We start from the raw sequence: 72,089 nt of genomic DNA, 5'->3' as shown, positions 1-72,089 counted from the left end.
TCAGTAGAAAACCTTTCTAATCTTGCCAGATATCAATGGTGACAGTGATGACAAGGGCGAAGAAAGGTGCTAATAACAAAAATAAAATGAAATGCAATCATTTTTCCCTTTAGGTCTTGATTTTCATTTGTATAGCAGTACCTAGTATAAGGGGAGAAAGGAGTTTATTTTTAAAAGGGTTGGACTTGATTATTTAAGAGTTTGGTCACCAGGAATTTAACTAATTCCAAAAAGATTTTATTTACAATTTATTTACAAAATGTAGAAAGAGTGAAACAATAAATCAGATAGAGGAAAAGGTAAGCTATATAGCCTGAGCACTAAATAATTTACTCCCAGCCCCTTCAGGAAGGGAGAATTAGTTTCAGCCAGCCTTGGAAGAGCCCAGGAACTGGGAAGTATCTCTCAAGAGTAGTTCTTTCCAGAGGATAGTTTTTTTCAGAAAAATACAGCAGTTAAGATTCAGACTTTCACTCACCACATGTAAGTCCAGTATGCAGATTCTTCTGCCCCTCTTCACCAGTCTCAACTGTTTTGGATTTTATGATGTCTTTTTAATATTTCTTGCCAATTGATTCATATACCCCATACCTCAGCCATGCATCCCTTCGTGGTTGCCACAATGTGACAAGGAAATCACTTTAAAAGACTGATATATATTAATTTAAGTTTGCCAAGGAATTCAGCTATGTAATTCCTAAATGAAAACTCAAGTCAGCAGTCAACCTTTTATAGAGTTTAATTACAAACAGGAGGAAGAGAGGAATTAGAGATAGAGAGAGAGAGAGGGAGAGAGAAAGGGGAGAGAAGGGAATAGGGCTTAAATACCCCTTCTGTTTAGGCTGGGCCAAAAGGTCCAAGCCCTTAGATAGCTGAGGCAAAGAAAAGAGATCAGTCTCTATCACTCACGTGACCAAAATGGAGAAAAAGTCTCAGGGGCCTCCACCTCCAGCTTCCTTCAGAGCCAACTCTCAAAACTCCACCTCTCAGAGCAAAAACCTCTCCAACCAACCACCCTTAGTCCTCAGACCCCTCTATCTTTAAGGAAACCATCCAAGTTCCCTCCCCTCAGTTCTCACATCTACCAATCACTGTCTATGTCTTCCCTGTGCCAATGGTGGCTCTAGCTTAACCCAGGACCGCCCAGAGGTCTGTGGCTTTGCACATGTCTGTTGAAGGTCATATTCTCAAATAATTAAATCTTGATCCTTTGCTGCAGACCTTCCTAAATCCTGTTAGGATTGAGTGGGGTGGAAATTGTATTTTCCAATTCTGGTTCTGTCATTCCAAGTATCTCTATTGTATCAATTCTAAAATCAATCATGACTCAAAGAAATTCCTGTTCTATGCTTAAGCATAGGTCAAAGCCCTTTCCATTATTCAGAAAAAGGTTTCTGTCCTAAAGTAATCTTAAGAAGGGAGGAGGAGGAACCTCCCATGCCAATGGGGTTCACATTCCAATTGAGTTCCCACTATCAATAGGAAATTTTTCAAGTATGAAATTTACCAATGGTGAAATTTCCAACATTTATAAATCTAAGAAATTTTAAGGTTTACACAACTCGAAAGCATGAAGAATCCCCCCAGTCTCCATTTCCAAAAAATGAAGAACTCCTGTCTCCCAGGAGGTTCCACTTCAAGAATCTCCCAGTTCCAAGTTGAACTCCACTTTTAAAGACATTTTCTCTTGTGTCATTTCCCCTAATTCCACGTCCACACATCACAGTTGATGCTCTACTCTAGGACTGCCCAGATGGCAGTGAGTCGATTATGATTTGTTACCCACTATCATAGACATGGGTCACAGACCTTCTACTTCATGATTAAGTAGGATATTTGCACTTTTGGTGATTACATTTAAATGGGCAGATCTTCATACTTAACTTTTATGTACTGTGTTTTAAAAATAGGCAGGGGTTACAATTTAATCTTCAAAAACAGGGGACAGTTAAGTGTTTTCATTGTCATAATCAGGGGAGTATTAAATTTAATCTTCACACTAGTGAAGAAACTATCTATTTCAAATTAGAGTGGCATCTGTACCATGACTTTTAAAACAGGAATAAGTAAAAGTTGTTTTTTTTTTGTGTGTGTGTGTGTATGTATGTGATTGACTTATTTCAATAATTAATAGTTGATTTGTTAATAATTAATTATTATCAAATAATGATGATTAGTTACATCAATAAATATTAATTGTCAGTTAATGATGATTAGTAATATAATGAGCATCTCATGTCTGCCTAGCACTGGTGGCAAAATGGTGAAGGCTATGGTCCATTTCTGATAATTATAAATGCATAAAATAGAGCATGAGGGAATCCAATTGTAATGGAATATATTTATGAAATTTTTTAATATTCACGTCCTCATTTATTGAATAAGAATGATATATTAGATTTTTTCTTAGGGCATTAAGAGACTGTGACTTGCCCAGGAACACAAATATAATATGAAACCATCATAGAACTTGAGCCAATAGCTTCCTGATTCAATGGGATCTTAGACTATCTATAAAAAAACTAACCGTTGGAGGTGGTTTCATCATCTTCCCACAAGCTCAACTAAACAAAAAAAAAATCATCTCCTGGGACAGTGGATCAGTTCATTTTTCACCATTCTCTATGACTATAAACACAAAGAATTAAACACAAAGAATATTGTGAAAAAATGAAATGTGTGCAAATATCTGTTATGGAGGGTGTTATGGAGTATCTGTTATGGAAGATTTCTTGTGAGGAACTTGGCATGTTCTTTTAGAGAATAAATACTATTAGTTTTTTTAAAGCACAGAATATCAAGTAACATATATTAATTGCTTTACTTCTGGTTGCTATTGGACTGAAGAACATCAGGACTCAAAACATAGTCATCAAATGTTCAATGGCAATTTAGAAGGATATGTTTAATGAATTTTCTAAAATATCAATGAATGATCCATACTGTTTAACAATTTTTAATCATTGAGAGTAGATACCATACAGTTTAAATATATACATAAAACAAATGCTGGGAGAGACAGTTAATACAGTAAGTGGCAAAGTTGGAATCCAAAAATAAGATCTCAACATAACTAGATTGTAAAAGATGAAAGTATTTTAGTAGACCAAAAACACAATCAACAGCTGTTCAGGCATACTTAATTTTGTCCAACTCTTGGTGACTCCATTTAGGATTTTCTTGGAAAATATACAGGAGTGATTTCCCTTTCCTTTCTTAAGAAGAGAGACCACTACACCATTAAACTTAATTGAATTTTAGTGATAGTAACAGGTTTAAGATAATCAGTATTGTAATTCAAAAGTGATTAGTATAATCACATCATGATCTTAATTACAATTAGTAGAATTCATGATTTATAAAAGGATCTCTAATCTATAGTTTTCTAAAGTATAAAATTGCTTGTAAGGGGATTTTCAGCCCCTCCCTTGTTAGTTATAGAGTAAGCACTTTTCTTAGTCATAAGATGCTGACCATCTGAGTTTCATGTCCCCATATGGTTCAAAATGCTTACACCCTTCCCTTTTTGAAATTAACCACAAGTAACATCCTTCCTCCAAGATAAGATGAGTTTGAAATAAAATCCTTCCTCCAAAGGGAGGTAGATTGTTTGTGAAAGGTCTAGATGGATGGGGGATTAGAAACACCTACCTAGGGACCTTCCCAGGGCCAGCAAAGCACAAAATCCTTGGACTTTTGAAACCAAGTTTATTCAGATAACTGGGGTAAAGAGAAAGAGTAGGAAGGGTCCTAAACTACAGATATAAATTTAGACCTACTTTCTATGCACCTCCCAAGAGGTACTATTCTTTACTTCTTTAGGCCCTGCTTATCCACTCCCTGTTCTTATCTAAAACCCCAAAATGTTAAATGACTATCTAACTACCCAGATTGTCTTTAAGAAGGATAAGGAGACAGGACTCACTAATAGCCTGAATTTCCTCTCAGTCCTGGGGTTGGATTCCTAATTAACCCAGAGTCTCAAGTGACAAACCCTTGGAATTACCTTTGCCAAGTGGTCTTTGACTAGTTCCTCTCAGACAGGTGAATCTTAGTACTACAGGTACTAAGCAGGGAGCTGATTGGTCAGTACAGCACATATCACTATAGAACATCTGACCAACAGACCCCTGTCAGGGAACCTAAATGTGCCAACGCCCAAAATGTAGAGTCCAGGAGAAACTTGTGCCTACACCCAAAACATAGATTCCAGGAGAAACTTGTGGGCCACGTATGGTGGCTAGTGATATGCTGTCAGGCATTGGGTATAAAAGACTCTGCACTCACAATTGCAGGTGGAACTCTTATGCTGAGCTTCCCCTGGTGCATACCAGAATACAAGACCCTTCTGCTTGATTGCATTGTCTGTGCATTTTTCCTTGGTGGTGGGTGACAAACTGGACCCTAACACAGGGAAAATCAGTTCTCCTCTGAGGCAGATCTCCCATGCAGGAATGTCCAAATCTTTCCACAAGAAAAGGATTTCCAGGGGAATGCTAGAGAAAAAGCTCCTCCTTACCAGCTCAGTGAAAGCTAGATTCAGAGTGACAGTTAAGACCAGTCAAATTCCAAGATCCTCCTCTACAGAATCTTTCCCCTCAGAGCTTGTATCCAAATTCCCCTCCTTTCCTCTTAAAGACAATTTATACTTTTCTCTTATCCCTTAACTTACATTTCTAAATGCTTAGGTAATGGTTATTGTTATTTCTCTTAATAAGTGCATTATCTAGTGATCTAACTTTTGGACTAATATGGGATTTTCTAAATGAACTAACCAGTCATCTCTGTTGTTGGGTAACTGTTTCCTAAGAAGGTCCAAATGATGCTCTGTCTTGTGATAAAACTCCTGGTCATTGTATGGAAATATTTAGTTTGTTTTAATACAATAGTGTAATAGTATATAAATGGACCTCAGCCATCTTGTAAATGTCTCTTGTGATGGATTAATGATGTAACATACAAGAGTTCTTTTTTGTTGGGAGATTTGGTTCTCTTCCAATAAAATCTAACTTTCTACCTTGACTTGGAAATTTTGGATTTTGTTGACTTTATTAATCTAAATAGTTTATTTCGGTTCAGTGGATTTGATTTCCAGACATCTTCTATAGTTATCAACAGTGAAATATGCAAAAGCTAAAAAAACTCATTAATAGATAGTTTCAAGGACTATGGAATTGATAATGACTGTTATAAAAGAACTGAATGATTATATGTAAATTTTTTGTAGACAGCATTAGTTTTCAGATATGTGTTGGCTAGGTGATCCCCAAAATCCATGTAGGTTCTAAAGTTCTGGGTTTCTGTGATATTGTATCCTTTCCTATTCATCATTTGGCAATATTTAACTGCAGGTACAACACTTTAGGAATATTATCAACAAGTTTGAAAGTTTCCAGAGAAGAATATCTAGGAAGTGTCTAATTTGATGCCATATGAGGACTGATTACAGAACAGAGTGGAAGTATTCAAGTTAGAGGAAACATGATTTGGTTTTACATGAGTTTTATCACCAGGGGTTTCAGAAGTGTCTAATATTGAAGAAGAAATAATATTGTTCTATTTGGCCTGAGATATCAAAAGAGCAATATATAGAGATTTAAGTTAGAGCAAAATACAAATATATGCATATACTATATTTATATGCTATATATAGAAATCAATATTTAACAATAACTATGACATACTGAGGCAGTACATACACACACACACACACATACACCTCCTCTTTAAAGTTTTCAAAGATCATCACTATGTGGGATAGATGTTTCTTAAGATATGCATTGAACTGTATTGGTAACTCCTAATTTCCATGCAAAGATTCTATAAACTTTACTGAGTTTGATAACAGAATACTCTGCCTTGCTTTCCACTTCTTTTAAACATGGACAATAATTAATGTTAGCAGATCATCAATAAATATTGGCACAAATAACAAAAATATTAATCTTCATTTGGCCAGTTACTACTCAGTTATTCAGAATATCCCTATTTATGAAGAATGAGTAAACCTGGACAAGTTTGAAACAAGTGAAGGCAAGCTCACACATCATCTAAATCATAATATATTACTTTAAAATCATCATACTTCAGAATAACACTCAGGGAGCTTTTCATGTGTTAACAACAAACTTATCAGAGGACATGGTCAAGTATCACATTGGATGAACAGGTAAGGATGGTTAGTGATATATATTATTGGAGGGAACATCCACATATGAAGGACTACAGCTAAACTTGAACAACTGAATACAAAGTTTTATCTTAATTGGTCCTCACAACACTCCTATCAGGAAATAATGATGATATTAGTCTTCCCTTTTCATAGGAGAGGAAATTAAATCTCTTAGAAATTAAATAACTTGCCCAAGGTTACAGAGCTAATAATTTTATAAAAATTTAAATGTTTCTTCTCCATAATATCTCAAAACTGTCTCCAAATTCATGTTTATTACAAAAATTCCTGACTCCACATCTTCTGCTCTTTGTAATTTTAACTTTGAAGAATGATGCCCCTCCCAGGTTAAGTTTTTTTTTTTTCATGACCTCTAATCTTATCATCATGCTATTAATTCAAGTTTTGATTTTTATTAAGAGCATTTCCCTTAGCCTCCTCTTCACTCTGATTGGAGAGCAGGAGTATAGAATACCAAACTCCTCCTAGTGCCATCCTTTTTCCCCCCCCTTTTAAACATTATTTTATTTGGTCATTTTCAAATATTATTCCTTGGAAACAAAGATCATTTTCTTTTCCTCCCCCCCCCTCCCTCCACCCCTCCCACAGCTGATGAGCAATTTCACTAGGTATCTCATGTGTCCTTGATTCAAACCCATTTCCATGTTGTTGGTATTTGCATTAGGGTGTTCATTTAGAGTCTCTCCTCAATCGTGTCCCCTCAACCTCTGGAGTCAAGCAGTTGTTTTTCTTCCGTGTTTTTACTCCCACAATTTGTCCTCTGCTTGTGGATAGTGTTTTTTCTCCTAGATCCCTGCATAATGTTCAGGGATATTGCATTGACACTGATGTAGAAGTCCATTATATTCAATTGTACCACAGTGTTTCAGTCTCTGTGCCCAATGTTTTCCTGGTTCTGCTCCTTTTGCTCTGTATCACTTCCTGGAGGTTGTTCCAGTCTCCATGGAATCCCTCCACTTTATTATTCCTTTTGGTACAATAGTATTCCATCACCAATATATACCATGATTTGTTCAGCCATTCCCCAATTGAAGGGCATTCACTCATTTTCCAATTTTTGGCTACCACAAAGAGCGCTGCTATAGTGACATCCTTTTTAGAGAACAGAACCTGCACATTTCAACTTACTACATTCTGCATCTGATGTAATACATTAAAACACATTTCAACTACACGGAACAAGAAAAACTCATACCAGTTATCATATGACATGGCCTTGCTTTCTTATCTCCTTTGGTTGATTTGATTCCATGAGATTGTAAGCTTCTTTAGGGCAGGAGCTATTTATACATTTTTAAAATTAATTGTATCCCCAGAGTTAACACACTACCTAGCAGATATTAGATACTAAATAAAGTTTTATTTAATGGGATATTTATTTTTTATAAAATGTTTTATTTTTCCACATATAAAAAAATTGAATTCAGGACTTTCCTTTTTCCCTCCTTCTTTTTCTGTTTCAATGAGAAAACAAACAATTTTATATAGCTATATATATCAGACAAATAAAACATATTTAAATAATAGTCACATTGTGAAAGAAAACTCAGACTAAAAATAACAATAAAGAAACATTTTAAAAGTATACTTTTATCAGTATTAAGACTCAATCTTTTTTTTCAAAGTGTATAGCATTTTTCATAATGAGTCCTTTAGAATTGTCTTAGACTGATCTATTGCTGAGAACAGTTAAACCATTCACAGTTCATCAAACAAAATTGATGATACCATGCACAGTGTTCTCCTGGTTTTGCTCACTTCATTTTGAATAGGTTCACTTAAGTCTTGCCAGATTTTTCTGAAAGCATCCTATTATTATTTCTTATAATAGTAATCCATCAAGATCATATACCACAACTTGTAAGTCAATCCCTAAATTATTGGCATCCAAACACTTTACAATTTTTAACACTGCAAAAAGAGCTGGGATAAATAGTTTTGTACATATAGATCCATTTCCTTTTCTAAAAAATCTCTTTGTGATACAAATCTAGTATTTGTATTTCTGGGACAAAGGATATGCACATTTTTATAGTCCTTTGGGAATAATTCTAAGTTGTTCTGGAGAATGTTTGGATAAATTCAAAATTCCACCAACAGTGCATTAGGGTCCCAGTTTCCCCACATCTCATCCAACATTTGTCATGTAACTTTTCTCTCATATTAGCCAATTTGATTGGTGTTCTGAATTGTTTTTTTTTAAACCCTTACCTTCTGTCTTGGAGCCAATACTGTGTATTGGCTCCAAGGCAGAAGAGTGGTAAGGGCTAGGCAATGGGGGTCAAGTGACTTGCCCAGGGTCACCCAGCTGGGAAGTGTCTGAGGCCAGATTTGAACCTAGGACCTCCTGTCTCTAGGGCTAGTTCTCAATCCACTGAGCTACCCAGCTGCCCCCCTGAATTGTTTTAAATTGCATTCACCTATTTGGCAGAGATTAGAGTACTATTTCATGTGACTTTTTATAACTTGCATTTCTTCTTCTGAAAAACAGTTCACATCATTTAACCTTTTATCAAATGCAGTCAAATGGTTTACATTTTTTAAAATAAATTTGTCCCAGTTCCTTATGTACTTGCTCTATTTTTCTACCAGCTTCCTGCTTTCATTCAATCTTGACTACATTACTTTTCTTTGTTCAAATTTTTAAATTTAATATAATCAAATATATTCATTTATATACTGTAATGTTCTCTTTCTCGTTTGATCAATTTTTTTTCCTTTATGCAAAGATCTGACAAATCAACTATCCCAATAAATCCTATTTTTCTTGTGATTTTATCCTTTATGTCTAAATTGTGTATGAATTTGTTATTATATTGTTATAACTTGTGAAATTTTAGTCTATAGATACTTTCTTCTTTTCTTCTAAACTGCTTGCCCATTTTGCCAGCAGTTTTTGTCAAATAATGAGTTCTTGTTCCCAAAGCTGGGATCATCAGGTTTATCAAACATTTAATTACTCTAGTTATTTACCACTTGTTTTATAATATATTCCATTGATTTACCATTTTATTTCTTAGACTGTATCAGAATGTTTTGTTGATGAACAGTTTACCAATTTGAGATTTGGGACAGCTAAGCCACCTTTCTTCACATTTCTTTTTCCATTGATTCTCTTGATATTTTTTACGTTTTCTTCTTCAGATAAAGTTATCATTTTTCTAGCATAAAATAATTTTTGATAGTTTGAGTAATGTGAAACTGAAAAAGAATTGTCATTTTATTATACTGGATTGACAAACACATGAGCAATCAATATTTTTTCCAAATATTTACATCTGACTTCATTCATATGAAAAGTTTTTTTTTAATTTTTACAAATAATCCCATCTATGTCTTTCTTAGATTTCTCTTACCAAGTGCACTCCCAAATGTTTATATTATCTATAATTAATTTGTATTGTATTTTTGTACCTTCTGCTACTAGACTTTGATATTAATATATAGAACATGTAATGATTTTTCTGGATTTATTTGATATCAGGCAACTTGACTAAAGTTTTTAATTATTTCTACAAGTTTGTTAAATTTTTTTTGATCCTCCAAATGTACCATCATAGGTGAAAAAGTGATTATTTTGTTTCCTTGTGGCCTTGTCTAGTTCCTTTTATTTTTTCTTCTTTTTTTGCTATAGTTACCATTTCTAATACAATATTGAATAATAGTGGTGATAATGGGTATCCTTCCTTCCACTCTGACCCTATTAGAAAGACTCTGCCCCCATTTTACTTATTCTCGCTGATGATTTTAGATAGATATTTAACATTTTAAGGAGAGAACCATTTATTTCCACATCAGCTAGTCTTATTAATAGAAATGGATGTTCTTTTTTGTCAAAAGCATTTTTCCTGACAATTACAAAACATTCTTCACACAAATAAAGTCAGATCTAAACAATCTGAAACAAAACAAAAGAAAACAAACAAAAAAAAAACAAATTGGTCATGGATACATTGAGCCTATATAATAAAAAGGATAATCCAACTAATTTGATTTACCTATTCTGTGCCATTCCAATCAAATGAACCTGAATTTATTCAAAAGAAGTAAAAAAAATATCACTAGGAAGAACAAAAGGCCAAGAATATGAAAAAGAAGTTGATGAAAAAAAAATGTAGGAAGACCTAGCCATACAAAATCTCAAACTACATTATAAAGTGGAAATAATCAAAACAATCTAGCACTGGCTAAGAAATAGAGTAATGGACCAATGGAATCAATTAGGTAATCAACACATGGCATTTAATGTCCATAGCAACTTAGTGTTGTGAAAAATAGTTTTCAGCCACTCTTAAAGAAACAAACAACTCCAAGTTAATCACAGGTTTATTGAAAAACTAGTGTCCCTTAGCAAAGTTGGGTCATTAGGCTTCCTTCCAACTAAGAAAATTAAATAAAGGTCTCATTGCTTATATACCCTAACCTAAAGGGCAAGAGACACATTTTCTGACAATGATCTCAGAGTTATGAGAAGTCCAAGGCCAACCCTCAGTCCTCAAGACAACATGTCATCTCCTAGTCCTCTGGATAACTTTCTCTAAATGGTAACATGGATAAAACTTATATGGTAGGGGGGTTATTCACTATAATGCTAATTCTTCTTAAATCACTTGTTCAAAGATCTGTCTGAGTGAATACTTAGAAGTCATGGTCTTTCATCCTTGCACTTAGAGGCTGCTCACTTTACTGCAAATGAATCACACTCTTCTGTTTGGGATGCACAACTATTCCAAAATGCTGGCTTGTTACAAAAACAACAGTTAATAGGAAGTTACAGAGAAAACAGCTAAATACATTACATTCAGTTTGTTTAATATTATTAATATATAATTACTCCAATTCTATTACTTGCTAATTATTAATGCAGATTAATCACTTCATTTGGCTAAATACTGATAGATTCTAATTTCTGTACTCTTATATCTAAAGGGGTCAGGAACTATGATTCTCTTCAGTATCTGAAAACACATATATCCAAACATTTGCAAAAAGAACTCAGTATCTGACAAAAACTACTGAGAAAATTAGAAAATGGTATGGCAGAAACTAGGTATCTCATCTTCTCATGCCATACACTAGGATAAATGACAAAATATATATTTCACCTAGAAATAAATGATGCTATCATAAATAAATTACGGGAGCATGGAAAAGTTACTTTTAACACTTGTGGATCAAGGAAGAATTTATGATCAAACAAGACAGGGAGAACATTATGAAAAATGAGATGGACGATTTTGATCATATTAAATTAAAAATTCCCCATACAAACAAAACTAATGTAATCACTATCAGAAGGGAAAGAACAGTTTTTTAGGGAAATTATTGCAATTATCTCTGATAAAATCCTACTTTCTCAAATATGTAGAAAACTGGGTTAAGTTTACAAGAATAAAAATTATTTCTCAATTGGAAGATGGTCAAAGGATATGAAAAGGCAGTTCTCAAAGGAAGAAACTAGCACTGTCATAACATACCACATTAAAAAATATCCCAAAACACTATTGATTAGAGAATGCAAATTTTAACTGACCAAAAAGGAAAATTACAAATTTTGGGAGGGATGTAAGAAAATGGAGATAGTAACTAAATGTTGGTGGACATGTGAACTAATATAACAATTTTGTAGAGAAATATGGAACCAGTTTCAAAGGTCCATAAAATTTTGCATAGCCATTTATCCAGCAATACTATTATTGGGTCTGTATCCCAAAGAGATCAGTGATGAGCAAAAATTATCTACCTGTACCAAAATGTTTTAGCAGTTATTTTTTTAGTGGTCAAAATTTGGAAATGGTTAGGTTGTTAATCACTTGGGGAAATGATGAACAAGTTATTGTATATAGTTATAATGGAATACTATTTCTCCATAAGGAATGATGAATAGGAGAAGTTCAGAAAAATCTGGAAAGTCTTATCACTAATGCAAAGTGAAGTGAAAGAACCAGGAGAAAAATGTATACAGAAACATTACATGATGAACAATTGTGAAGGACTAAATTGTTATCAGCAGAGCAACATTCCAAGATTAACCACAAGGAACTCATGCTAACCATAGATGAAAATGGAACTGTTGGGATGGTCTGAGTACATTTCAAAGCATGCCATCTTCCACATTATTTCTTTCATGACATTTTATTGTATGTGGGATAATGGAAATATATGTTGTGTGAAAGTACTAATATAACATGTTTCAGAATATTTACTGCCTGAGGAGTGGGATGGGTGAATAGAGGGAGGAAGAAAAAAATCTATTTTTAAAACATCAAGAAAAAGAATAAATGTTCACAAGATCAAACAAGAGCTTTAGAAAGAACTCATAAAAGAACTCAAAAACCAAAGGTGAGTTTGAGGAAAAATTAGGGGAAAAAAGGAAAAATGCAAGAAAATCAAGGAAATTATGAAAAAGATCAACAAAGTAAAAAAAATGATCCAAATCTCATGGAAGAAAGTAGTTCATTATAAACTAGAAATGGTGAAGGGGAAATTAATCACTTTGTAAAACAGGAAATGACAACATAAAATCAAAGGAATGAAACAAAGAAAATATGAAATATTACAAAAACTGACCTGGAAAAATAGATCAAGTCAAGACAATATAAGAATTATTGGACTCCTGAAAAGTTATGATAAAAAAGGAGTTTAGACACCTTACCACAAGAAATCATCAAGGAAAACTGCCTAGAAATTCTAGAACCTAAATTAGAAACTGAAATAATTTATCTATCACCACCTCATAGAGACCTCAATATGAAAATGTACAGGAATATCATTACTAAATTCTGTAGCTTAGAAAGTAGAAAGTTCAACAGACATAAGGAAAAAAGCAATTTAAATACTGTGGAGCTAGAATCAGTATATCATTAGACCTAGCAGGTTCCACCTTAAAAGAAAAAAGGACAAGGACCACATTATTTTGAAGAGCAAAAGACCTCAGTTTACAACCAAAATTAATATACTGAACAAAGTTGAACATACTCATAAAGGGGGAAAATAGGTATTTAACTAACTAAAGAAGTTCAAAATATTATTGTGGAAAAACTCAGAACTCAATAGAAAATTTGATCCAAAAGAAACATAAGGAAGTAAATATAAAAAGACAATTACATTCAACCCAAAAGGTCAAATTGTTTATTTCTTATATGGGAAAATGCCATGTGTAAGCCTTAAGAATGAAATAGTTTGTACTGTGCACTTTAAAAGAATATATATAGTAAGAAGAATTGAGGCTGAGTGGAAGATAATGGAAACATAATAATAATGAAATAAGGCATTAAGAGTAAAAATGGAAAAATTATTTCATATAAAAAAAGAATGAGTGAAGAATTGTCATAGGGAAGGGGAAGAGGAGTTAGCGGGTCAGTAGTATTAGAACCCTATTCACATAAGTCCTGCATTATGGAGAGAACAAAAAATACACCCAGAAGAGTAAAAGTCTTCTTAACATACAGAGAAACAAGAGGGAAAGGAGATAGGAAAGGAGAGGTAATGAATTTCTTTAAGGGATTGAGAGCCTAAGAAAGAGGAGAATAGATAGTGAGAAAAGAGAGTTGGGGATAAGAAAGGGAGGGGTGCCTATCAAGAGTGTCAGGAGTATTAGGTAAGGGGATATGAGATTGATTTTTAGAATTAAATTCTTATAAAGAAATAAAAGGGTAGGGTTAAGAGGATGAGAAAAAGTCAAGAACGCTTTTAGGAAAGATGAATAGAATCAAATTGAAAGGGTAAGGGGCAAGGGAAAAGGGAAGAAGCAAGAAAGGTGGGCCAAATTAAACTTATAAGGGCAAAGAGGGAGAGGAGAAGAGAAGATTTCTAAGAAGGGGTGAGACTTTGAGAGGTAGTAGACAGTAGATATTGGGAATCTTAGAATTGATATTTAAAAAAAGAGAGGAAGAAAAAGACGTTGAGGAAAAATAGAATGGAAAAAAAAAACACACAACCAGTTATTATGACTTTTAACATGAATGAGATGAATTCACACATAAAAATGAAAATAGATAACTGAATGGATCAAAAAACAAACACTGGAAATGTTTTTTTTTAAAGAAACACACTTAAATATGAGAGAAAAATAGTAAAAATGAAGAGCTGGAGCAGAACATACTTTGCCTCAGCTGACACAAACAATGAAGGGGCAGAGTTCATGATCTCTGACAAAGTTAAAGCTGAAATTGAGATAATCAAAAGAGATAAACATGGAAACTAGTATTAAATGTACTATAGATAATAAAGCATTGTCAATATTAAACCTGCATGCACCAAATGTTATAGAATTCAGATTTTTTAAAGAAAAACTAAATTAATTACAGATGAAAATAAATAGCAAAACAATGATAGTGGATTGGGAGGCTTTAATTTTCTCTTCTCAAAACTAGATAAATCTAACCAAAAAACTAAATTGGAAGGAAGTCAAAGAGATCAATAGAATCTTGGAACTAATAAATAGAAACAAGCAAAACACAGAAACACACAAACATATCTGTTTTTGGTAAAATGATACTTTATATAGTGTGGTAAGGCAGGAAAGGGAAGAAGACACATAGGAACTTTAATAACAAACAAATCAAAAAACAATTTAAAAATTCATATATTAAAATTAAATTAAAAAAATGTTTTGCTTCTGGCCACTATCACCCCTAATCTGCCATCCACATACTCATCACCTCTTCTTTTACTCCTTTCTCCTTTTACTTCTCTGTATATTATGATATATTTATATTACCAAGTATTTGTGAATGTTTTTCACTCTTTGAGCCAATTCTAATGATAATAAGGTGTAAGTATTGCTTTCCACTCCCCCATTTCCCTCCTTTGTAAAAGCTCTTTCTCACTCCTTTTATGTGAGAAAATTTCATCCCTCTCCCCTTCTCATACTATATACCCCTTTGTTACTCCTTAAATTTTATGTTATGGATATCCATCCATCTAATTCAACATACATCTGTGAACTCAAACTATTTATATTCCTTCTAAATAACCTAATAATGATAATATTCTTAGGAGTTAGAAGTATCATTTTCTCATGTAAGAATATAAACTGTTTAAAGATATCAATCACTAATTATTTCTCTTTCATGTTTAACTTTTTATTTATTCTGTTAAGTATTTAAAATTTCCATATGGCTCTGGTATTTTCATCAGTAGTGCTTATGCTTAAATTCATTAAATATCCATTTCCTATTTGTAAGATTATGATCAGTTTGCTAAAGAGAGGTTTCTTGGTTGCAATTCTACCACATTTGCTCTCTGAAATATCTTATTCCAAGGCCTATGATTCTTAAATGCATAAACTGCTAAATCTTCTGCTATCGTGCCTGTGATTCCATGATATTAGAATTTTTTCTTCCTGTATGTTTGCAATATTTTCTGCTTAAACTGGGAGTTCTGCAAGTTGGTATATTATTCCTGATAGTTTTCATTTTGGAATCTTTTTATGGAGGTGTTTGGTAGATTCTTTTAATTTATATTTTATCTTTTGTTGTAGCATATTTGAACAATTTTCCTAATCAATTTCTTGAAATATGATGGCTAGACTACTTTTTTATCATGATTTTTAGGTTGTAAAAAAAATCTAAAATTATCTCATTCTGTTGTTCAGGACAGTTTTTTGTCCACTTAGATATTTTACATGTGATATGTTCTTCCTTTTATTTGTTGTTCATTCTTCTGATATGTTTTTATAGTTTCTTGATGTATCATTGCTTCATATCCATCCACTTACTCATTTAAAATTTTTAGGAAATTATTTTCTTCAGTGGGCTTTTGTACTTTCTTCTCCATTTGGTCAATTCTGCTTTCCAAGTAATTCTTCTCTTCAGTGGATTTTTGTAACTCTTTTACCATTTGGTCTATTTTTATTTTATAAATTGTCATTTTCTTCAATATTTTTTACTATTTTACCAAGTTTTTCTGTTTTTTTTCTCCCTGATTTCCTTGTATCACTCTCATTCTTTTCCCAATTTTTCTTTGACTTTTCTTATTCACTTCTTAAATCATTTTTAGTTCTTCTAGGGCCTGAGAAAAAACTTATATTTTTGAGACTTTGAGTGCATTTGCTTTGATTTTTTCTTCCTGTGATATTGTATTTTGTTCTCTTCTGTCAGCAAATTAATTTTTTATGTTCACATTCTATTTTTGTTGTTTGTCCATTTTTTTCATCTCTCTTTTTTAAAAAAAAATTTAACAATGTTAAAGTTGAGAGATGTTCTTAGGGTACAACACAGACTGTTCTAAACTTCATATTTTTCATTTAGATATTTTCAGAACTAGCTCTTGGCATTTGAAATCTTTAAATTCTTTTTTTTTTACCCCTTACCTTCCATCTTGGAATCAATACTGTAGATTGATTTTAAGGCAGAAGAGTGGTAAGGACTAGGCAATGGGGGTCAAGTGACTTGCCCAGGGTCACCCAGTTGGGAAGTGTCTGAGGACAGATTTAAACTCAGGAGTAACCATCTCTAGGCCAGGATTTCAATCCACTGAGCTACCCAGCTGTCCCCAAAAGCTTTCAATTCTTTCAATGGGGTATGAACTAAGGAGATATATGTAACTGTTCTGTTGGTCTGTGCTTTTGTCTGTGAATGACCATTATCACTTTTTTTCTGCCCTGCAAAGGTCCCAGCTCCTGCTAATTTTCCTCCTAGGCTCTCAGACTGTTACCAAGAACAGTATATGTGTAATTCAACAGAATCTTGCTTTTAGTGTTAGAAAATAATCCCCTGTATTCTCCTTGACCAGTTCACTCACCTCCTATTTTGTGTGGTCTTAAAGCTTTGGAAACCACCCCTGCCACTGATTGATTCAATCATTGACAAAGATTATTGCTGACTTGACTGGAAATCCTATGCTGGTGAGACATAAATAAATTATTATGAGCTCCCTTCTCACCTCAGTAAGACAGAACTTTGTGTTATCATTCCAATTTATCTTCAGTTGGAAAACTGCTTTACTTCTTTCTTTTGTTCTGCTACTACTCCAGATTTTATCTTGAAGCATTATTTTAATATGTTTTGGAGTAAAATTTAAGAGACAGGACAGGGGAAATGCTGCATTTATTCCTCCATATTGGCTCAAACCCCTCTAATTAGACATTTTCATGTCATTTTAATTCAAAACAAAATCAACTGATAGCTGATCACAGGTATTCTGAAGGACTTCATTCAAAGAAGTATAGTAATGAAAAATAACAGAATCTAGAATGGAAAGTATAAGTAGTTTTGTAAAACACTTATATTTGATAGATGAGGAACATGATGATGTACATGAATATTGCATGACTTGGACACAGGAATGACAATTGTCAAAGTCAGGATTCAAATATGTTAACAAAAATCACACTTTTAGCAATAATCTTGCTCATTCCCTATAATCTTAATCCTTCCCTCTGAGATTGTCTTCAAATAGTCTTTTTTCTCCAGTTTATATATATATATGTTTACAAATGATTGTTTGCATTTTGTGTCTCCCATACAATTATGAATTTCTTGAGATCATATATTATTTTTTTCTTCTTTCTATCTTCAGTAATAAGCACAATACCTAGAACAGAGCAGGTACATAATAAATGCTTAGTGACTTGAGTCTGATCATAAAATTACCCTTCTTTCTATTGTAATTCATTCTCATATTCCAAAGGTTCAGCAATGAGCCCTTACCCACCTGCTTTTGTTCCACTATAAATCTATATTCTCTTTCCCATTTTAGTCCTTCAGCAACATTGCAAAAAGAAACAAGAGGAAGAAGGGAGACAGAATGAAGAGGAAAGGAAGTCAGGAAAATTTGGGTCATTAGGTGAGAAGCAGGGAAATAAGTAATAATTTACAGTAAAAGTAGTTACCAAAGAAACTCACAATGATGTATCTTTTACCCTACACTCATGATGAAGCATTGTTATTGGTGGTGTTAATTTGCTAAAAATTAATAGCTATGATCAAAAGATATTACTCTTTATGTAAGACAGACTATATAGTATTTGCATATATGTAAATGTCATTTCATACATTGGATTGAGTATTCATGTTGATATCCTATGCTAAATTTTTTTGTAATAATTTAGAAAAGAATTTATAAAGAAAACTTAGAGATTCATGACTAACAATTTTTCAAGTTGGTTGCAGTCTACCTCCCAAAGTTGTTATGATGAAAAAATGCAATAATATTTGTAAAGCATTTAGCAGAGTTTGTAACACAGTAGACATGTTTTTCTTCCTCTTTTCCTCTATATCCTTTGGTACTCTTCAACTATCATCTCAAGTTTTGATACCTCTATTCTTCATTATATTTAAACTCACCATTTCAAAATAGTTTTCTTTTCTTTTTTTTTTTTTGCTTCTCAAACTGTCCTGCCCTTTATTTTCTCCATTGATACTGATAACATAATGATTTTTCTAACATAGGCCAAATGAAAAATCTTTGATTTTCCTCACTCATACATTACATCCAATAAATTTACAAACTAAATCTAACTGCTGTTCAGTATTACTCTGCCCCAGTTGAAACAAGAAGGAATTTTAGCTTATACTTAGAGGATAGGAAATAAAGAAATGTGTAAGGAAGAGATTGCAACACAAGATGGATTTGCAAGAAAAAGCAAGAGATTGGAATTTTGATGAACCACCAATCAGTCAGAGGGAGACAAGATTCCAAGGGAATCTGAACAGGAAGCAGTTAGGAGCCCAGCTGCTTGGACCCCGGTCTTTTTTCTCTCTGACTGTTAAGGGAGGAAGGTGAAACCAATTCGCTTGGACATTGATTGTTCATCTGATTGAGTGCTGAGAGGATTTTTGAAGCCTAGCTCAGAAGAACCTTAGTCAAACCTTTTCCCTGTCAATATCGCCCTTTAGAGAAATTAACTTTGTTTCCTGAGTTGAATACCATGTGAAAATTTTCAGTCAATAGGAAATTATAGGAGATTAGGGAAACCTATTTCCCTCTCACTTTCCTGTCATCTCCCTACTTCCTTTACCTTAAAGAATAAACCCCTGTAGTTAAAAGATTTAAATTGTGGGATTGATTATTTGTGAAACCCTTGAAGCTTAACATTCTTGAGAAGAGACTTTAGATTCAGTTAAGAAAGAGACAGGAAGTAGTGTGGGTGGAGGAGTGTAAGTTGGTGGGAGGAGTGTAAGATCCAGCCTTGCACCAATTTGGTTTCCTGTTTTCCTTGTCTTATTAAAACAAATCTCCTAGAATTGCCCTCTATTACAAAAGGAGTAAGAATTACATGAGTAGAGTATGAGTAGAGACCATTAAAAATGCACAGGCATAGAGGATGGATTTTCTCATGAAAGAAATAGCAAGAAGGTTACTGTATGTTGAAATGAGATTGTAAAGTAGGCAAGAACCAGATTATGAAAAGCCTTAAAAGCCAAACAGAGGATTTTGTCTTTGATTCAATAGGAATGAAGGCACCACTGGAATTTATTGAAGGCACATGAGACTATCACTTTGGGAATATTACTTGAAAGCAAGGATAGTGCCATGGTATTTGAGTCCAGTCCTCCCGCAGGGTTTGGGAGTCTTTAACTCCCAAGAGGATAGCAAAAAGAAAGCAAGTGCAATAATCCTGGAATGAGATAGTAAAGACTTATCTTAAGGTGGTGTCAGTGACAGAGGAGAAAGGAGAAAGTAGAACAGTGATATTAGAAAATTAGAATCAAGAGGACTTAAAAAAGATTGGGCATGGAGAATGAGAGAGATTGATGATGTAAGAATGGAGGGTGGAAATTATTTCTTGCATAACAAATAGGAGGAAATCACATTATTAAATAATTTTACATTTAGAAAAGATGAACAGAAAGGAATGTCAGCCCTGGTGAGGAATGAATAATAAACTTCAACAACTTGTATGTTCCTTTGGCATTCACCCAATATGTAAAGCTATAGGGGAACGAGTCTATCACTTTTTTGGAGGGATTCTCTTTGTGGAATTTATGAGAATTTGTATGGGCTGTAATGGGGGAAAAAGGGTTATTTTAAAAGGGTTGGACTGAGATATATTTAAAATGTGGTCTCCAGGAATCGAATTAATTTCAGATATTTTATTTACAATTTATTTACAAAATGTAGAAAGAGTGAATTAAGAAATCAGAGAGAAGATAAGGTAAGATATCTAGCTTAAGCACTAAGTAATTTACTTCTGGCCCCTGGCAGGGAAAGTTAGTTCTTAGCTGGAGGGACCACGACCCTTTAGTGGAGGCCCTAAGGATACAGGGAGCCTTTCTCAAGAGGATAGGTCTTTCCTGAGGCTGGTCTCTTCATAGAAAAACCATTAGTTAAGAGTCAGCTTTTCACTCACCCCATGTCAGTCCAGTCAGGAACAGGGTCTCAGGTCCAGTCAGCAGATCAAATGAAGAATTGAATTCTCACAGGAAGTAACAGCTCCTTTTTAAGATGCTTCCTTTGTGTCACCTCCTGTGTCTTCCCCTAATTTTACATTTACCAATCACAGTTGATGCTCTGCTCTAGGACTGCCCAGAAGTCAGTCAGTTGATTCTGATTCATCACCCATTATTGCACACATGGGTTACAGACCTCTCCCACTCAATGTGTGAAATGGGGTGTTTACACCTTTGGTAATTAAATCTATAAATGGGCAGATCTTCATACTCAACTTTAAGCAGGGTGTTCTAAAAATAGACAGGGATTAAAATTTAAATATTCACAATCATGGAAGAGTTAAGTATTTTCCTTGCTATAATCAGGGGAGAGTTAAATTTAATCTGCACAGGGCAAAGGAAGGAAAAGCATAGTTGAGTCACAACTTAAAACCATTTATCCATGGGAATATCAAGGTATCCCAGACTAGTCTAAGGTTTATAATTAATAATATATAATTTGATATATTTTATATTATAATTAAAATAAATTATATAATAGTAATAGTAATAGTTGTAGTCTTTCGGTAACCGAGGATGACAATTGTGTTTGTGCGTTTTCATCTATGTTAGTTGAGTATGCACAAAGATACTTGTGCGTGAAGGAGATTTAAGTGGAAAAGTCGATGCACAGAGACAGTCCCACTCTCTCGGCGTTGGAAGCCTGGGTCCAGTGGCACAAAAAGTCATTACACCTGGAGACTTCCTCAGCTGCATTGGATGGTCGTGTTCTCTTTTGTGCTCCAACATGCCCTAAGCACTCCTCAGTGCTTTGCTGCATCGCCATCTCAGCCATTGAACCTTCTTATTGGTTTCTTCCGTCTATTCAGTTGAAGCAGTCTTCACATGCTGGGTGAGCAAGGCCCTGGTTCACTAGGGGTCTATGACCCGATGGCTACTCTCACAAGGTTTAGCTGGCCTGTCAAAGCCATTGTCCGGGGTGTAGCTGTTGCCGCATGCTAGCAGCTACTAGGAGCCACAAGTGAGAGCTGGGCGTTAGGTAGGGGTCAGAGGCTGGAGAGCTGCCCTAGAAGGGCACAACAAGCCCTCCATACCAGCGATACTATCCCTCCATGAGCACCCCATACACCCCATATACCCCAAATTATATAATAATATAAATAATAATAACACTAATGCTAATAATCCCTTTTATGAAGTGTTTTAAGGTATTAAGGCATGAAAAACACATTACAAATGTACTCTCATATTACATTCTTGATAACTCTAAGGCAGGTATCATTCAAACCATTTTAGAGATGAAGAAAACTGAGATAGAGTGTAGTACATGGTGGAGGCTAAAAAATAGTTCCTCCCAATTCTATGCCCAGTGATTCATCCAATGTGTCAAAAAACATTAGGATTAGAATCAGAGAATTTGATTTGGACATGGGGTCTAATACTTTGCACAAATCAGTCTATCTCTCTTGGTCTCTTTTATTACATCTATTAAAGTGAAATTATTATAAAAGATAATACCTAGGAAGTTATTTCTTGATTTTCTATGTATTGATTTATTCTAAATCACTGGGGAAATAAGTGCTATGCCAGGGCTTCTATCTCATACCTCCTTAATTTAAGTCCAATATTTTTTTTTCAAATACATAATGATGTTTTACAATCCCACAAAACAATGGAGGTAGAAAATGGAAGATACACATGAAATGAATTAGATAACTTATTTTGTCTAGATTTAGGCTATTCAAAGGTAAATAATACTTAAAGAAGTTGGATAATTTGTTGAAAGAATGGAAGCCCAGGATATGGAATGTATAATGATTTTATAATGTGTTAATAAGATTACTGGGTCAATCCAAGGAAAGGTAAGTTTGATAGAGTACTGTAGAGTACTTGGACTGAAGTCCAAGAAAAAAACATTTTTTTCCATAATAGTTCAGGACAAGGAGGAAAAAAAGTGATCTTTGAACACTAAAAATGAATCTACCTACCCAGGGGTGACATCAAAAAGCATCTCAGTGAAGAGAATATGTAGTTTGAAGTAGTATACTTGTATAATGAGGAAATTTAACATTAACTTATACATTTTAGTACCCCAAGACAACCTTTGTATTTTAAAGAAAAATAATAACCTCAAGATTAAAAGTAAAATTTGCTTCTTGTAAAATAGCCCCTTGCTGAATAAGGGTGGGGACAATGCTTTTCATTTGTCTGTGAACAATCTTCTTAAAAAGTATGGCAAAGAAAAGTGTACATGAGCACTGCACTACTATTCTAAATGTCTCATTACTTTTGGCATCAAGAAGACCTACCTGTTGTCCAGAGTGAGGTAGTCAGAGTACTCAGTTTAAAGAGGCTTTGGAATGTGATATGAAAAACAAAAATTGTAATACAAAGAGGAAGTAGGGGCTTTTTTTTTCTTTTTCTTTGCTGGGAATCCTGAGTAGGTAAGTTGGGCTGGCTCTTGGGGTAAAAGTTGGCTCTCCACATGTAGCTGGTGCCATCTTTCTCTCTGGCCTGTATTGTGATTATTTAATAAATAATTCTAAATTAAGATATGGCCACCAGAGAAAAATAATCATAATAGTAAGATAGATAAAACCGAGAGACTCCTGACCTTGTATAGGATTTATAAACAGTTTCCAATTTGTAGGTCTGTTTATTACTACCCATTTCTTGATAATAGACATGGAGTGTAGAGGATCTGAATTTAGGAAACATTTCACGACAAGGAATGGTATTCATCCCTAGGGTGTGGAATTGTTATGGAACAAGTTGAGTAGCAAGAAGTAGCCATGTGCCTCTGATCCCAGGGAAGGGATAGAATCTCAGTTCCAGACTATCCCAGCCTGAAATCTGCAAGGGGATTTGCTAGGAAGTAATCCTAGACCTAAGAGGAATACAAAGTCCTGACACTAAACATGCAAAATTTTCTATTTGGTTTATAGTTTCTTTGTCCTGTTTAATCTACTAGAACTCCATACAAAGAGAAGTCTGTGGTTGTATACTTCAAATGTAAATCCATAGACACTTTGTACCATGCCCCTATATATTCACTATTTCCATATTTATGCTTATATTGTGTTTAGGAATATGTATATGTAGACATACATTTGTATAAGAATATCTATTATATTTTCCTAGAAATGCATTAGAAACAGAAAGATATAAAGAAGTTAAAATGAGTGTCTTTAAAGAAATAAATTTTGCCTCAATAGAATTAGATTTTTTTAAGGTAGTGATGGCTGTATACATATAACAAATATTCAAAACAAAGAAAAGTACAGACCAACATTCTTAATGAATATTACTACAAAACTTTAATAAAATACTAACAGATTATGAGGTCACAAAATGTGATGGTTAAACTTATAATAGGAATTAAGGATTTGTTCAAAATTAGGGAAAAAAACTATACCTTAATTGATCTTATAACAAGAACAAAATCAATTGATTATTAATAATTTTTTTAAGATACAAAAATTTTGCCACTGTACAACCCTTTTCCCTATAAAAACACTATTATCAAACATTAGAATACATTTATTTTTACTGAGCATAATAATTAGTATATGTCTAAAGCTCAATTTAAAAATATATATAGTAAGGGTAAACTAAAAGCCTTTCCAACAAGACCAGTTGTTGGTTTTTGTCCTTCCAACTTGAACAGGATTAAAATTATATCACTGTTGATATCTTGACTCATTCACAAATCAGATTTAAGTGAGTCTGAATTGGCCTCACTTTCTCTTCCAAAGTCATTGAGGTCTTATGGCATGATAAAAGTCAACATGACTAGGGATACCTTCAAATACAATGGATAATCTCAGTTTCTTCTGATGTCTAATCCAACTCTAAGTCCTCTACAGCACCTGTTTTCATTGCCTTCATTGCCTTAGCACAAATTGTTCCCATCCATCTTCTTTGCTTGGGAAATTTTCACATACCTGAGGTATACAGATATCTAATGCACCAATATGTCTGAAACCTATCAATTACTCTCAGCCTAGTTAAGCCCACCTGCCCAGATGTTTTACTTGGATTTAGCTACAGCTTCATGGAATCACAGTTGAGAGCTGGGTGACAAGTGGATGTCAAAGAGGGAAAGCAGTCCTGAAAATGGCTTACAAAGCCTTCATACTATAGGAACTAGTCTTGCCTGATAGTGATATACACCAGCATGAGTGATAAAGAGGATTTGCACATTATCAACATTTCAGTTAAGCATAGCACTAAGAATAACAAGGAGAAACAGAAAATAGTAGAATAAACACAGGCTAAGAAGATACAAAATATTGTTTTTTATACAAAATATAATAATTCACTTAGGAAACTTTAAAGAGTATAATAAAAATGCTAATTGAAATAAGCAACTTCAGAGAAATTTCAAAATATCTATCAAGCAAAAATAAATCTTCCAACATTTCTGTGTATAAGCTGCAAATTCAAGCAGGAAGAAATAGTAAGAGAAATACAATTTAGAACACCTAGGGGGAAAAATACTTATTAGTCTGTTAATTAAGATAAACACCATAATTATAGTAATATGACCAGGAACTATTCTACCCAAATAAAAATATTTAATAATAATAGAAATATCTTGTCCCATGGTGTATAATTGAAAATCTGTTACCCTAAAAAAGAACTACATTTCCTGGGATCCCACTGACTTCCTGTCACTACTTACTTCCGGTAGAAAGGGGATATTAGGCAATGACATGGAGTGTCCTGACTTCTCTTTGGCTGGATGTTGCAAGCATGGTGGTGGTAAGGGTTTTGAACAGGCTAATTTGCCATGGGCACATGTTTTTTTTATTTTGTATCCCTTTTATTCCTTTATTTCTAATAATCATTAATAAATCTATAAAAGTATAACATTTTTATTATTGAAATTTAATTTTAATTTTTACAATGGATATATTAACTTGATATATTTAAAATGACAATATTCCACAAATTATTTATTCATTTCCACACAAAATTGCCCCAATGCTTATTTATAGATATTGAAAAATAATATAATCCATACCAAGGTCTAAAAGGATTTATGAAAAAATAGAGGAATGGGACCATACCTTACTATCCCTCAAACTAATATTTATATATATTTTTATAGGTGCCATCTATCTATCTGTGTGTACTTATGTGTGTGAACACACAGATGGATGAATGGATTTCTTTCTATTCCTATTAATCTCCAGAGCACCATTATGTTTAACCCCACTTTTCATTAAATTTGTACTAATGTGAAAATAGAAAAAAATAAAATAGAAAATATTAATTTGGAAATGGCAGCAATGAAAATCATTTTTCCTTTTCAAGAAGTAGAGTTGTTGAATTAGTAGAGCAGATTAGGTATATAATATATAGAAGGAAATGGACACTATAATTTATTTAACAAGTCAAAATATTCTATTTTGGAAGTAAGACATTGTTTATGGATCAAAAAAAGCAGTTGGAAAAATGTAAAATGGCTTGGTAAAAAATGGCAACAACCAGCAATCACACATTAAATCAAAATAAGCCTTGAAATTGGTACTCATTTCTCAGAAAGACTTAAATCTTCAACAAATTTAAGGGTATAGAAGAATGCCATTACTAGGATTTGCCCCTAAGGGAATTATTCAGGTGGTAAAAAGCTGTGTTTATATGAAAGTATTTATGGAATCTTTGTTTGTAATGATAAAATAACTGGAAATAACAGAAATGCAATAATAGGGAAAATTGGTTAAAAGGTCATATCTGAATGTAACAAGGTATATTATGCTATTAAAAGTGACAAATATTGAAAATATAATGAAATTGATGGGAATATGTGAAGAGATGAAAATAAAAGTGAATAAGAATAATATATAGAGACTTCCGGTTAAGATGGCGGCTTAGAGAAAGCTGAAGTTCAGATCTCCGGAAAACCCTTCCCGACCGATCTCAAACTAGAAGCTCCTAAGGCGCCGAAATTCAAAACGATCAACAGCACAGACCCTGGGAACCCTCCTCCTGGACCTGGACCCGGTTCAAAAGGTACGGCTCCCCTTAAAAGCCAGAACCCGAGATCCCTCGGACCTCAGGGGTAGGAGCGCAGAGTCCAAGGCTCCAGGAAGCCGCAGCCGCGCCGGGCTCAGAGAGCAGGGTCTGAGGAACAACAACCCTCAGGGTCTTCTACCCAAGTCCCAGTCCAGGTGAAAGTTACTGCCTGGGGCTTCCGCTGCAGAGAGCCCGTCGGTCCTGGTGAAAGTTACTGCCTGGGGCCTCCGCTGCAGAGAGCTGGTCAAAACAACAGCAACCCTCAGGGCGGGCAAGACAGCCTCACGGGCTGGATCCTGCTATCCAAGTCTCAGTGAAAGTCTGTGCTCTCGGAGCTTGGGGAAGCGGCAGCCCATCCCCCCGCAGGCCGACGAAACAGCCTCACGGCCAGGGATTCTGAAGGCAACTTCCGGAAATCGAGCCAGGGGGAGAGTGTGGCCTCGTGGTCCGACCCTTCCATTCCAGTTCCAGTGAGGCATATTCAGTTTAACCCAGGGAAAGCTCATAGAACCATCTGCCCAGGACTGCCTCTGAACACCAGACAGAGACAAGAAAAACTAATCCTCCACATTCAGAAATGGCAAACTCCACAGAACCACAGAAGCCCCAAAATACCAAGAAAAATAAGAAGAAAGGGGCGACTTTGGACACATTCTATGGAGCCAAAATACAAAATACAGAGCAGACAGAAGATAATATAAAAGAAAATGCTCCAAAACCTTCCAAAGGAAATGGAAACTCTCCACAAACCTATGAAGAATTTGAATCAGAAATGACCAAAAAGATGGAAGCCTTCTGGGAGGAAAAGTTGGAAATAATGCAAAAGAAATTCACGCATCTACAAAACCAGTTTGACCAAACTGTAAAAGAAAACCAGGCTTTAAAGGCCAGAATCAGGCAGCTGGAAGACAACGATCGTGTAAAAGAGCAAGAATCAATAAAGCAAAGCCAAAATACCAAGAAATTAGAAGAGAACATAAAATATCTCACCGACAAGGTGATAGATCTGGAAAATAGGGGGAGAAGGGATAATTTAAGAATAATTGGACTCCCAGAAAAGCCAGAAATAAACACCAAACTGGACTTGGTGATACAAGATATAATCAAAGAAAATTGCCCAGAGATTCTAGAACAAGGGGGCAATACAGCCACTGACAGAGCTCACAGAACACCTTCTACACTAAACCCCCAAAAGACAACTCCCAGGAATGTAATTGCCAAATTCCAAAGCTATCAAACAAAAGAAAAAATCCTACAGGAAGCCAGAAAAAGACAATTCAGATATAAAGGAATGCCAATCAGGGTCACCCAAGACCTTGCAAGTTCTACTCTGAATGATCGCAAGGCATGGAACATGATCTTCAGAAAGGCAAGAGAGCTGGGTCTCCAACCAAGAATCAGCTACCCAGCAAAACTGACTATATACTTCCAAGGGAAAGTATGGGCATTCAACAAAATAGAAGACTTCCAACTTTTTGCAAAGAAAAGACCAGAGCTCTGTGGAAAGTTTGATACCGAAAATCAAAGAGCAAGGAATACCTGAAAAGGTAAATATTAAGGAAAGGGGAAAATGTTATCTTCTTCTTTTACTCAAACTCTCTTCTATAAGGACTACATTTATATCAACCTATGTATACTAATATGTGGGGAAAATGTAATGTATAAATAGGGGGTAAAGAAAGACCAAATAGAATAATCATTCTCACACAAAGATTCATATGGGAAGGGGAGGGGAAGAAAACTCCTATAAGAAGGAGAGGAAGAGAGGGGGGGGGGATTTACTTAAACCTCAATCTCAGGGAAATCAACTCTGAGAGGGAAAAACATCCAGATCCATTGGGATCTTGAATTCTATCTTACCCAACAAGGGTAAGGAGAAGGGAAAACCAAGGGGGGGAGGGGGAGAGGGAGAACAAAAAGGGAGGGAAAGAGAGGGGGGAAGGGGAGGGAACAAAAAGGGAGGGACTAAAAAGGGAAACATCAAGGGAGGGGACAAGGGGGACTGTTTCAAAGTAAATCACTGGACTAAAAGGTAGAGCCGAAGAAGAACAGGTTAGAATTAGGGAAGGCAATCAAAATGCCAGGGAGTCCACAAATGACAATCATAACTTTGAACGTGAATGGGATGAACTCACCCATAAAACGTAGACGAATAGCAGAATGGATTAGAATCCAAAACCCTACCATATGTTGTCTTCAAGAAACACACATGAGGCGGGTTGACACCCACAAGGTCAGAATTAAAGGATGGAGTAAGACCTTCTGGGCCTCAACTGATAGAAAGAAGGCAGGAGTGGTAATCATGATATCTGATAAAGCCAATGCAAAAATAGACCTGATCAAAAGGGATAGGGAAGGTAATTATATTTTGTTAAAAGGGACTCTAGACAATGAGGAAATATCATTAATCAACATGTATGCACCAAATAATATAGCACCCAAATTTCTAATGGAGAAACTAGGAGAATTGAAGGAAGAAATAGACAATAAAACCATACTAGTGGGAGACTTAAACCAACCATTATCAAATTTAGATAAATCGAATCAAAAAATAAATAAGAAAGAGGTAAAAGAAGTGAATGAAATCTTAGAAAAATTAGAATTAATAGACATATGGAGAAAAATAAATAGGGATAAAAAGGAATACACCTTCTTCTCAGCACCACATGGCACATTCACAAAAATTGACCATACATTAGGTCACAGAAACATAGCACACAAATGCAAAAAAGCAGAAATAATGAATGCAGCCTTCTCAGATCACAAGGCAATAAAAATAATGATTAGTAATGGTACATGGAAAACCAAATCTAAAACCAATTGGAAATTAAACAATATGATACTCCAAAACCGTTTAGCTAAAGAAGAAATCATAGAAACAATTAATAATTTCATCGAGGAAAATGACAATGGCGAAACATCCTTTCAAACCTTTTGGGATGCAGCCAAAGCGGTAATCAGAGGCAAATTCATATCCCTGAAAGCTCATATTAACAAACAAGGGAGAGCAGAGATCAATCAATTGGAAATGCAATTGAAAAAACTCGAAAGCGATCAAATTAAAAACCCCCAGCAGAAAACCAAATTAGAAATCCTAAAAATTAAGGGAGAAATTAATAAAATCGAAAGTGATAGAACTATTGATTTAATAAATAAGACAAGAAGCTGGTACTTTGAAAAAACAAACAAAATAGACAAAGTACTGGTCAATCTAATTAAAAAAAGGAAGGAAGAAAAGCAAATTCACAGCATTAAAGATGAAAAGGGGGACAGCACCTCCAATGAGGAGGAAATTAAGGCAATCATTAGAAATTACTTTGCCCAATTATATGGCAATAAATACACCAATTTAGGAGAAATGGATGAATATATACAAAAATACAAACTGCCTAGACTAACAGAAGAGGAAATAGAATTCTTAAATAATCCCATATCAGAAATTGAAATCCATCAAGCCATCAAAGAACTTCCTAAGAAAAAATCCCCAGGGCCTGATGGATTCACCTGTGAATTCTATCAAACATTCAGAGAACAGTTAACCCCAATACTATACAAACTATTTGACATAATAAGCAAAGAGGGAGTTCTACCAAACTCCTTTTACGACACAAACATGGTACTGATTCCAAAACCAGGCAGGTCAAAAACAGAGAAAGAAAACTATAGACCAATCTCCCTAATGAATATAGATGCAAAAATTTTAAATAGGATACTAGCAAAAAGACTCCAGCAAGTGATCAGAAAGATCATTCACCATGATCAAGTAGGATTCATACCAGGGATGCAGGGCTGGTTCAACATTAGGAAAACCATCCACATAATTGACCACATCAACAAGCAAACTAGCAAGAACCACATGATTATCTCAATAGATGCAGAAAAAGCCTTTGATAAAATACAACACCCATTCCTATTAAAAACACTAGAAAGCATAGGAATAGAAGGGTCATTCCTAAAAATAATAAACAGTATATATCTAAAACCAACAGCTAATATCATCTGCAATGGGGATAAACTAGATGCATTCCCAATAAGATCAGGAGTGAAACAAGGATGCCCATTATCACCTCTACTATTTGACATTGTACTAGAAACACTAGCAGTAGCAATTAGAGAAGATAAAGAAATTGAAGGTATCAGAATAGGCAAGGAGGAGACCAAGTTATCACTCTTTGCGGATGACATGATGGTCTACTTAAAGAATCCTAGAGATTCAACCAAAAAGCTAATTGAAATAATCAACAACTTTAGCAAAGTTGCAGGATACAAAATAAACCCACATAAATCATCAGCTTTTCTATATATCTCCAACACAGCTCAGCAGCAAGAACTAGAAAGAGAAATCCCATTCAAAATCACCTTAGACAAAATAAAATACCTAGGAATCTATCTCCCAAGACAAACACAGGAACTATATGAACACAACTACAAAACACTCGCCACACAACTAAAACTAGACTTGAACAATTGGAAAAACATTAACTGCTCATGGATAGGACGAGCCAATATAATAAAAATGACCATCCTACCCAAACTTATTTATCTATTTAGTGCCATACCCATTGAACTACCAAAATACTTCTTCACTGATTTAGAAAAAACCATAACAAAGTTCATTTGGAAGAACAAAAGATCAAGGATATCCAGGGAAATAATGAAAAAAAACACATATGATGGGGGCCTTGCAGTCCCAGACCTCAAACTATATTACAAAGCAGCAGTCATCAAAACAATTTGGTACTGGCTAAGAAACAGAAAGGAAGATCAGTGGAATAGACTGGGGGAAAACGACCTCAGCAAGACAGTCTAAGATAAACCCAAAGATCCCAGCTTTTGGGACAAAAATCCACTATTCGATAAAAACTGCTGGGAAAATTGGAAGACAGTGTGGGAGAGACTAGGAATAGATCAACACCTCACACCCTACACCAAGATAAATTCAAAATGGGTGAGTGACTTAAACATAAAGAAGGAAACCATAAGTAAATTGGGTAAACACAGAATAGTATACATGTCAGACCTTTGGGAGGGGAAAGGCTTTAAAACCAAGCAAGATATAGAAAGAATCACAAAATGTAAAATAAATAATTTTGACTACATCAAACTAAAAAGCTTTTGTACAAACAAAACCAATATAACTAAAATCAGAAGGGAAACAACAAATTGGGAAAAAATCTTCATAGAAACCTCTGACAAAGGTTTAATTACTCATATTTATAATGAGCTAAATCAATTGTACAAAAAATCAAGCCATTCTCCAATTGATAAATGGGCAAGGGAAATGGATAGGCAGTTCTCAGATAAAGAAATCAAAACTATTAACAAGCACATGAAGAAGTGTTCTACATCTCTTATAATCAGAGAGATGCAAATCAAAACAACTCTGAGGTATCACCTCACACCTAGCAGATTGGCTAACATAACAGCAAAGGAAAGTAATGAATGCTGGAGGGGATGTGGCAAAGTAGGGACATTAATTCATTGCTGGTGGAGTTGTGAACTGATCCAACCATTCTGGAGGGCAATTTGGAATTATGCCCAAAGGGCGACAAAAGAATATCTACCCTTTGACCCAGCCATAGCACTGCTGGGTCTGTACCCCAAAGAGATAATGGACACAAAGACTTGTACAAAAATATTCATAGCTGCGCTCTTTGTGGTGGCCCAAAACTGGAAAACGAGGGGATGCCCATCAATTGGGGAATGGCTGAACAAACTGTGGTATATGTTGGTGATGGAATACTATTGTGCTCAAAGGAATAATAAAGTGGAGAAGTTCCATGGAGACTGGAACAACCTCCAGGAAGTGATGCAGAGCGAGAGGAGCAGAACCAGGAGAACATTGTACACAGAGACTAATACACTGTGGTATAATCGAACGTAATGGACTTCTCCATTAGGGGCGGTGTAATGTCCCTGAACAACTTTCAGGGATCCAGGAGAAAAAAAAACACCATTCATAAGCAAAGGATAAACTGTGGGAGTGGAAACACCGAGAAAAAGCAACTGCCTGAATACAGAGGTTGAGGGGACATGACAGAGGATAGACTTTAAATGAACACTCTAATGCAAATACTATCAACAAAGCAATGGGTTCAAATCAAGAAAACATCTAATGCCCAGTGGACTTACGCGTCGGCTATGGGGGGTGGGGGGGAGGAAAAGAAAATGATCTATGTCTTTAACGAATAATGCTTGGAAATGATCAAATAAAATATATTAAAAAAAAAAAGAATAATATATAGTATGATTACATTAAAAATAACAGCCACAAAATCAAGACAAAAACATATCAAAGTAAAACAAATCCAAAGGAAACTCAAAAGCAGAGAATGTTCATATTAGCACAAATATATAATTTCCATATTTTAAAAAAATTGCAAGTAATGTGGAGTTTGATGTTTTGCATGTAATTTTTTATGCATTTGTTTATTTAAAATGTTTAAGAATATTTTGAAAAAAATAATCCAGACTAACAATATTCACATGAAATTATTGAATCAATACATCATTAACAATTAAAACAACTTTGAAACTAAAACATATCCATCAGATAGACAAATTTGACAAAAAAGAGAAATGGCAAATGACAAAGTACCTATTGGAAAAACACACACACAATACATACATACATACATATATATATATATATATATATATATATATATATATATATATATATTGAATGCATTGTTGGCTATACTGTAAAATTGTTAGGCCATTCTGGAAAGCAATTAAGAATTATACTCCAAGAGTCATTGAATAGTGCACACTCTTTGAAAAAGATAAAAGAATTGATATCCAAGAAAACGGAAAGGGAACTTTTTTGATGCTAAGTGAAGTGAATGAAAACAGAAGAATCTGTAATAAGAAAAATAATCTAAAAACCAAGATATGAACCAACTCAGAGTAAACTCTAGACAAATCTATAAAAACAAATCCAGTTAAAGTTTATATAGAGAATTACTCCCAAATTCAGAAAGTTCCAGTATTCAGATAACTTCTAGTTCAATATGAATATTAGGGAAAGGATAATATTTTATTTTGTTTTGTTTTTCAAAGTGTGAAAAGGAAAATTGATTCAAGCATTGGCTTTTCTGATAGTGAGGTGGAACAGAAAGCAGTTGGAATGTTGGAGTGAAGATATTGACAGCAAAGGCAGTTGGAGAGGGGAGGGATGACTTGGGGAGTGACAGTTGCTCTCAAATGGACTCTTTCCTGGCCCTCAGACTGGAAGGAGTGCTCTCTCCCTGTCTCTGGATAGAAGTACCTCTATTCCTGAATTTTTCCCAACTGTGTGCTCTACCTGGATTGCTGTGGATTGTGTCATCAAACAAAGGGATTTAAGGGGAGCAGCTTGAACTTAAGGCCAGTCTTTTTTTTTAACATTATTTTATTTGGTCATTTCCAAATATTATTAATTGGAAACAAAGATCATTTTCTTTTCCTCACCCCCCTCACTTCCCCCATAGCCAACACATGATTCCACTGGGTATCACATGTGTTCTTGATTCGAACCCATTTCCATGTTGTTGGTATTTGCATTAGAGTATTCATTTAGAGTCTCTCCTCAGTCATATCCCCATCCACCCCTGTAGTCAAGCAGTTGCTTTTCCTCAGTGATTTTACTCCCACAGTTTATCCTTTGCTTGTGGATAGTGTTTTTTAGATCCCTCCAGATTGTTCAGGGACATTGCATTGACCCTACTGGAGAAGTCCATTACCTTCGATTGTACCACAGTGTATCTGTGTATAATGATTTCCTGGTTCTGCTCCTTTTGCTCTGCATCACTTCCTGGAGGTTGTTCCAGACTCCATGGAATTCCTCCATTTTATTATTCCTTTGAGCACAATGGTGTTCCATGACCAACATATACCACAATTTGTTCAGCCATTAAGGCCAGTCTTTAGGGATGCTAGTCCAAAGAGATAAGCCTAATCAGCTCTGAAGATCAGAATCTTTTCTTCATCTTGCTGTCTACTGGTGAAAACTGAACTTAAGGAAACTAACATAGATTAGCATAGACAGGAATAAAATAAAAACCTTTCACCAACCTGAGGGCTGGTCTCAGCTCAAAAGATGAGAGATTCAAACCCATGTGGCAATGTATAGAAAAATCCATATTCCCTCTACCCTGATACCTTCCCAATCCAAACTGTTATTAAATTCATCTTTAGTTAAAAAGCACAGTCATATAGTCTTTATAAGAGTAAGGGGACCCTGAAGGGAGTAAGAAGTTTTAGGTGAGAAGGTTCTATGTAACCTCAAGTACCCCAATTCTTGAGGTGGCTATCCGTGCCTCTTCCCCTTTTCACCCCTAGTATATTATCTGTCTTCAGAGTATTTTCTTACAAAAGATGAAAAAAAGTACAAGAAAGAAAATATCACCAGTATGAATTAACAAATAAAAATCTCTTGTCAACCAAGTCTTGGATGTTATTTTTCCATTTTTTCCCTCCAGGTCAATGATAGTGGTGATCAGTTACTCCCTACAAAATACTGCTATTAAAAAAAAATCTTTTTCCCCATTCTCTAAGGCTCAAATTACAAAATCAAGAATATTTGATTCATCAAGTATCCACTAAGTCTGGAAATATTAATTTATCAAGATCATTAGCCACTTTCTTGTGATTATGAAAGAAGGTAGAAGCAAGAGGATGCATCTAGGAAGTTAAAATACAGGCTAAGGCTTGTGTAGGCAAACTCATATTCCTGCTATGTGCTCCTGTTAGAAAGTGCCATTGCAGGCAAAGGATGAATAAAGAAGATAATTTCCCACCATTTATTCTTCTTATAGACCATAGGGGAGGTGGCTCTTCTTGAGAGTTCTTCCTTACTTTTAATTATTATTCATATATAGCAAATCTCTAGTCATGAAGGCCCAGAAACAACTGTTCTCTTATTCATAGAATGAAGAGATTAAACAAGATGACATCTGAGGACCTTTACAGAAAACGATGTATGTATGTATGTATGTATGTATGTATGTATGTATGTATGTGTGTATGTATGTATGTGTATATATGTATCTATTGGTATATAATTTAAATGTACAGATGAGTAAATATATTGATATATAACATGGATACATGAATAGGTTCATAAATTATATAAATTATATCTGCATATATACATATTTATACTTATGTTTGTATTAATATATTCATTTGGATTTTTTATCTTTCTGTATACCAGTTAATCCCTATCATCATCTATCTGAATATACTTTGAATACGCATACATTGAAGAGAATGAGAATTCCTGACTGACCCATTTAACTGAGACCTCAGATGATATAATTAATCAATACTTAGCCAAAAAAAAATGACTGAGCTGGGACAATCAGTGATTAGTAGAATTTTGGTAAGATTAATAGAATTCTAGCAACTCTCTACAAGTTAGCATTTGCAATAGGGTGTGACATCAAGTAAGTAGTAAGCTCATCAAACATATACGACATGTTGGGATGATGAGTGGTGGGGGCCTGTGAAATGTGCTGACCCCTTGACCAAGGGACAATGCTAGTAGATCAGATTGAAGATGATCCTAATCAACCAGCACTCAACAAGAAATTGATGCCCCTCTTCAAAAAGACAGTACCTGATGATTGCTAGAAAATATATCTGCCACCCATTATCTCTAATTGTATCCCCCAACCATTGAAACATAGGATTCGTGGTTTACTATTGGAGTGGAATCTTGAATGAAGTAATTTTTTTTAAAAGAATAAAACTTTCATTCAATTGTCTTAGGTTTGGAGGAAAACTAATGATTCAGATTTGCTTAGAGATACCAGTCTCTCTCAGTAAACCCATTATTGACTTGGAACTTTGCCTCTTTGCTTTATTCCAGATAGGCTGAAAAATAGTTTTATAACATGTATACAGATGTGCTTACATCTGTACATCTAAGGGGTTATATATGTGATATATGTGTGTGTATATTGTATACATGAACATGACTATCTATTTATGTGTATTCATGAATATATAAAATGCATAATTTTACATGTCCATGTGTATTTGTATGTATGAAAAGAGATCAATCAGCATCATATTGTATATCTCAAGATGTGAAGTGATAAGGGCCCGAACCCTCAAGGTAAAAGAAGGGTGTGTTTATTAGAGAGATGTTACAAAGCTAGAAACGACAGAATCTGATAACTAACTGGATATGGTGATGTGAGGATGAGTAGGAAGGATGAACAAGGGAAATAAAGGATGAAAAATAAGTTGTAAGCCTGGGTGAATGAGAAGATGGCTGTATCCTCAACAGTAACAGGGAAATTAGGAAGAAAGGATAGTTTGAGGAGAAAGACAATGAATATTGTCTATATAAGTGTGTGTATGCTTATGTAGGTATATCTATGTGTCTTTCTATATTTCATGAATATTATATAATTATGATATATAATTTACATAGCTATGTATTCATAGTTGATGTATATTCTGCTTCATGATATATATGTGAATGTTTATATTTTATATAAATTCAAAACTAGATTTGCTCATACATGTATTTTTACATTCTGATCCATGTAACAGCCCCTCAACAAAATTTAAATGACCTATTACCAAAGAGATATGCAAAAATATATATATATATATATATATATTATAAATTACCATGTCATTCCTACTTCTTACTTTTTTGATAGACAAATTGGCAGCAACCAGACAAGATATCTCATTAATGGTTTGGGCATTTTAAAGTTGTTTTACAATATAAAAATATCCACTTATCATGTATGATTATTCTGTCATGTGCTAATTCAAAAGTTAACTTGGACTGTTCTTTTCTGCAGAACCTCTGATTATACCAATTTTACTTAAAATGAAACTATGATTAAGATGTGTTGATAAGGCAAAACACAGTAAATTATAAATTATGTTACCAATTGTAGAGTTTCTGGGTGTTAGAGGGGACATTTTGCTAAAAAGGATGCTAAATGATTTCCTGAAGGATTGAAATATTCAGGACAAAATAAACTGGCTATGTTCCAAGATATCAGATAATTGAACTTTTATCTTTTACTGGAAGTAATTAGGCCTCATTTGCATAGGTAAGGTCATTTGAACAACTTTCTGGTGGAAAATAAAGCTAAGTGAGATTAATGACTCTTACACACATTGACTATCTTCCACTTAGCATTTCAGGAAAATATTTCCTAGAGAACAGAAAACAGTTCAGGAATTCTACTCCTGAAGTAGAGAAAAAAAAAACAAAAAAACACACATTTTCATTCTTCCCACATACTCCATTCGATAAAGTAACTTTCAGGTTGGAGAATATATAACACATTTACTTACATAGAGGCTCCTCAAAACTTTACAGTCATATGAGGAATGCATTTCAACATAATTTAAGTTGTAATGTAGTTTATTATAAAACTTATCTGTCAGAATCCAATCTTAAAAGTGTGTGATCTATACCCAAAACTAATTTTGAGGATATGTGGACAAAGGAATGTGACATATATTTTTGAAGCTCAGATAAAATTCACATTTGTATATGTATATATGGATATGTATGCATTTGTGAAAGAGAGATGATAGTGAGAGAAAATATAAAATATATGTTAGATTCATAGTTTCCAGGTACTTGTGTCTACTTTAGATTTACATCATAATAGATTTTTCCTTATGCTCAGAAACTAATTAAAATAAGGACAGACCCAATGGGAATTAATCTAAATTGATGTCATAGTAACTTAATTTATTCTTATTACTTCATAATAATTCACATGGTACTTAAAATTTACAAATTTATTTCTTCACAATAACTCTGTAAGGCAGATCATGCAATATACTTTTCATAGATGAGAAAACTGAGGTTTAGAGAAGTCACCATCTTATTTTCAGAACCCAATCACTTCAGTATCGGCTGTTATTTCAAGCCATTGACTCAATTATCAAACATATTAAATATAAAATAATTACATTAAATAAATCTTCTATTCCATTTTCATATAATTTGTCCTGAGAAGAACAAAGTTATATTTCCAGCATGTTCTATAGAGGTATATAAGGCATACTAATAATAGATTATTGACTAAATGTATTAATTCAATATAGAGTATTTATAATAGTTTCTTAGTCTAATTTTTAACTTTTGTTTAAAAATCAGGGCAATTATTTCTGACTTTTTTCTTTTTTTAATTTTATAATATTTTATTTGATCATTTCCAATCATTATTCATTAAAGACAAAGATCATTTTCTTTTCCTCCCCCCAAACCCCCATAGTCGACGCGTGATTCCACTGGGTATCACATGTGTTCTTGATTCGAAACCATTGCCATTTTGTTGGTATTTGCATTAGAGTGTTCATTTAGAGTCTCTCCTCTGTCATGTCCCCTCAACCGCCATAGTCAGGCATTTGCTTTTCCTCGGTGTTTCTACTCCCACAATTTATGCTCTGCTTATGAATAGTGTTTTTTCTCCTAGATCCCTACAGATTTTTCAGGGACATTAAGCCACCACTAATGGAGAAGTCCATTAACTTCAATTGTACCACAGTGTATCAGTCTCTGTGTATAATGATTTCCTGGTTCTGCTCCTTTCACTCTGCATCACTTACTGCAGGTTGTTCCAGACTCCATGGAATTTCTCTACTTTATTATTCCTCTGAGCACAATAGTATTCCATCACCAACATATACCACAATTTCTTCAGCCATTCCCCAATTGATGGCCATCTCCTTGTTTTCCAATTTTTTGTCACCACAAAGAATTCAGCAATGAATATTCTTGTACAAGTCTTTTTCTCCATTATCTCTTTGGGGTACAAACACAGCAGTGCTATGGTGGGATCAAAGGGTTGACATTCTTTTGTCACCCTTTGGGCATATTTACAAATTGCCCTCCAGAATGGTTGGATCAGTTCACAACTCCACCAGCAATGAATTAATGTCCCTACTTTGCCACATCCCCTCCAGCATTCAGTACTTTCCTTTGTTGTTATGTTAGCCAATCTGATAGGTGTGAGGTGATACCTCAGAGTTGTTTTGATTTGCATCTCCCTGATTATAAGAGATTTAGAACACTTCCTCATGTGCTTATTAATAGTTTTGAGTTCTTTATCTGAAAACTGCCTATCCATTTCCCTTGCCCATTTATCAATTGGAGAATGACTTGGTTTTTTGTACAATTGATTTAGCTCTTTATAAATATGAGTGATTAAACCTTTGTCAGAGGTTTCTATGAAGATTTTTTCCCAATTTGTTGTTTCCCTTCTGATTTTAGTTACATTGGTTTTGTTTGTACAAAAGCTTTTTAATTTGATGTAGTCAAAATTATTTATTTTACATTTTGTAATTCTTTCTATGTCTTGCTTGGTTTTAAGGTCTTTCCCCTCCCAAAGGTCTGACATGTATACTATTCTGTGTTTACCCAATTTACTTATGGTTTCCTTCTTTATGTTTAATCCATTCACCCATTTTGAATTTATCTTGGTGTAGGGTGTGAGGTGTTGATCAATTCCTAATCTCTCCCACACTGTCTTCCAATTTTCCCAACAGTTTTTATCGAATAGTGGATTTTTGTCCAAAAGCTGGGATCTTTGGGTTTACCGTATACTGTCTTGCTGAGGTCGCTTTCCCCCAGTCTATTCCACTGATCTTCCTTTCTGTTTCTTAGCCAGTACCAAATTGTTTTGATGACTGCTGCTTTGTAATATAGTTTTAGGTCAGGGACTGCAAGGCCCCCATCATATGTGCTTTTTTTCATTATTTCCCTGGATATCCTTGATGTTTTGTTATTCCAAATGAACTTTGTTATATTTTTTTCCAAATCAGTAAAGTAATTTTTTGGGAGTTCAATGGGTATGGCACTAAATAGATAAATAAGTTTGGGTAGGATGGTCATTTTTATTATATTGGCTTGTCCTATCCATGAGCAGTTAATGTTGTTCCAATTGCACAAGTATAGTTTTAGTTGTGTAGAGAGTGTTTTGTAGTTGTGTTCATGTAGTTCCTGTGTTTGTCTCGGGAGATAGATTCCTAGGGATTTTACCTTGACTAAGGTAATTTTGAAGGGGATTTCTCTTTCTAGTTTTTACTGCTGAGCTATGTTGGAGATATATAGAAATGCTGATGACTTATGTGGGTTTATTTTGTATCCTGCAACTTTGCTAAAGTTGTTGATTATTTCAATTAGCTTTTTGGTTGAATCTCTAGGATTCCTTAAGTAGAACATCATGTCAATTGCAAAGAGTGATAACTTGGTCTCCTCCTTGCCTATTTTGATGCCTTCAATTTCTATTTCTTCTCCAATTGCTACTGCTAGTATTTCTAGTACAATATCAAATAGTAGAGGTGATAGTGGGCATCCTTGTTTCACTCCTGATCTTATTGGGAATGCATCTAGTTTATCCCCATTGCAGATGATATTAGCTGATAGTTTTAGATATATACTGTTTATTATTTTTAGGAATGACCCTTCTATTCCTATGCTTTCTAGTGTTTTTAATAGGAATGGGTGTTGTATTTTATCAAAGGCTTTTTCTGTATCTGTTGAGATAATCGGGTGGTTCTTGTTGGTTTGCTTGTTGATGTGGTCAATTATGTGGATGGTTTTCCTAATATTGAACCAGTCCTGCATCCCTGGTATAAATCCTACTTGATCATGCTGGATAACCCTTCTGATCATTTGCTGGAGTTTGTTGCTAGTATCCTATTTAAGATTTTTGCATCTATATTTATTAGGGAGATTGGTCTATAGTTTTCTTTTTCAGTTTTTGGCCTGCCTGGCTTTGGAATCTGTACCATGTTTGTGTCATAAAAGGAGTTTGGTAGAACTCCCTCTTTGCTTATTATGTCAAATAGTTTGTATAGTATTGGGGTTAACTGTTCTCTGAATGTTTGATAGAATTCACTGGTGAATCCATCTGGCCCTGGGGATTTTTTCTTAGAAAGTTCTTTGATGGCTTGTTGGATTTCATTTTCTGATATGGGATTATTTAAGAATTCTATTTCATCTTCTGTTAGTCTAGGCAGTTTGTATTTTTGTATATATTCATCCATATCACCTAAATTGGTGTATTTATTGCCATATAATTGGGCAAAGTAATTTTAATGATTGCCTTAATTTCCTCTTCATCAGAGGTAATGTCCCCCTTTTTATCTTTGATGCTGTTAATTTGCTTTTCTTCTTTCATTTTTTTTAATTAGATTGACCAGTACTTTGTCTATTTTGTTTGTTTTTTCAAAGTACCAGCTTCTTGTCTTATTTATTAAACAAATTGTTCTATCACTTTCGATTTTATTAATTTCTCCCTTAATTTTTAGGATTTCTAGTTTGCTTTTCTGCTGAGGGGTTTTAATTTGATAGCTTTCCAGGTTTTTTTTATTTGCATTTCCAATTGATTGATCTCTGCTCTCCCTAGTTTGTTAATATATGCACTCAGGGATATGAATTTACCTCTGATTACCACTTTGGCTGCATCCCAAAAGGTTTGAAAGGATGTCACGCCATTGTCCTTTTCCTCGATGAAATTATTAATTGTTTCTATGATTTCTTCTCTAACTAAAAGATTTTTGAGTATCATATTGTTTAATTTCCAATTAGTTTTTTATTTAGTTTTCCATGTACCATTACTGATCATTATTTTTATTGTGATCTGAGATGGCTGCATTTATTATTTCTGCTTTTCTGCATTTGTGTGCCATGTTTCTGTGACCTAATGTATGGTCAATTTTTGTGAATGTGCCATGTGGTGCTGAGAAGAAGGTGTATTCCTTTTTATCCCTATTTATTTTTCTCCATATGTCTATTAACCCTAATTTTTCTAAGACTTCATTCACTTCCTTCACCTCTTTCTTATTTATTTTTTGATTTGATTTATCTAAATTTGATAATGGTTGGTTCAAGTCTCCCACTAATATGGTTTTACTGTCTATTTCTTCCTTCAATTCTCCCATTTTCTCCATTAGAAATTTGGATGCTATATTATTTGGTGCATATATGTTGATTAGTAATATTTCCTCATTATCTAAAGTCCCTTTTAACAAAATATAATTACCTTCCCTATCCCTTTTGATCAGGTCTATTTTTGCTTTGGCTTCATCAGATATCATGATTGCCACTTCTGCCTTTTTCTGTCATTTGAGGCCCAGAAGGTCTTAATCCATCCTTTAATTCTGACCTTGTGGGTGTCTACCCCCCTCATGTGTTTCTTGAAGACAACATATGGTAGGGTTTTGGATTCTAATCCATTCTGCTATTTGTCTACAGTTTATGGGTGAGCTCATCCCATTCACGTCCAAAGTTATGACTGTCACTTGTGGACTCCCTGGCATTTTGATATCATTCCCTAATTCTAACCTGTCTTCTTCAGCTCTACTTTTTGGTCCCGTGATTTACTTTAAATCAGTCCCCCTTGTCCCCTCCCTTGATATGTTTCCCTTTCTAGTCCCTCCCTTTTTGTTCCTTCCCCCTTCCCCCTCTCCTTCCCTCCCTTTTTTGTGTTTCCTTCCTCCCCTTCCCCCTTGCTTTTCCCTTCTCTCTTTCCTTGTTGGGTAAGATAGAATTCAAGATCCCAATGGATCTGGATGTTCTTCCCTCTCAGAGTTGATTTCCCTGAGAGTAAGGTTTAAGTATGAACTCTCTTCCTCTCCTTCTTATAGGAGTTTTCTTCCCCTCCCCTTCCTTGTGATTCTTTGTGTGAGAAAGATTATTCTATTTGGTCTTTCTTTTCCCCCTATTTACACATTATATTTCCCCCACATGTTAATATACATAGATTGATATAAATGTAGTCCTTATAGAAGAGAGTTCTGTAAAAGAAAAAGATAACATTTTTCTCCTTTTCCCATTCCTTCATATTCACCTTTTCAGGTATTCCAAGCTCTTTGTTTTTAGATATATAACTTTCTACAAAGCTCTCGTCTTTTCTTTGCAAAAACTTGGAAATCTTCTATTTTGTTGAATGCCCATACTTTCCCTTAGAAATATATAGTCAGTTTTGATGGATAGCTGATTCTTAGTTGAAGACCCAGCTCTCTTGTCTTTCCGAATATCATGTTCCATGACTTAAGGTCATTCAGAGTGGAACTTGCAAGGTCTTGTGTGACCCTGATTGGGATTCCTTTATATCTAAATTGTCTTCTTCTGGATTCTTGTAAGATTTTTTCTTTTGTTTGAAAGCTTTGGAATTTGGCAATTACATTCCTGGGAGTTGTCTTTTGGGGATTTAGTGTAGAGGGGGTCTGTGAACTCTTTCAGTGCCTGTACTGCCCTCTTGTTCTAGGATCTCTGGGCAATTTTCTTTGATTATATCTTATATTACGATGTCGAGTTTGCTGTTTATTTCTGGCTTTTCTTGTAGTCCAATTATTCTTAAATTGTCTCTTCTCCCTCTATTTTCCATGTCTATGACCTTGTCAGTGAGATATTTTATGTTCTCTTCTAATTTCTTGGTATTTTGGCTTTGCTTCATTAATTCTTGCTTGTTGTCTTCGAGTTGCCTAATTCTGACCTTTAGAGCCTGGTTTTCCTTTTCTCTTTGGTCAAACTGGTTTTGTAGATGAGTGAATTTCTTTTGCATTATTTCCCACTTTTCCTCCCAGAGGGCTTACATCTTTTTGATCCTTTCTGATTCCAATTCTTCCTGGGTTTGTGGAGAGTTTCCTTTTCCTTTGGAAGGTTTCGGAGCATTTGCTTGTGTTTCCTCTTCTATCTCCTCTGTATTTTGTATTTTTGCTCCATAAAATGTGTCCAAAGTCGCCCCCTTCTTCTTTTTTTTTCTTGGAATTTTGGGGCTTTTTTGCTTCTGTGGAATTTGCCATCTCTATCTGAGTTGGGAGGACTAGCTTTTCTTATCTCTGTCTGGTGTTCAGAGGTTTTAGCCCTAGGCAAATTGTCCGGTTCTCCTCAGCTATTCTGTCTTCCCTAGGAGGCCAGGAATTGCTGGTGTTTCCATGTTACTGCCCTCCTCACTTCCCTCCTGATGCTTCTCTGTTGCCTTACTTCCAAGCTCTAAGCCTGGCTTGGCACTCTCCATGAGGATTTTCAGTGTCTTAGCCGGCCAGAAGAGCCTTCACTCTGAGGGGGGAGGTTCCAGGGCTTCCCAGAGCTTGGAGGGCTCCTGATAAGATTAGCTTTCGCTGGGTTGAACTGAGTATGCCCTGAGGCAGGGACCTTCTGTGAGACTCAGATGGAAGGATCCAGCCAGGGGGTTACAGGCTCCCCTGTCTCTCTCTGTTTCCCTGCTGTCTGGGTGCCCCCAAGACTGAGTCAGGTTGTTTTCAGGAAGTGGCCTTCAGAATAGCTGGCCCTGAGGCTCTGAGGTTCCCTCTGCTGCCTTGGACTCAGAGCTCTGGGTTGGGGGTGATGGGTCCTGGGACCTTCCTTCTGCCTACCCCTTAGGTCTGAGTGATCTCTGGTTCTGGCTTTTGGGGGGCCATACCTTTTGGTCCAGGTCCAGGATGGATCCCCGGTGTCTATGCTGTTGTTCGTTTTGAATTTTGGTGCCCTAGGAGCATATAGTTTGAGTTCTGTAGGGAAGGTTTTCCAGAGATCTGAACTTTAGCTTTCTATAAGCCGCCATCTTGGCTCAAAGTCCAACAGAAACTCTCTGACTTTTTTCTAAGAATATAATATTCATTAAAATTCCTGTTTATTGGTTTTCTAATTGTATGTTATAGAAAATTATAACATTTGTCTGCCATATGAAGGAACAATCCAGTTTTTTTCCACTTAAGGGATCTTAATGCTGTACCATATTTGCAAAACTACAAGTTTGTTGATCTCTGCCCTCCCTTTTAATTCTCCTTAAAAATTATCTCAGGAAATGCTGTTGAAAATTATTTAATTTAGTTATATACTTTGATATATTCAGGAATATATGATCTTCTACAAGTGGTTATATCCTTTGACTCTGCAGATCACAAATTATTTCATTCCCTTCATCAATCTTCCATAATGGGGAAGGTGGAGAAAACAGGCAATATAACTAAAGAGATTTAGGTATTCTGCATTTAATTTAATTTTTTTCTTAATTAAATGTATACAAAAATTTAATATTTTTTAAGGTTTTATATTTGAAATTCTCTCCTCCCCCATTCCTTGAGAAGGTAATATAAAAGAGGAGAAGGGGGGGACTCTCTTACTTTCCCTCTTTAAGTGGAGAGGGTAAATAGTTTGCCTCACTGGAAAGATGTAGGCTCCAGTGAACAGTTGAGGGAAATGAGAAAGAGAAAATATGGATGCTGAGGTGGAAGTTGAAGAGTGATGGGAAAGATGTCAAGATCTCTCCCTCCAGAGCTGAAGACAAGCTAAGAGAAACAGAAGGAATCTTTCTATCTCTCTTACCAAAGGATATCTTACAAACTATATCCTTTCAGTTCTAATGTGAGCACAACCGCTGGGAAAAATGTTTGTATCCTAATCAGCTGTTTAGGAGAAGGGTTTTGTTGTTAAACCCTTCCCTATGAAGCACTGTGACAAATCAGATCTATTCTTGGCACAGATGAGTCAGGATCCACCCATGAATCCTGTTCTCAATTCACCAAACTTCTCTCTCTTGTTATGAAACCAAGCCAACCCCATGATCTGACCTGAACTAAGATTTTATTTGGAAAAGGAAAGGAAAGTAGGGAAGGGAAAAATGAGAGCATGATGCCCTGACAAGCTAAACACCCAAAAGCTGGGTCTAGAGGTATGAGTCCGAGTCCCAAAGGACTCTGCCTCCTTTCCATCTGTCAGTCTTCTTTATTTCTAAGCTAATATCTCTAGTCTTTAAATCTCAGTCAAATTCAAAGAAGACAAAAAGGGAGATCCAGAAAGAATTAGACTGGCTGGCTCAGATGAAAGAGTCTGAACCAAACCCTTTTGGAATCTAGGGCTTTTGTTGGCAGTTAAAGGAAAGGTAGTAGAAGAATTCCTTGAGGGAAGCAGGTTCACAGATAATCAGAAAATCTGACTCTTCTCCTTCTCCTGGCTTCGGATCCCTTCAGCCACCCAGGAAAAGTTCTCACCATCTCTCTTCCAAAGCTTGATATACTCAGCTGACCAGAATTCTCCTCAGCTCCCAATTCTCTACCTAGAATTCTTTGCTGACTCTCAACTGCCACCAAGCTGTTTGTCCATCAAACAAACATTCAGGTCTCTTTGCCATCATTTACAGTAAGCAATTGATATGGATTATATATTTGTAATAATGAAAAGCATTTCCATATTAACCATGTTAAAAAAGAAAAAGACAATAAAGGAAAAAGGAAAGTATTCTTCAATTTTTATTCAAATTCCATCAGTTTTCTTCTATGAAGGTAAATAGGATTTTTCATAAGTCCTTTGGAATTCTTTTGGATCACTGAATTACTGAGAATACCTAAATAATTTATAAATGACCTTCATACAATGTGGCTGTTGTTCTTTACAATATTCTCCTGCTTCTGCTCATTTCTCTTTGTATTTTTAGTTCATATAACCCTTCTCAAGGTTTTCTGAAAACATTCTGTTCATCATTTCTTATAGCACAATAGCATTCCTTTACAACCATACTCTACAAGTTGTTCAGCTATTCCCCAATTGATGGACACCTCTTCAATTTTTAGTTGCTTCCATAAAAAGGAGTGTTTATAAATATTTAGTACATATATGTTCTTTTATCTTTATCTTAGATAACTTTGTGGTATAGCCTTAGTAGTGGTAATGCTGGGTAAAAAAAAACATGTACAATTTCACAAGTCTACCAATAATGCTTACTGCATCAGTTTTCCACATCTCTTCCAAAATTTGTTATTTTCTCATGCTGTTTTTTTAGCCAATGTCAGGTTTGAGTTGGTACCTCAAAGCTGTTTTAATTTGCATTTCTCTAATCAATGATGATTTAGAGGTGTTTTTCACATGTCTGTTGAGAGCTTTGATTTCTTTTCTTGGAAATTGCCTGTTTATATCCTTTGATCATTTATCATGTGGGAAATATGATATTTTTTTTATAACTTTGACTCAGCTCACTATATGTTTGAGCACTAATGCTTCTTTCAGAGAGACATGACTGTAAAATTTCCCCTCAATTTCCTGCTTCCCTTCTAATTTTAGATCATTGGTTTTACTTGTGAAAAACAAATAAATAAACAAAATGACACCTTTTTAAATGTGATGTAATCAAATTGTCCCTTGTTTCTTCTCTTCTGCTTATTTCACTCTCTTTTTTTTTTTAACTATTACCAAGTGGTTTTGGTGACTGCTGCTTTAGGATATAATTTATGTTAAGTACTGTCAGGGTCTTGAACCCTACCTCTCTTCATCATTTCCCTTGATGTTTTATTCTTCCAAATGAAATTTATAAGAAAATTAAAAGTACTCCTTTTTAGTAATTAGATGAGTGATTTTAAAAGTTTACATTTATTTGGAAGAAGTTTAATTTTTCTTATGTTGGCAAGGTCCAACAATGAAAACTAAACATTTCCTCCATTTGTTACATTGTAAACAAAACTCCATAAATCTCTTGTGTATTTTTTTTTTACTTTGATTCTCATTTTCTATATTTTGGGGCTATTTGGAATCAGATACCCCCACATTAATAGTTTCTTGGCTTTTATGGAAATAAAGATTTTTAAGGATTTTTTTGTGAAAATTGAAAATTTTTGAAAATATTGTCTAAATTAGTAACAAGGTTTCTTTTCTTTTTTTATCTTAAACATAACCATTTAGCAATAAGGCAAATAAATAGTAACAACATTATAGTTACTTCCATTATAAAGCAAGCCCAAAATAATGAATAGATTATAACATATATATATGTGTATGTATCCCTATATATATATATATATATTATGTAATATATTTTACCCAGTTGTGTATATATACTAATACAACTGTCCTATCAGAGCAATCAGATTTTAAGGGGAAGAGTAGGTACATACTTAAAGAAGCTAGCAGAGAACACATGAGGGAGGAAAACCCATTGGTTCAGGTGAACTCACAACTCTGAATTTTGGCCAAGGATGTGATTGGTTTGTTCAAGAACATCTGCACCAAATAAAGCTGACAACTATTTGTTAATATTAATAAATGTTAATGGTTAAATGTTTACTTTTAGTTATCTTTTAGTTAGAGGATAACTATCTGACTTGATCCTTGGTTCTCCAGCAAGGAAAATTCTTTCCTTTTATTAAATAATTAATTAATTTTTTAAGATTTTCTTTAATTTGCTCAATTTAAAACATTATTCCTTGGTTACAAGAATCATAATCTATTTTTCCATCCCTTCCCCCCACACTTCCCATAGCCGATGTGCAATTCCACTGGGTATTACATGTGTCCTTGATCAGAACCTATTTCCATGCTGTTGATGTTTGCACTAGGATTTCATTTAGAGTCTCCATCTCAACCATAACCCCTCGACCTATGTAATCAAGCAGTTGTTTTTCTTCGGTGTTTTTACTCCCACAGTTTTTCCTCTGAATGTGGATAGTATTTTTTCTTATAGCTCTCTCCTGGTTGTTCATGATCATTACATTGTCACTAATGGAGAAGTCCATTACATTCAATTGTACCACAGTGTATCAGTCTGTGTGTACAATGCTCTCCTGGTTTTGCTCCTCTCACTCTGCATCACTTCCTGGAGGTTGTTCCAGCTCATATGGGATTCCTTCAGTTCATTATTCCTTTTAGCACAATAGTACTCTATCACCAACATATACCACAGTTTGTTCAGCCATTCCCCAATTAAAGGGCATCCCCTCATTTTCCAATTTTTGTCACCACAAAGAGTTCAGCTATGAATATTCTTGTACAAGTCTTTTTCCTTATTATCTCTTTGAGGTACAAACCCAGTAGTGCTATGGCTGGGACAGGAGGCAGACAGTCTTTTATTGCCCTTTGGGCATAGTTCCAAATTGCCCTCCAGAATGGTTGGATCAATTCACCACTCCACCAGCAATGCATTAATGTTCCAACTTTGCCACATCCCCTCCAGCATTCATTACTTTCCATTACTGTCATGTTAGCCAATCTGTTAGGTGTGAAGTGATACCTCAGAGTTGTTTTGATTTGCATCTCTCTGATTGTAATATATACTTTCTGTGCTTATTAATATTTTGATTTCTTTATCAGAAATTGCTTATTCATGTCCTTTGTCCATTTATCAATTGGAGAATGGATTGATTTTTGTACAATTTATTTAACTCTTGTAAGTTTGAGTAATTAGACCTTTGTCAGAGGTTTTTGTTATGAAGATTGTTTACTAATTTGATACTTACCTTCTATTTTGGTTACATTGATTTTGTTGGTATAAAAAATTTAATTTGATGTGATCAAAATTATTGATTTAAATTGTATGACTTTTTGTAAGTATTGATTGGTTTTAAAATCTTTCCCTTCCCAAAGGTCTAACATGTATACTATTCTATGTTCATCTAATTTACTTATAGTTTCCTTATTTATGTTCAAGTAATTCAGCCATTCTGAGTTTATCTTGGTGGAGAGTGTGAGGTGTTGATCCAAACCTAATCTCTCCCACACTGTCTTCCAATTTTCCCAGCAGTTTTTATGAAATAGTGGATTTTTGTCTGAAAAGCTGGGATCTTTGGGCTTGTCATCGACAGTCTTGCTGAGGTCACTTCCTCAAGTATATTCCACTGATCCTCCTTTCTGTCTCTTTGCCAGTATCATATTTTTTGATGACCACTGCCTTATAGTTTAGTTTGAGATCTGGGACTACAAGGCCCCCTTCCTTTGTATTTTTTTTTTCATTATTTCCCTGGATATCCTTGATTTTTTGTTCTTCCAAATGAACTTTGTTATGTTTTTTTTTTTCTAATTCAATAAAAAAGTTTTTTGGAAGTTTGATGGGTATGACACTAAATAAAATAAAGTTTGGGTAGGATGGTCATTTTTATTATGTTAGCTCGTCCTACCCATGAGCTATCAATGTTTTTTTTTTCCAATTCTTTAGATCTAGTTTTAATTGTGTGGAAAATGTTTCATACTTGTGTTCATATAGTTCTTGTGTTTGTCTTGGAAGATAGATTTCCAAGTATTTTATATTGTCTAGAGTGATTTTAAATGGAATTTCTCATTCTAATTCTTGCTGCTGAGATGTGTTGGAGATATATAGGAATGTTGATGACTTATGTGGGTTTATTTTGTATCCTGTAACTTTGCTAAAGTTGTTGATTATTTCCATTAGTTTTTAGTTGATTCTCTAGGATTCTTTAAGTAGACCATCACATCAATTGCAAAGAGTGATAGCTTGGTCTCTTCATTGCCAACTTTAATGCCTTAAATTTCTTTTTCTTCTGTAATTGCTACTGCTAGTATTTCTAGTACAGTGTTAAATAATAGCGATGATAATGGGCATCCTTGTTTCACTCCTGATCTTATTGGGAATGCATCTAGTTTATCCTCATTGCAGACAATGTTTGCTGATGTTTTTTAGGTAAATACTATTTATTATTTTTAAGAAAGACCCTTCTATTCCTATACTTTCTGGTGTTTTCAATAGGAATGAGTGTTGTATATTGTCAAAGGCTCTTTCTGCACCTATTTAGATAATCATGTGATTTTTGTAGATTTGCTTATTGATATGGTCAATTATACAAGGTTTATTTTCTAAGATTTTTTAATCATCATAATTCCATTGGCAAATCTTCTGTCTACCTATCTTTTATACTTTTAGTTTCTTTTCTAGCATTTCCTAAACTACAATGAACTATTAGAAGAATGAAAATATTTTCTATATGCCTATATTTATTGGAAGTGGTTCCAGTGAAATATTTTCCCTTTTTCTGATAATATAATTACAAGTCCTGTTTTTTTCTCCTTTCATTTGATGTACAGTATACTCCTACCCCACCCAGACTCTCATTTTTATTTTTGTGTAAGTCTTTACTTATTTTTTCTTTTAAGATATAGACTGGAAGATCACTTCACAATTTGTCACTTTAATTTTATTGGATGATTTATTTTATTGTTATAAAAAGTTATGAGAAAATAACATATCTCCATTACCTTAAAAGAATTAGTTTCAAGGTAACACAAGGTGAAAACTATTCTCATTGGAAGTATAAAATGATATTATTTCCACTGGTTCTCTTCTTCTCACCCTCAAATTCACCTACTCCTTGTTTTGAAACATCTTTCCCAAGATTGGGAGTTTTAAATATTCCTTTTTTTTCCTTTCTTTTGCCTAATTCATTAAATCTTCTGTTTATTTTACTTTCTCAGTTAAATAATCAAGAAGAATCTCCATTCTCTTTACCTTTGACTTCTTTTTGTGGCTAGATTCTAAAAATGCATTTTGCTAAAATAAAATATATTCTCTCATTCATTTTATTATCTATTTTCCATTTCTATCCATTATGGATTTCTCTTCTTTTAATCATGGTCCTTATACTTATTTATTCCTTTTTTAATTCAGATTCCAGATTACAATGAATTTTTGGTATGTCTTGTAGGTCTTGTACCTTATCCCCTTTTTTTCTGTTATTCACTGTTTGAAATACAAATTCTTGGAAGTTATAGGATATTTTTGAAAGGTAGGGAAATTTTTGTTAATTGTACAGCTTATTATTGATCTTTGCCTTCCTCTTGTTTTTATATCCAATTACTACAAAATATTCTCGGTCAATTATCTACCATTTTTATGGGTGTCTGTTCTCCCTAGGTAGGTCTCATTACTTTTGTTATAAGATAAGATGACCTATCTTACTGAGCTTTGAAATTCTAAAAATCAAACCTAATATGAATTCCTCATCTTCCTTTGTAGATTGATTAAGTCCCATAGGAACATTTATCAGTGGAACTTTCTTCCAAAATCATTCTCTCTCTCTCTCTCTCTCTCTCTCTCTCTCTCTCTCTCTCTCTCTCTCTCTCTCTCTCTCTATTTCTCTCTCTCTCTCTCTCTCTCTCTCTCTCTCTCCCCTCCTCCTCCCTATTTCCCCCCTTCATGTTTATCTGCTTCTGGTCAAGATTTTTAATTGAATTAAGTATTTTACTCCTTCAGAGATATTTTTGTGTTTTCATTATTTTCCCTTCATTTCTCCTGATGCATGCTCTTTAACTTCTTCCTCCTGATGGTAGTTTCCAAGTGCCTTGGAGCTTACCCCTATTTGGGTAATAATGGACTGTTCCACTAGAACTCTAAAGATTATTTCTTCAGGTGCAGTTACTTACATGCCCAATCATCAGGCTGTATTTAAGGTTCTTTAGTCATAAGCAAATCTGTGGAAAAAATAGGAAATATATTTATGGAATTCAGATGAAGTATGAATTATATCCCTCTGCAGTAGGAGGAGAGGGCAGTGTGGGTACCAACACCTGCAATAACGGCATAGAAGTGCTATGTACCAGTCCCTAAGGTAAAAGATTAAGAAATCCAAAAGATCTCTCTCCAATATTTGTAAGACTAGAGGAAGGAGCTTGAACCATGGCAAAGGAGACTGCCCAATCAGTATGCCCAATTGAGTTTCAATTGTCACATTGATCTACTACACCAGCCCAGATGACCAGGCGTGATAATGTACATAATAGTTATTTCATTTACATAAAAATATCTCAGATAAGATGGGACAGGTCTTCTCATTTGTATATTTGCCTCTTCAGTTTCAAGTATTTATGAAGAGTCCTTGGATATTCCTGCTAAAATCTTTCACAGAGCAGATTTCAGTACAAAATAGTACACATATCCCAAATTTAATTTTTCATTAACTAGTAGTTTATATAGTCTGTTCCTAAATGTAGAAGTGACTAAATTTTGTGTTATCCTGATCATGGCTCCATGATATTTGAATGGTTTCTTTCTGGCAGTTTTTAGAAGTTTCTCCTTAACCTGGGATCTCTGGAATTTGGCTTTAATATTCCTGAGATTTTTCATTTGAGGATGTCTTTCTGGAGATGATTGTTGGAGTCTTTCAGTTTCTATTTTACTCTCTCATTTTAGGATATCAGAACAATTTTCTTGATAATTTCTTAAAACACAAAGATCAGGTTCTTTCTTTGATCAGGGCTTTCAGGTAATCCTGTAATTCTTAAATTATCTCTGTTAAATCCATTTTCTAGATCAGTTATCCCAATGAGAAATTTTACATTATTTTTTCCTTTTTAAAATTTTCTTTGACTGGTTCTTGATATCTCATGAAGTCATTTGCTTCTATTTTTACAATTCTAATTTTTAGTGAGTTTTTTTCCTATCTGCTTTTTTACCTCCTTTACCCATTTGACCAATTCTATTTTTTAAAGGGTTATTTGCTTTAGTGAAATTTTGTCTAGTTTTCTCTTGTTTTGCACTTCCTTTAGCAAGCTATTGACTTTTATTAAATTATTTTCTTGCATGGCTCTCATTTCTTTTCCAAAATTTTTCCAATTATCTTATTTGATTTTTACAGTCTTCAAAAAAAAATCAAACTTCTTCTAGATGTTCTTTTTGGTTCTGACTCCAGTTCACATTTTTTCTGTGTTTTCACTTATATAAATTTTTATATCATTCTCTTCTCAGTCTGTGCCCTAATCCTTCCTGTGACCATGACAACTTTCTATAGGTAGACTTTTTTTTGCTCATGTTGAAAGTTTATTATATATTTTTTCACTGCATATTACATTTGGTCTCTCTTCCTGGTTTGAATACCTCCCTGCCCACACTTCTTCTTGTGGAGTGTAGGACTTTGCTTATAGCTTGTAGTGCCTTCATGTTTTAGCTTCCAGCTTGTAAGATGGGGTCTCAGATGCTGGTTTGTGCAGTGGAGTACCTTCTTGTTTGTTTGTATGATAGGGGATCTTGATGCTGGATTGCCTTGGAAATATGGACTCACTGGTAATTTCTATAAGGTTAAGCTCCTGTTCCTGTGCAGGTAAGGCCTTGGTTTGTTGATTGGTTTTGGAAGTGAAGCCTCCCTGCAGGCTTGCCTGGGAGTGGGCACACATTAGCTCACTTTTTGCATGTGGTATTACTGCTGTTCTGCACAGTAGGGGCTATTGCTGGTGGCCTTCCCTGGGGAGAGTCCCTACTGCATACCAATGTTCAATTCAGGCCTTCCTGCTAACCTCCACTCAGACCAAAGTTAATTTTGGCTTGCTTTGAGTTGAGGCTTCTCAGCTGCGGGTCATGTCCTTATCCTTCCCCTGATAGAGTATGGCCTACCCTTCCTCAGGCTCCACCCAAGGGAGATAAACTTCTCTCTTTTATTTTCTGAGTTCTTCAGGGAGAATGACTTCACTGCTCTAAAATTCAGTAAAAGACTTTATTTTAAAGAGGTCTGGAAGGGAATAGGAAGAGATCAAGTGAGTTTCTTCCTCACTCCATAATCTTGATACAAGAAATCTATTTCTTATTCTTAAAGGGAAAAGTTTCATTTTAAGAGACAACATTGTATGATGGCCACAGAACTTCATTTGTAAGCACTGCGTTTGTTCAAATTTTGTACTTGTACTTTAATCTAACCTTGCCCTGAAGAAATCATTTTGCAGTTTGAAACCTCATTTTTTTTTATCTGTAAGTTGAGAGAAACTGAAAAGAGAATTTCCAAGAGTTTTTTTGGGTCTAAAATTCAATATTCCACCAACAAATATGGAAAATTGGAAAACATAAAATATGAGCAGAGATATAATAAAAACAGAATGAATATTTAAATCTCAGGAATCATCAAATGCTGCAAAACAGGGTTGAAATCATTGTGTTATTGATTGTCTAGACTTAGGAAAGTGATGGAAAAGTTTTAAAATTCATTAAACTTAAAAATATTTTGTACATTTTCCAAGATTCAGTTGTTAACATTTATGAACACACACTTGGTATAATGGCATAAATACAGAAGACTCCAAAAATCACATACTAGGCCATGATGATATTTTCCTCATCTCTTCTAGAAAACAGCTAACAATTTATCTAGCATTTTTGAGCCAACAATTTTCAGTTCAGTTGTCATTTTCTTCTTGTTTCTCAGTAGCTAAAGAAACCTTGAAAGCCTTCTTAGTGTGCCAAGGTATATTCTCTGCTTACTTTCCAACCCTTTAGATTTCCATCAACTTCTCTAGCATAATAGCCACACTAAGTTATGCATTTTAAGAGAAGGAAAAATATGTTAAATTCATGATCTAATTTATCTTTTTATAGTAATTTTAAAAATATGGCCTAGAGAATATAAATTGTTTTAAGTATCTAGATATAAAATCCAAATTTAAAAAATCATCTCCAGGGACTTCCAGTCAAGATGGCGGCTTAGAGAAAGCTAAAGTTCAGATCTACCAAAAACCCTTCCCGACCGATCTCAAACTATAAGCTCCTACGGCGCCGAAATTCAAGACGATCAACAGCATAGACCCTGGGAACCCTCCTCCTGGACCTGGACCCGGATCAAAAGGTACGGCCCCCCTCAAAACCCAGAACCCGAGATCACTCGGACCTAAGGGGTAGGAGCACAGAGTCCAAGGCTCCGGGAAGCCTCAGCCCCGCCCCGCTCAGAGAGCAGGGTTGTCTGAAACAACAACAACCCTCAGGGCCTTCTATCCGAGTCCCAGTGAAAGTCACTGCCCTCGGAGCTCCCCCCGCAGAGAGCAGGCTTGTCTGAAACAACAGCAACCCTCAGGGCTGGCAAGACAGCCTCATGGGCTGGATCCTGCTATCCAAGTCTCAGTGAAAGTCACTGCCCTCTGAGCTTGGGGAAGCCGCAGCCCATCCCCCCCCAGGCCGACGAAACAGCCTCACGGCCAGCTATTCTGAAGGCAACTTCCGGAAAGCAACCCGACCCAGAGAGCTGGGGGAGAGTGTGGCCCCCTGGACCGACCCTTCCATTCCAGTTCCCATGAAGCATATTCAGTTTAACCCAGGGAAAGCTCATAGAACTGACAATCTGCCCAGGACAAAAGCCTCTGAACACCAGACAGAGATAAGAAAAACTAATCTTCCCCATTCAGAGATGGCAAACTCCACAGAAGCACAGAAAACCCAAAATACCAAGAAAAATAAGAAGAAAGGGACAACTTTGGACACATTCTATGGAGCCAAAATACAAAATACAGAGGAGATAGAAGAAGATATACAAGAAAATGCTCCAAAATCTTCCAAAGGAAATGGAAACTCTCCACAAACCCATGAAGAATTTGAATCAGAAATGACCAAAAAGATGGAAGCCTTCTGGGAGGAAAAGTGGGAAATAATGCAAAAGAAATTCACGCATGTACAAAACCAGTTTGACCAAACTGTAAAAGAAAACCAGGCTTTAAAGCAAGAACTAATAAAGCAAAGCCAAAACACCAAGAAATTAGAAGAGAACATAAAATATCTCACCAACAAGATGACAGATCTGGAAAATAGTGGGAGAAGAGATAATTTAAGAATAATTGGACTCCCAGAAAAGCCAGAAATAAACACCAAACTGGACATGGTGATACAAGATATAATCAAAGAAAATTGCCCAGAGATTCTAGAACAAGGGGGTAATACAGCCACTGACAGAGCTCACAGAACACCTTCTACACTAAACCCCCAAAAGACAACTCCCAGGAATGTAATTGCCAAATTCCAAAGCTCTCAAACAAAAGAAAAAATCCTACAGGAAGCCAGAAAAAGACAATTTAGATATAAAGGAATGCCAATCAGGGTCACACAAGGCTTTGCAAGTTCTACTCTGAATGATCATAAGGCATGGAACATGATCTTCAGAAAGGCAAGAGAGCTGGGTCTCCAACCAAGAATCAGCTACCGAGCAAAACTGACTATATACTTCCAAGGGAATGTATGGGCATTCAACAAAATAGGAGACTTCCAACTTTTTGCAAAGAAAAGATCAGAGCTCTGTGGAAAGTTTGCTACTGAAAATCAAAGACCAAGGAATACTTGAAAAGGTAAATATTAAGGAAAGGGGAAAAAAGTTATCGTCTTCTTTTACTCAAACTCTCTTCTATAAGGACTACATTTATATCAACCTATGTATACTAATATGTGGGGAAAATGTAATGTATAAATAGGGGGTAAAGAAAGACGAAATAGAATAATCTTTCTCACACAAAGATTCACATGGGAAGGGGAGGGGAAAAAAAAACTCCTATAAGAAGGAGAGGAAGAGAGGGTTTTTTTTTTTTTACTTAAACCTTAATCTCAGGGAAATCAACTCTGAGAGGGAAAAACATCCAGATCCATTGGGATCTTGAATTCTATCATACCCAACAAGGAAAGGGAGAAGGGATAACCAAGGGGGGGGAGGGGGAGAGGGGGGAAAAAAGGGAGGGAAAGAGAGGGGGAAGGGGGAGGGAACAAAAAGGGAGGGACTAAAAAGGGAAACATCAAGGGAGGGGACAAGGGGGACTGATTCAAAGTAAGTCACTGGACTAAAAGGTAGAGACGATGAAGAAAAGGTTAGAATTAGGGAAGGCTATCAAAATGCCAGGGAGTCCACAAATGACAATCATAACTTTGAACGTGAATGGGATGAACTCACCCATAAAACATAGATGAATAGCAGAATGGATTAGAATCAAAAACCCTACCATATGTTGTCTTCAAGAAACACACATGAGACGGGTTGACACCCACAAGGTCAGAATTAAAGGATGGAGTAAGACCTTCTGGGCCTCAACTGATAGAAAGAAGGCAGGAGTGGTAATCATTATATCTGATAAACCCAAAGCAAAAATAGACCTGATCAAAAGGTATAGGGAAGGTAAATATATTTTGTTAAAAGGGACTCTAGACAATGAGGAAATATCATTAATCAACATGTATGCACCAAATAATATAGCACCCAAATTTCTAATGGAGAAACTAGGAGAATTGAAGGAAGAAATAGACAATAAAACCATACTAGTGGGAGACTTAAACCAACCATTATCAAATTTAGATAAATCAAATCAAAAAATAAATAAGAAAGAGGTAAAAGAAGTGAATGAAATCTTAGAAAAATTAGAGTTAATAGACATATGGAGAAAAATAAATAGGGATAAAAAGGAATACACCTTCTTCTCAGCAGCACATGGCACATTCACAAAAATTGACCATACATTAGGTCACAGAAACATAGCACACAAATGCAGAAAAGCAGAAATAATGAATGCAGCCTTTTCAGATCACAAGGCAATAAAAATAATGATTAGTAATGGTACATGGAAAACCAACTCTAAAACCAATTGGAATTAAAAATAATATGATACTCCAAAACCGTTTAGTTAAAGAAGAAACCTTAGAAACAATTAATAATTTCATCGAGGAAAATGACAATGGCGAAACATCCCTTCAAACCTTTTGGGATGCAGCCAAAGCAGTAATCAGAGGTAAATTCATATCCCTGAATGCTTATATTAACAAACAAGGGAGAGCAGAGATCAATCAATTGGAAATGCAAATGAAAAAACTCGAAAGTGATCAAATTAAAACCCCCCAGCAGAAAACCAAACTAGAAATCCTAAAAATTAAGGGAGAAATTAATAAAATCGAAAGTGATAGAACTATTGATTTAGTAAATAAGACAAGAAGCTGGTACTTTGAAAAAACAAACAAAATAGACAAAGTACTGGTCAATCTAATTAAAAAAAGGAAGGAAGAAAAGCAAATTAAGAGCATTAAAGATGAAAAGGGGGACAGCACCTCCGATGAAGAGGAAATTAAGGCAATCATTAGAAATTACTTTGCCCAATTATATGGCAATAAATACACCAATTTAGGAGAAATGGATGAATATATACAAAAACACAAACTGCCTAGACTAACAGAAGAGGAAATAGAATTCTTAAATAATCCCATATCAGGAAATGAAATCCAACAAGCCATCAAAGAACTTCCTAAGAAAAAATCCCCAGGGCCTGATGGATTCACCAGTGAATTCTATCAAACATTCAGAGAACAGTTAATCCCAATACTATACAAACTATTTGACATAATAAGCAAAGAGGGAGTTCTACCAAACTCCTTTTACGACACAAACATGGTACTGATTCCAAAACCAGGCAGGTCAAAAACAGAGAAAGAAAACTATAGGCCAATCTTCCTAATGAATATAGATGCAAAAATCTTAAATAGGATACTAGCAAAAAGACTGCAGCAAGTGATCAGAAGGATCATTCACCATGATCAAGTAGGATTCATACCAAGGATGCAGGTCTGGTTCAACATTAGGAAAACCATCCACATAATTGACCATATCAACAAGCAAACTAGCAAGAACCACATGATTATCTCAATAGATGCAGAAAAAGCCTTTGATAAAATACAACACCCATTCCTATTAAAAACACTAGAAAGCATAGGAATAGAAGGGTCATTCCTAAAAATAATAAACAGTATATATCTAAAAGCATCAGCTAATATCATCTGCAATGGGGATAAACTAGATGCATTCCCAATAAGATCAGGAGTGAAACAAGGATGCCCATTATCACCTCTACTATTTGACATTGTACTAGAAACACTAGCAGTAGCAATTAGAGAAGATAAAGGAATTGAAGGCATCAAAATAGGCAAGGAGGAGACCAAGTTATCACTCTTTGCGGATGACATGATGGTCTACTTAAAGAATCCTAGAGATTCAACCAAAAAGCTAATTGAAATAATCAACAACTTTAGCAAAGTTGCAGGGTACAAAATAATCCCACATAAATCATCAGCTTTTCTATATATCTCCAACACAGCTCAGCGGCAAGAACTAGAAAGAGAAATCCCATTCAAAATCACTTTAGAAAAAATAAAATACCTAGGAATCTACCTCCCAAGACAATCACAGGAACTATATGAACACAACTACAAAACACTCGCCACACAACTAAAACTAGACTTGAGCAAATGGATAATCATTAACTGCTCATGGATAGGAAGAGCCAATATAATAAAAATGACCATCCTACCCAAAATTATTACCTATTTAGTGCCATACCCATTGAAACTACCAAAATACTTCTTCACTGATTTAGAAAAAACCATAACATAGTTCATTTGGAAGAACAAAAGATCAAGGATATCCAGGGAAATAATGAAAAAAAAAAACACATATGATGGGGTCCTTGCAGTCCCTGACCTCAAACTATATTACAAAGCAGCAGTCATCAAAACAATTTGGTACTGGCTAAGAAACAGAAAGGAAGATCAGTGGTATAGACTGGGGGCAAGTGACCTCAGCAAGACAGTATACGATAAACCCAAAGATCCCAGCTTTTGGGACAAAAATCCACAATTCGATAAAAACTGTTGGGAAAATTGGAAGACAGTGTGGGAGAGTCTAGGAATAGATCAACACCTCACACCCTACACCAAGATAAATTCAAAATGGGTGAGTGACTTAAACATAAAGAAGGAAACCATAAGTAAATTGGGTAAACACAGAATAGTATACATGTCAGACCTTTGGGAGGGGAAAGGCTTTAAAACCAAGCAAGACATAGAAAGAATCACAAAATGTAAAAAAATAATTTTGACTACATCAAACTAAAAAGCTTTTGTACAAACAAAACCAATGTAACTAAAATCAGAAGGGAAACAACAAATTGGGAAAAAATCTTCATAGAAACCTCTGACAAAGGTTCAATTACTCATATTTATAAAGAGCTAAATCAATTGTACAAAAAATCAAGCCATTCTCCAATTGATAAATAGGCAAGGGAAATGGATAGGCAGTTCTCAGATAAAGAAATCAAAACTATTAATAAGCACATGAAGAAGTGTTCTAAATCTCTTATAATCAGAGAGATGCAAATCAAAACAACTCTGAGGTATCACCTCACACCTATCAGATTGGCTAACATAACAGCAAAGGAAAGTACTGAATGCTGGAGGGGATGTGACAAAGTAGGGACATTAATTCATTGCTGGTGGAGTTGTGAACTGATCCAACCATTCTGGAGGGCAATTTGGAACTATGCCCAAAGGGCGACAAAAGAATATCTACCCTTTGACCCAGCCATAGCACTGCTGGGTCTGTACCCCAAAGAGATAATGGACAAAAAGACTTGTACAAAAATATTCATAGCTGCGCTCTTTGTGGTGGCCAAAAACTGGAAAACGAGGGGATGCCCATCAATTGGGGAATGGCTGAACAAACTGTGGTATATTTTGGTGATAGAATACTATTGTGCTAAAAGGAATAATAAAGTGGAGGAGTTGCATGGAGACTGGAACAACCTCCAGGAAGTGATGCAGAGTGAGATGAGCAGAACCAGGAGAACATTGTACACAGAGACTAATACACTGTGGTATAATCGAACATAATGGACTTCTCCATTAATGTTGGTGTAATGTCCCTTAACAATTTGCAGGGATCCAGGAGAAAAAAATACCATTCATAAGCAAAGGATAAACTATGGGAGTGGAAACACTGAGGAAAAGCAACTGCCTGAATACAGAGGTTGTGGGGACATGACAGAGGAGAGACTTTAAATGAACACTCTAATGCAAATACTATCAACAAAGCAATGGGTTCAAATCAAGAAAACATCTAATGCCCAGTGGACTTACGCTTCGGCTATGGGTGGTGGGGGGGAGGAAAAGAAAATGATCTATGTCTTTAATGAATAATGCTTGGAAATGATCAAATAAAATATAATAAATAAAAAAATCATCTCCAAACTCACCTGAAAAAGAATAGGAAGAAAAGAAATAAGATAATAGTTAGCAGGGATAAATCAAGTAAGTGAGGATTTTGGAGGATGAGAGAGATATATGGACATATTTGTTGATAATAAGGAAATAACAGTAGATAATGAAAGAGTGAAGAATAGTTTAAGTGGGAGAACAATAGAGGGGAAATGTATTTTCTAAAATGGGGTGGAACAGGAAAATATGCACATGTTGAGGGGTTTGCTCCAAAAGAAGATAGGAAATGCCATTATGTCAAATGAGGTGAAGGAGTAAATAGTTGCAGATGATATTTAGTTGATTGAAGATGAGAAGGAAGGGGAAAAGAAAGCTCTCCATGAATGGCTTCATTTTTCCAATAAAATATGAATTTATGTTCTAAAATGAAACTATGAGGGGAAATGAAGATATGAGATTAATAAAGTTGATTATCAATTTGGCATTATCATTACCTATTAAATTAGTCTCTCCGGTTGAAACTTTTTATTTAATAGTAAGATAGTTCAGTTATTAATTGGTTATAAAACTTAAGTATAAAATACAAATTAAAGATATCTGTAATATATAATCTGTAGTAGTAGTAAGATGATCATTTAAAATCATACAGACTCTTATAATCACAAAGATCTATAGAAGTATGTACAAACAAATTTTGTCCTTGCTTTTGTGATTGATCTACCTGAGGTAGAAACTTGTTTTTGGGATAACTGTGGCAAATAACTGTAGACTAAAATGACCAAAGATCATTGTCAATTTTTAAAACTCCACTAAAGATATCTAAATTTCATTCTGAACTCCATTCTTAGCTCTCTCCAAAAGAACACCAGTACATAACTACATGAGATCTTGGCCCTTGGAAACACAGGATCCCTGTTCTTGGAGAGGGCAGTAAACAAGTTCCCAAGTTCCTCTTTTTGTCATAAAGGGTCTGTCACTCAAATCTGGCCTTAGACACTTCCCAGATGGGTGACCTGGGCAAGTGACTTTACTCCCATTGCTTAGCCTTACCACTCTTCTGACTTGGAACCAACACATAGTATTGATTCCAAGATGGAAGGTAAGGATTTTTTTTTAATCTGTCACATTTGATACTCTGCTCTCAGACCATGCTTGATGCATCTGCAGATCATTGACTTCTATGATTTGCTTACTATTGTATTAAAGTAAATTTTCTCAGAACCTTGTCCCCAGGCTTTTTCTTTACAGGATATTTGAGATTGGAATTTTTTTTTTATAAAAGCCACTGTGGTGTATTAATTTGTGTGGATAAACTTTGCCTAAAATTAGAGATTGCCCATTTAAAGTTATTTAGAATGAATTTGTAGTGGGTAGAGTGAGCATGATTTTATGATTTTCTTCATTCAGCAATGTGTGGAGGAATGAAGAGAGTAGATGGTGGGCGTTATCTAAGACCAAAATTAGATTAGGAAAAATTGATGTTTTTAAGTGGTCAAGGGATAAAAATAAAAGAAGAGTGCAGTATGCAGTTGAATTGGTTTATTAAAAGGTGAAGATTGGGAAAGGAGTCTATTATATTTAGTATGGGGTGGTGGCATAGCATAGAATTGTGGGATCAGGGGCCTGGAGGTCACCATGTGGGTGAGAAACATGGTTTTGGTTTTTAAGGCAGAGAGAGAGAAAAGAGGAATGACAATAGACAGTAATCAGATAAGGCAATTTCAGAGTTGAAGAAGATAAAAATATTGCATTCATTAGTGAAGGCATGATCAAGTATGTATATGAACATCTTAGTGTGTGACTGAGATGGGTGTGGAGGAGTATGTAATATAAAATGAGTAATTTGGGGAACTGAAGTTACAATGTTTGAGGGAGTATCAATGTGAAAGGGATTGGTTCTCCACCTCCACCCCCACTCCCAGAGGCAGCTAAGTAATGTGATGTTAGACTGCTGGATCTGGAGCCAAGGATACTTGGATTCAAATCTGTTTCCATATACTTCTTTGAAACTCTGGAAAAGTAACTAAACCTGACTCTCTCAATTAACTCAATTGTAAAACAAAGATAATAATAGCTACATTTCTCCCAGGGTAGCTGTGATGATCAAGTAATATCAATATGTATAACATTCTTAGCACAGTACCTGACACAAAATAAGCACTTAATAAACTTTTTTACTTTACCTTTCCTTTTTCCCTCCTTTTTACTTCCTTCTTTCCCTTCTCTTCAAGAGGTAGCTAGAAGATCTAACATAATAGAATTATATTTTCTCAAATGCCAAAGATGGGAGACTGGTATAAAATGGAATATCAGTAGACATAATTGACACTTACACAGAGAAAATTGGAAAATCAACCAAAGGGAAATTAGGTGTATATAAAAGTGCTCCTAAATTTTTAAGTGCAACTAATTTAATATTTCCCAAAAGCAAGGAAATTAGACTAGTAAACTTTCCCCCAAACAGGCTCACAAGGAACTCACTATCATTCTACAAGATGAACCAAAATAAGAACCCAGGATTTTGGAAATTTTTATAAAGATATTGTAGGTCTTGTTGTGATAAGAGGAAAATCAGATTACTATGTCTTTAAAGCTATTCACTCTAGTTGGAGGGATATGCTTTCTACCAGGGATGTCTAGGATTTTCAGGGAGGACTAGCACTTTGATATGAGGGCTTACTGAACACTTTTCAGAGATGCTCATCCATCTTCGGTGTTCACCTGTCACCCAACTCTAACTTGTGGTTCCAAGTAGCATGTGCAACAGTCACATCCTAGTAAAACTCTCATAGCAGACAAGTTAAACCAGATTGAGAGTACTGTCAGTGAAGTAGGGGAAATCTCTGCCACGAGCATGTGAAGACATCCCCTAGTGGAATTGATAGAGAAGAACAAAGCATTCCAACAACTGTGAATGATGCTAAAGCAGACATTTTGAGTATATACAGCATGGTCAAATGTTGAAGACAGAGGCCAAAGTAGTCCACTGCATCCAAGACCATGACCAGTAGTCTTGATTTCTGTCTTGCCACTATACTGCAATGACTCAGGAAAAGAGAATGAGGTTGAAAACTTTGTGGAACTCTGCCTCACTTAAATATAATATACAGTCAAGTCAAGCCCTTGTTATTATTAAAATTCTCTATGGAGACTGCCTATCAATTTATAATTATTTATTAGTAAATGTTAGGAAAAAATCACACAGGCACCTAGGAATACCTAATTAATCTCAGTTTGTCATCTGTCTCCCACAGCTCAAAGTTGCTCTGCTAGCAAGAGTTTCCAGCCTTTAATAAAGCTGAGGGCTTCCTCTATCACCTTTATCAAGAGGTCAGTGATGTCATTCCTTCTGTTTCTTAGGTTGGACAGATGTGACTTCAGTTCATGTCAGAGCCCTGTCTTCTGGATACCAGGAATAACACAGGGCATTCAAGCCTCTTCTGAAAGCCAGGGAACTATGAGATCTCCCATATCCCATAGTACACATGCGTACCATGTCAAAGGGTGGGACTGATACCCATCAAAATGGGTTTTCATATGTAACAAGGGGGTCCAATTTATATCAAATTCACATACGATTACTCAGTGATGTTATTTGCCATCTGAAAACAAAGCATGAACAACAACTTGGAGAGGTATTTATTCCTTAGGAAATTAGAGTTATTCTTGAGATTTCTCAAAATTCTAAGCTAGATTTTACACTTTTTCTTATACTTGTGGATGGGGACAAATTGCTCAAATCAAGTGACAACTTTAAAATTCAGAAACTTAAACTCATATTGGATTTGATAGATGTATTTGAGAAAATTATTATTGAATTATATATTAAATTATTATTATTATTAGATGACTTGGATTTGCATTCAACTGGATTAATATTATCAGATTTGTGATAAATTTTGTCTTTATGTCCTTATAGAGAAATCATTATACAGAAATACTGCTAATTTAGGAATAATACATGAAGTGTGCATTTGCTTTCTTAGGAAGTTATTTTTTCCTTAGTCTTAATGTTGTTAGTTTTGTAAACTAAAGTTTTTGTAAACTCATTAAAGACTTTTGCCTGGCAAAAATGTACTCTTCTGGTTACAGTATTTGAATGATTATAATACATTTTATTAAAAAAGAAAGCAAATAAGTTACTTGATGTTTGGATAAATTACAGAAGACCATTGGAAGTTTCACGGTGAGAAGACTAATGAAAATTTGCCAATTTATCTGATTTTTTTTTTACTTTGGTAAGATCATAAAATCTTTGCAGCTCTAATCTAAAGGAAAGAGTGTGAAAATAATAAGGTTCCTATGAATTCCACATAGAGATTAAAATACTTTGGATATTTGACTTATATTTGGAGACCCTCCCCCAATATATAAACATGTATATTTCTAGCCAAATGTTGGTATGGATTATGATTATTTATATGGTATTGGAATTATTTTGATGATAAAAAGAATGATGACATTAAGGATTCTAAGGAAACGAAGACAAATGTAAATCGATTGATATTATATATATATGTGTGTGTTAGTGCATGTATATAAAAAATGTATAAAATATATATATATACATATATATTACATATAAGACACATTTTAATCACTTTCAATCAACAGAATAAGTTTTGAAAATTTTCCCTTTTATTCCCCATTTACCCTAGAGTTTTCTATACAGTTCCTTAAGCTATCAAGGTTAACCATAACCAGTTATTTTCTAATTTTATATAGGCTATATGGTTTCAAATTATGTGTAAAATTCAGGCAGTAGGCCCAAAGTTTAAGTATTTTTGCAATCTGTCAATTTTAAATACACTATTAATACCTTTAACATGATAAATAATTATACTCTTCTCTACATGAGAGACCTGTTACAAATTAGGTGGAACCTTATGGGACTCTAATTTGCTTTATCCTAAGTACTAAATCCATGTATAAGTGTATGAATTATTATCCAACTAATATTCTACCATTTAAATTAAAATATAAAGAATTACTTCCATTTTGTGCCTTCTCTAAATATTTTAGTCATTTAGGTAAATTCAGCTTATTAAGACTGTTCAGAGGATGTCTTTCTTTTCAGAGGAAGACAATTATATTGTAGAGCATAGCTATGAATTTTTAAAGTTATTTGGGACTTAGATTTTTGGAGATTTTAAAAGATATTTATGGGTTTTACCTGAAATTAAACAGAAGTGTGAATTTATATCTATGATGGATCAGCATGTGTGTGCCTTTAGGCTTACACCTAATATAAAGATCTTGGCATTGAAATAGTCTCTTTTTTAATAGAAAAAGTTCTCTGACAATGACAGGAGGACTTCAAATGCTTTATAATTAAAATTACTCTTATAGACATCAAACATTATTAAGTCTACAATAATGAGGATGTGGAGATAAAGAACTCAGTTCCTTGGTTTAATGATTTTCTGAAAATGGGATCATTACTTGTCTCAACTTCCTAACCTAGGCAGTTTAGTCAGATCAACTTTTAAACTTGTTATCCTTTTTTTCATTACTTTAATGGTTATACAATTGTATATGAGATCAATTCTTTGCCGACTCACATTGTTTTGTCCAAACAACCCATTTACCTATTATGAATAGAACCTAGATGATGGATTATTTCCTCAAATTGTGGGGGATAATAAAGCTATATATAAATAAAATTTTATTGTTAATTGAGCAGTTATCATTGAGAAAAGCAAAAAGTTTAGGCTCATATACTTTGACAATGGGATATATGTGGTTGGCTTCCAAATATTTTTCTCAATGGGAAATTTTAAAACAGTAAAGTGAGAGGGCTCATAAGAAAAACAATTATATTAAAAGTCTTGGAACTTCTGTTTTGTTGTTCCAGTGGAAACACTCACAAAAGGTCATGTAAAGAATATCATCCTAAATTATTTATTCTATTTTTTATCTTGAAGTCAATAAGGAATATATTTGGGAAAAATTAATAAAATGGGACAATGCATTATATTTCATCCTGAATGCCTATTTGAAATTGGATTTCACACCAATGCCAAAATCCAAGGTCTTAGAATAAGTTTTTAGAAATTATCTAATTATATGTAATTTCTCAAGTTGGATTGAGATTTTTACCCGAGGAAAGTATTTAATAATAGCAAAGAAACAACTCATTTATTTGATTTATACATTTTTTGCTTGTTTCTTTCTGGAAACTATTTTTTGATAATAGTAAGCAGCAGAACTGATTTTATAGGTCAGATAATAAAACATCCTTTCCAAGATTCTTCCTCTAAATCATTATTATCATTATCCATATTAACTTTTATTTTGGGTAATGTTGAAAGAATAAATGGCATATTAAAATGCAAACTTTCAAAACTTTCAATTTGAAAATTCAGTTCGGAATGAGAAGAATTTACCCTGTTCTAATGTCCATTCCATAGTTCTGATGCTTATGATAGTACAAGTTGTGGTTGACTTTCACTGAGTGAAATAATTATGGGAAGAGGAATATGGTTAGATTTTGTCTGGTTCCACTGAATTGTACTAAATCTTAATACTAGAAGCTTTGAATAGTTCTTTCTGGCAACCTTTAAATGACATTGAGTGACTTGGAATCTGGCAAGAATAACTGGAGGAAAAATTCTGTAAAACTTCTCCATAAATGATATGGAAAAGTATATCCCCATCACTGTATTCTAGATACCAAATGACACTACAGTAAAAATAAAATTAAATAATAAAAATTTTTTTAAAACTCCAGGATATTTCACATCTACATTGATTTCATTGTGTGGATCAAGCCAGATAATTTGTTTACAAATAGGAAAGTCTCTGTGATTCAGAATTAACATTGGAATTTTTTTCTTACAAAAGCCGACCTTATAAAGTACGTAATTAAATCTCAGATGGTGGAAAAAGATCATAATGTCTAATTGGACATTTTTATGAAGGTCATATCCTTTTTTTTTACCCTCATGCGCATTCAGTTATATTTTTTGTCCATAATCCCTTATAGTTTCCTGGCTATTTTGGGACAGTATCTAGGTACAATATTTAAGATATCAAACAAAGAGTAAGATTTAAAGCATGTTCTCTTTATCGCATTTCCTTGTAAAATCATTGATAATGATGTCTCAATTTGTGGCTCAGAGTAACTTGTGTGTCATAAAGATGTTAGTAGAGATCAGTTCCCCAATTCTAAATGTTGCTATTTACATTGTTAGACATTAGTATTCAAGATGGTAGTTCTAGGATCTTGTGTGGATAAGGTTTTTTTATATATATATAAAATCAGTAAAAGTCTCCACTTGATAATATATTTTTAAAAATTTTTAATTGTCTTCTTCCATCACAATCTATTTCAATATGACTAACTGATGCTTTTACTTGGTATTTAAGAGAATGTTTACACAGTTATTTGCTAACAACATATTTCCTACCATATAACCCATTGGACAAAAGTATAATTTATTTTTTCTGTATAAACACCTGTCTTTCAATATGCAATAAGGATGCAAAAAATTATCAGTTTATAAAGAAAACAAAAAACAAAGTAATTGTTTAGAAAACTTCCAGAAGACTAGGAGAAGAGGGGTATTTAAAATATGGACATTGAATATACATATTTATTTATATTCTACAAGAATTTCCAAAGGGAAAGAAGTGAAGAAGAAATAAAATAAAACGAGCTATACAAAGACAAAGAAAAAAAATTCTTAATGACTGTTAAAATTTTTTGTTTTTCTTTTTGTAAATTAATAGAATTCATCCCAAAGTGTCCAACCCCCTTCCAACCCTTCCTGTATCACAGACAGTATCAACCAGAAGACATGTTCATACAAATAAAGTCTTTTATGTTTCCACCTTTCAGTCCACATTCTGGAGGTAACATTCAAAATTTATTCTTACATCATTAATTCTATTCATGATATTCACTTCTTTCTATTCATTTCATTATTCATTGATCCATGTAATTCTTACAAAGTTTGTTTTTAAATTAGCCTGTTCATTGTTTCTTATGGTGCAGTATTCTATCACAATCATATACTACAATTTGTTAAACTATTCCCTAATTGATAGGTATAACCTCAATTTCCAATTCATTGCCAGCACTAAGAGGGCTGCTATAAATATTTTGGAACATCTGAGTTCTTTTCTTTTTCCTTGATCTCCTTTAGAAATAGATCCAGCAATGGTACTGATGGCTGAAAAAATTTACACAGTTTTATAACTCTGGGTGAAATTCCAAATTGCTCTCCAAATGATGGTATGATTTCATAGTTCCACCAAAATACACAATTCTGTCCATCTTCTCCCTTTTGTCAGTTTTAGTCAATTTGATGGGTGAGATATCTCAGAATTGTTTTGTTTTGCATTTCTCTCATCATTAGTGATTTAGAGTATATTTTCATATACATATACATGACTTTGATTACTTCATACAAAATTATCTGTTCAAACCTTTTGCCCATTTATAATGGAGGATGTCTCTTACAAATAATTTTACAGTTCTCTATATATTTTAGATTTGAGACCCTATCTAAGAGGCTTTCAATAAAATATTTCCCAATTTTCAGCTTTCCTTCTAATCTTGGCAATATTTGCCTTATTTGTACAAAAACTTTCCAATTTAACATATTCAAAATTATAAAAATTACATCTTACATTGCTTTTCCTTTCTTGTTGACTCAAAAAATCCTTCTATCAAGAAATCTGATACACAATGTTTCCTGTTGTTCCATTTTGCTTCTCCTATCTCCTTTTTTTGTATAGGTCATGTACCCATGTTGATCTTATTGTAGTGAATGGTATACAATATTAGTATATATGTATTCATTCCAAACTACTTTCCACTTGCTCCCAATGGTTTTTTACCAACTACTGATTCTTATCCCCAAAACCTGGATCTAAGTTTTTTTTTTCAAATACAAGTTTATTATTATCTCCATTGCTTTTTATTGTATGGCTTTTCTACTCCACTGATTTATCTTTCGGTTTCTTTAGTCAGTACTAGTGAGTTTTGATAATTACTATTTTACAATACAATTTAAAATCTGGTACTACTAGACCCTTTTACTTTATATATTTTTCATTAAGATTTTTTTTATTTTCTTGATCTTTTGTTCTTCCAAATGAATTTCTCAATTATTTTTCTAGCTCAATAAAATAATATGTTGGCAATTTAATTGAGATGTCACTGAATAAGTAGACTAATTTAAATAGACTTGTAATTATTTTTGTTATCATCTATATGGCCTATTCATGACCTCCTCCTAAGCATGTTTCAAAAATCATGGTCCATAACAGTGAGATGTGTTTTCAGGTACATCATTCATTTAAAAAGGGAAAATTCATTTTTCTGTAGTTAAAAGGGTGTTGGAAGGAGTGTTCCAAAATTGTCCAAACCCACCTCCAAACCCCTGGAGAAGAAAAAGAGTGCCTCAAAATAAACTTTATAGAGTGATAGATCCAACAGAAGACAGACTAAAGTAGAATATCAAAAAAAGAAAACATAGAGGGTCAGCAGGAGAGACCAATCTCCCTAAGGTAAGAGATGTGAGCAACGGAATTAGGAGCATATGGATCAGCCATTAGGGAGAACTGGCAACTGAGGAGTGGAATCCAACTAAATCCAATGTCTGTGGCACACAGAGGAATGCAGGAGTAGTACTACTTTGACCCCAGAAGTGGAGCTGAGCCTCAGCCTAAAGGAAAGATCATGAAAAATATCCCCCAAATGAGTAAAAAACAAAGAAAAGATGTGACTCTGGAAAACTATTTCATCAAAAGAGAAGACCAAAATGCAAGCTCAGAAGTGGACAACAATAACAAAACAGAAACATGTGAATCTTGAAAGATAAATATGAAAGAATGCCAGCCTCTATATGAACTCCTTGAAGAGTTTCCAAAAAAGGATTAAAAAACAAATGAGAGACTTAAAAGAAAAACTAGAAAAGATAGTGAAAGAAGGTGTTTCCCCAAAGCACAGAAGCTCAAATTCAGACACATGGCCTTTGACAGTCCAAAGTACTAAGACTCCTGGCTCCTGGTCCAACCTGGTATAGAGAGAAGGCATGCAAAATGAACCTTACTATTTTTTTATTTAAAAAATATTTC

The sequence above is a fragment of the Monodelphis domestica genome, chromosome 4 (assembly GCF_027887165.1).
Source record: "Monodelphis domestica isolate mMonDom1 chromosome 4, mMonDom1.pri, whole genome shotgun sequence".
NCBI lineage: Eukaryota > Metazoa > Chordata > Mammalia > Didelphimorphia > Didelphidae > Monodelphis > Monodelphis domestica.
Note: the sequence above shows the minus strand (reverse complement) of the source record.